General features: G+C 36.6%; 8 protein-coding genes across 12 annotated transcripts; 3 read left to right on the top strand and 5 right to left on the bottom strand.

Annotated features, from left to right (window-relative positions):
- The first annotated feature begins 3,377 nt into the window (after window positions 1–3,377).
- LOC113763201 (squamosa promoter-binding-like protein 7) lies at window positions 3,378–9,493 on the top strand. Its single transcript, XM_027306944.1, has 3 exons — window positions 3,378–4,324; window positions 4,579–4,700; window positions 8,783–9,493. Exons 1-3 carry the CDS (start codon window positions 3,555–3,557, stop codon window positions 9,244–9,246), a joined length of 1,356 nt encoding a protein of 451 aa, XP_027162745.1. The 5' UTR covers window positions 3,378–3,554; the 3' UTR covers window positions 9,247–9,493.
- Window positions 9,494–15,346: 5,853 nt separating this feature from the next.
- On the bottom strand, window positions 15,347–18,245 carry LOC113763815 (squamosa promoter-binding-like protein 8). Its single transcript, XM_027307762.1, has 4 exons — window positions 17,787–18,245; window positions 16,671–17,382; window positions 15,952–16,115; window positions 15,347–15,814 (listed from the first exon to the last, which is right to left on the bottom strand). Exons 2-4 carry the CDS (start codon window positions 17,324–17,326, stop codon window positions 15,648–15,650), a joined length of 987 nt encoding a protein of 328 aa, XP_027163563.1. The 5' UTR covers window positions 17,327–17,382; window positions 17,787–18,245; the 3' UTR covers window positions 15,347–15,647.
- Window positions 18,246–33,262: 15,017 nt separating this feature from the next.
- On the bottom strand, window positions 33,263–38,740 carry LOC113759686. Of its 4 annotated transcripts, none has more exons than XM_027302262.1 (6): window positions 38,561–38,739; window positions 37,429–37,514; window positions 37,086–37,344; window positions 36,166–36,310; window positions 35,964–36,033; window positions 33,263–33,536 (listed from the first exon to the last, which is right to left on the bottom strand). In XM_027302262.1, the coding sequence occupies exons 2-5, from the start codon at window positions 37,510–37,512 to the stop codon at window positions 36,015–36,017; spliced, it is 507 nt and encodes a 168-aa protein (XP_027158063.1). In that variant the 5' UTR covers window positions 37,513–37,514; window positions 38,561–38,739; the 3' UTR covers window positions 33,263–33,536; window positions 35,964–36,014. The 4 variants fall into 4 exon arrangements, with proteins under 4 accessions (XP_027158063.1, XP_027158062.1, XP_027158061.1 ...); XM_027302261.1 differs by lacking the exon at window positions 33,263–33,536 and adding an exon at window positions 35,494–35,845 and having other exon boundaries at window positions 37,429–37,527; window positions 38,561–38,740; XM_027302260.1 differs by lacking the exon at window positions 33,263–33,536 and adding an exon at window positions 35,494–35,845.
- A 172-nt stretch (window positions 38,741–38,912) lies between these two features.
- On the bottom strand, window positions 38,913–41,091 carry LOC113762970 (malate dehydrogenase, cytoplasmic-like). Its single transcript, XM_027306635.1, has 7 exons — window positions 40,839–41,091; window positions 40,511–40,669; window positions 40,242–40,417; window positions 39,711–39,991; window positions 39,456–39,591; window positions 39,271–39,382; window positions 38,913–39,117 (listed from the first exon to the last, which is right to left on the bottom strand). The coding sequence occupies exons 1-7, from the start codon at window positions 40,975–40,977 to the stop codon at window positions 39,023–39,025; spliced, it is 1,098 nt and encodes a 365-aa protein (XP_027162436.1). The 5' UTR covers window positions 40,978–41,091; the 3' UTR covers window positions 38,913–39,022.
- Window positions 41,092–42,861: 1,770 nt separating this feature from the next.
- On the top strand, window positions 42,862–49,568 carry LOC113760392 (3-hydroxyisobutyryl-CoA hydrolase-like protein 1, mitochondrial). 2 transcript variants are annotated; one of them, XM_027302949.1, is made up of 14 exons: window positions 42,862–43,124; window positions 43,216–43,296; window positions 43,437–43,505; window positions 43,612–43,675; window positions 44,566–44,645; window positions 45,512–45,595; window positions 46,167–46,251; window positions 47,142–47,227; window positions 47,317–47,438; window positions 47,974–48,034; window positions 48,506–48,604; window positions 48,695–48,796; window positions 48,882–48,923; window positions 49,102–49,568. In XM_027302949.1, the coding sequence occupies exons 1-14, from the start codon at window positions 42,990–42,992 to the stop codon at window positions 49,219–49,221; spliced, it is 1,230 nt and encodes a 409-aa protein (XP_027158750.1). In that variant the 5' UTR covers window positions 42,862–42,989; the 3' UTR covers window positions 49,222–49,568. The 2 variants fall into 2 exon arrangements, with proteins under 2 accessions (XP_027158750.1, XP_027158751.1); XM_027302950.1 differs by having other exon boundaries at window positions 49,074–49,568.
- A 1,248-nt stretch (window positions 49,569–50,816) lies between these two features.
- On the top strand, window positions 50,817–54,330 carry LOC113761705. The gene is made up of 6 exons (XM_027304806.1): window positions 50,817–51,377; window positions 52,404–52,746; window positions 53,220–53,304; window positions 53,379–53,465; window positions 53,560–53,802; window positions 53,912–54,330. Exons 1-6 carry the CDS (start codon window positions 51,217–51,219, stop codon window positions 53,986–53,988), a joined length of 996 nt encoding a protein of 331 aa, XP_027160607.1. The 5' UTR covers window positions 50,817–51,216; the 3' UTR covers window positions 53,989–54,330.
- Window positions 54,331–54,354: 24 nt separating this feature from the next.
- Window positions 54,355–57,255, bottom strand: LOC113761704 (non-structural maintenance of chromosomes element 3 homolog). Its single transcript, XM_027304805.1, has 7 exons — window positions 57,109–57,255; window positions 56,755–57,013; window positions 55,946–56,098; window positions 55,490–55,571; window positions 55,259–55,373; window positions 54,890–54,947; window positions 54,355–54,763 (listed from the first exon to the last, which is right to left on the bottom strand). Exons 1-6 carry the CDS (start codon window positions 57,154–57,156, stop codon window positions 54,909–54,911), a joined length of 696 nt encoding a protein of 231 aa, XP_027160606.1. The 5' UTR covers window positions 57,157–57,255; the 3' UTR covers window positions 54,355–54,763; window positions 54,890–54,908.
- Window positions 57,256–57,921: 666 nt separating this feature from the next.
- On the bottom strand, window positions 57,922–68,912 carry LOC113763631 (elongation factor G-2, mitochondrial). Its single transcript, XM_027307507.1, has 20 exons — window positions 68,433–68,912; window positions 67,121–67,342; window positions 66,427–66,548; window positions 66,170–66,320; window positions 65,037–65,108; window positions 63,107–63,202; window positions 62,928–63,016; window positions 62,763–62,829; window positions 62,327–62,365; window positions 61,960–62,020; window positions 61,766–61,875; window positions 61,615–61,689; window positions 61,412–61,480; window positions 61,163–61,284; window positions 60,404–60,529; window positions 59,269–59,389; window positions 58,961–59,061; window positions 58,795–58,855; window positions 58,485–58,538; window positions 57,922–58,391 (listed from the first exon to the last, which is right to left on the bottom strand). The coding sequence occupies exons 1-20, from the start codon at window positions 68,853–68,855 to the stop codon at window positions 58,287–58,289; spliced, it is 2,286 nt and encodes a 761-aa protein (XP_027163308.1). The 5' UTR covers window positions 68,856–68,912; the 3' UTR covers window positions 57,922–58,286.
- Between the last annotated feature and the right edge of the window lie 279 nt (window positions 68,913–69,191).

The following is a 69,191-nucleotide window of genomic DNA, read 5'->3' as shown; positions in this document are numbered from 1 at the left end:
TAAAAGTTTATCTTTAAACACCAACAATCCAAAGGTAAGAATGGTAAACGGTCAAACGTTTGAACAAATTACTAGAATGATAAATGGTATACCTAACATTGAACTACGCATTCAAGTCTTCTGGTGGTCTTCTGCTACCAAAATTGGAGGCTTCCATTAATATCAATATACCATGAATGGTAAATTATGTACTGCCTGTACATGTTAATGTGACTGCACATTTTTGTTTCAGTGCTTCTTTTACCAGTTTGTAGCATACCCCATTCTGTTGTGTGTCAAAGTACGTATTTTCTTCCTCTAATTTTTCTCTTTACTTTTTTTGCGCTCTAGGTTTTTTTTTTTTTTATCAATCATTTCTTTTCTTCTCTTCTGCTACATATGTGCCATTGAAGCCTGGCCTTGACCATTGAGACACGACGGATTCACGCAAAAATAAATAAAACAAACGTGCGCGCACGCACGCGTACACACATACATATATATATATATACGAAATGAAACCCCGCAGGCAAATGGGCAACTATGTATACCATAATCTCTTCTTTGTTTTGTTGTCAATTATTTGAGTGTAGCATCATCGGATGAAACAGACATGCACAGTAGAGTTCTATCTGTTAAGAGGGTTCAAAGGCATAGCTAAACTAATTAGGATATATAATGTGTCAAATGATCATTATTATCGTAGAGTACTTCAGCTTTCTACTGGAGATCATGTTCCTCTCCCTGTTTTCAGCAGTGGCTCAAAAATGATCCTATCAAATTTTCAAGTTCGAGTTGATGTGTTAAATGATTCGGATTGGAAATCCAACCAATGAATGAAGTGAAATATATAGATACGGTTTTTAAATAATAGATTAAAAAAAAAAAAAGGAAGAAGTACGTTTTCCTTCTTCCGGTTTTAGTGTCAATTTCATTTTTCCTGCGGACGTTGCATCATTTTTTTTTTCTTCTAAGCTTGTCGTGCAATTAAGGTCATATTAGTATCTTTTAACAAATAAAAAGTGAAGCTGCCTAGGTCAAGGTTTATTCTTTCATTGGTTTTCCTTTCCTTTTTTGGAAATTTAAACCATATATGCATCCGTGGATTTTTAGAAATTGCGAAAGAAGATTTATCAACTTAGGCAGTTGTTTTTTTTTTTTTTTTCTTGGGTAATAACGAAAGAACAAAATCAATCAATTGGGCCACAGGGACTTTGTTTGTGAATCAGGAAAGTAAACCAAATGCTTTCGTTAAGACAATAAACGGCTTGACGAAGAAATTGCATATGTCTTTCTGACATTTTCTTACGAAAGTAAGAATTTTTGGCAAATAAACCTAACTCCCCACAGTAACTCCAAAAGCCGGTAACTTTTGGAGTCCTGTGAGGGACTTATAAACCTAAACCCCAACCCCCATTACCGATGTGAAGAAATTGCATATGTCGAGCGATTCAATTTGCAGCACACCGTGGAAAAGCAAAACACGTACGTTAGAGATGTGATTGGCATATATAATAATGTTTAATTTTGTAAGCCTCCATCATGTTGATTATCATTTGATCAAATATTCATCAAATTTCGCTTATAGTATAGTAAAGAGAGACGACTGGTACAAGTCTGCCAATTGTGCACATATTTAGAGTTATGGTCTGCTAAATATCTAGGCCCTTACAAGGCTGTTTGAATTCCTATTTTTAGAGTTTTTGTGAAAAAAAAAGATGTACTGTATCGATTTGATATATATAAAATTAAAAAAAATGATTGAAAAATATTTTTACAGAAAACATAAAAATTTTTTATTAAAAAAAAATTACAATCCAAATAAAGCCTAAATGGCTCCAACTCCTGTAGACAGACGAGAATATACCCTATTGGTAGAAGCGCTACCGTGTGATGACCCTACAAGACCAGACTCCAGAGGGAGGGAAACTTGCAAGCTTGAACATAAATGCAAGGAAGGTCCATGAAGCCACGAAGAACAGACAATCCCAAGTTTCCAACCAAATGCTATAGTTACGGACAAGGGGCACAGGCGGTTGTGGTGGTTTGTGCATTTTTCAACGGCGCGTAATATTTTTTACACGTCGCGTAACTTTCTTTATACACGAAGTAATTTTAGAATAAATTTTTGTGAGTCCCACACATGACGTGAAAATCGAGTTACATGTTGTAATCTGAGCCGCACAAATTTCTAAGGTCACATCGTGACCGTGAACCTTCAGGAACTAGTTCCTGCCCCATTTCCTACTAGTTACCCCAATAGATATTATCGATAAATTTATTATAGTTGGCAGAAAAGTAGTCAGAATTATTGGCTTCCATCTTGATTTCAGGCTAACTAGTTAGGAGAGTTGTACAAGTACTATTCCAATTCTCCTTCGTTCTTGCGTCGTTATCATCTCAACCTTTTTGACCAACGACAAGTTCCCTCCTCATTTTATTTAATTATTATAATTCCAATTCGCTGAACTGAAAGGCTGAGTATCTGTACCATTATGTATCAACTTTATGCAAAGACCAGCAGCAATGACAAAGAGAGAGGAGAAAAATGATGATATTCCAATGGAGGGGTGGCTTCTTTTTCTTTTTATTTGAAAGAAATTAAAGTGCTTTTAGAACTTTGTAGAGAGTTAATTGTATGGTCTTAAATGCATTAGTTCATCATTTTGATGAAATCCGGGTCGAGATAACTCATTTTTTTTATGTTTTTTATTTTTTGTTTACATCATCATAAATATTTTACTTAGTAATCATCTATCATCCATCCAACTAAGCACGCTCCATCGCAAGTTTTATAAAAAGATAAGAAGCTATAATGCGTGAAATATCCAAATTTTAGGACCCCTATCCTCCATTACTTATTAGTTAGTACTATAGTAGTATTAAAATCGACTTATTTGCATTTGTTCAAAACCAAAGCTGAAATGTCAAAACTCAAAATCCATAAGTGCCGCAGCCGGGCCCCACCAACCTCCACGTCACGTGCTTTCCTCGGCAAGTCACGTGCATATGATATGAGCTCTCCCGTCCCGACTCTCAGTTCCAATTCCCTCCTCAACTCACTCGCCAAATGCATCCATCCCCATCGCTGATCGCACCACATTAAGAGACGCTTCTCCCTACCACTCTGCTGCTGGCAGCTTTTCTCTTTGAGCAGCAGCGAGCACCCACCGCAATCGAACTCAACAGTTCCCTTTAATCCAGTCCAACCCATCCAATAAATTCTTGCCAAGTCTCTCTCTCTCTCTCTATCTCTTCTTCTTCTTTTCTGAAACCCCACTTTCTCTCTCCCCCTCTCCCCCTCTCCAAGAAATTCCTTTTTCCATATCTTTTTTTTCTTCTTTTATAAAAGACAACGTTCAGATCTTTACCCATTTGCAGCACTGTTATCCCTTTGGGTTGCAAAACCGCTTCTTTCTTTCTTTCTTTCTTTTAGCTAGTACTTCTATACCTATCTAACCCATCCAGCCACAACAACGTACTCTTACTTCTTGTCCATCAGAACAACCCTTCCTTCCTCCTCTGTCTCTCTTTCTCTCTCTCTTTCTGCTGAGTTTCTGACCAGCCCACTCGTTATGGAAAACGGTTGGGACTTATTCAACATCACTACCAACAACAACCTTATTGGAAAAACACACCATCATAATAATAGCAGTAATAGTAGTAACAACAATAATAACGCCAATTGTACCAGTGATAGTAATAACGCACGTGCGATGTGGGATTCTGGAACTATTGCCACTCCGAAAATTGATTGGAATACAAATAATCTTGACAAATCCTCCTCCTTCTTCAACCTAGACAACACCCCTGCCCCCACCGCGGCCACCGTCATTGCATCCCAACAAGAAGAAAAGGGTGCCGTTCACGCGCTAATGTTCGATAATGTGTCTTCGTCTCCATTTCCTTCATGTCTATACGGTAGGGGAGGCGGAGGAGGAGGGTCCCACCCCCAGTGCTGCTATCCGGACCCACACCTAATGTGCCTGAAGTTGGGGAAGAGGCATTATTTCGGGGATGCTGCGGCGCCGCTTGGTGACCGTCAGGGGGCAGCAGCTGGTGGCTTTTCGATGACAACAAAGAGAGGCAAACCCTACTATGACGCTGCGGCTGGATTGCTTGTTGGGCCGTCGACTATGACGGCGGCTGCGGCTGCGGCTGCGGCTGGGGTGACGGTGGCTGTGACACCGGCTGTGGTGCCGAGGTGTCAAGTTGATGGGTGCCACGTGGCGCTGCTGAATGCGAAGGACTACCATAGGAGGCATAAGGTTTGCGAGCAGCACTCCAAGGCTCCGAAAGTTGTGGTCCTAGGGCTTGAACAGCGGTTTTGTCAACAATGTAGCAGGTTCTATTCAGCTACTGTCTCTTTCCGAGTCGGGGTTTGTTTTTTTCTTGGGTTGCACCCGATCTTGCAGTATTTGATGGTGAACGGGTCTCTGAAATATATTGTTATTGTCTCATTTATTCAGCTGTTTCGTAGAACATGGGGCCGGGTCATATTTGCATATGCATATGCATGGGAAAGTGCGATATCTTAGAATCTGGTAAATTTGTGGGTTGCTAGCTAGCAATTTGATGGGGGGTGATTGGTTTGTGTAGGTTTCATGCTGTGGAAGAGTTTGACGAGTCCAAGAGAAGTTGCAGGAGGAGATTGGCCGGGCATAATGAGAGGAGAAGAAAGAGCTCTCAAGATCAATCTGCACCTCGAAACCAGACTCAAGGTACTCATAATACTCACCTATCCATCTTCCATTTTATTAGCATTAACAAGTGTTGAGGCAAATGTTATTCGTGTGTTGTGATGTCTTCAACCTTGCCCGCCGGCTTGTACAGACAAAGGAAATTACTACTGCCAAGTGAAGGGTCTCTTCACTGGTATTGCTCAATTAACTTTAGGGAAAGATAATTAGGATAATCATCTTCTTGGGTGACAAAATGGTCTGAAGTCTACAGCCAATTTTGGTAGCTAGTTCCTTCCTAGTGCTCTTGCTTCATTTCACTGTGTTGAGAATATTAGGATGTGTGCATACTATTTAGGGTCTGATTTTGCAAGGACTTTGGTTGTACTTTCGGGTTAGCACTTCTTTTCTGAGTAACCAATTTCCTTGCCTTTTTGGTCTTGCAGTAAAGGTAATGCCAATTTTGGAAATTTACCTAGATGGATGTGTTTTTCTTCTTTTTTTTTGATAAACGAGAGATTTTAAATTCAAGATTTGTTACTTATAATCTCTTTCATATTATCATCAACCCAACCCTCTCCCCAAACCGGTGTGTTTGAATAGTGTATTGTTTGTAAAAAATTTGTAATTATATCACAAACACATTTTTTAACAGTATTTTTATTTTTTCAATCGCCTTTTTATTACACATTCATCATATCAAGAAAAAGTACTATAGTATTTTTTTAAATGTATTTCTTTCTTTTTTTGGTAAGAACCAGATTCAATCTCTATAGTCCACAAATTAAAAGATACGAAAATGTTTCGTTGAGCTTCACTAAGCACGCAAACACCCCCCCCCCCCCCCCTCTTCCCTCCTCTCTTCCCCTTTTTTTATCTGTTTCGAAATATGAAGATTTTTCGCACCTCAAAACATGCTATTACTTGGACCATTAAACAATTATGGTACTTGGACCATATTCTAAACTGCATAGAAATATCTTCGTGGCTGTAGATGTAGATTTTTCTATACAAATGCAAGTATTCATTCTTGATTAGTGCTTATTGTCTTTCTTTTCTTTTCCTGGTAGGCTTGGTTTTTGCTGAAAATTTACTTTTACGTAATAGTTTTGTTTTAATCTATGATAAGTGAGCTTGATTACCCGACGATGCCTTGGACAAGACTAGCTTGATCACGTAAAGATGGAATTATGTGAATTAGTAAATTGAAAAGATTAAAAAAATTTTATGTAATACCTCTAGCGACATACTAGATTATTTGTGTCTAACAATAGAATTGATCATGCATTCATCTAAGGATGAAAAGTGCTTGTCTTTTGTTTTTTAATTTATTTCTATTGATATAAGACCTCCAACTTAGTCTGCACGTACAAAGTCATGTTGCTATTTCCTTGGATTCAATTGTTAGTGCTTCTTGTTGGCACGAGAGCGAAGCAAAGCATTTACAACTCTGGTGAATCTTGAACCTCTTAGCAATGGCTTTCTATTATAGAATTGTATGTAAATAAAATTATACACATTTGCTTATTCTGGTATACTTATGTATATAAAGGATAGTACGGGAGGGGGAGCCTAAAGAGGGTTGTGTGTGGGGACTAGTAAATATACAAACCTGACTAGAGTAAAAGGGGGTCATAATTGGATTTTTTTTTTGCTGCAGGTGGGATTTGAACCCCCACCTACAGCTATAGCCTAGTCCCTCCCTGGTGACCACTGAGCTTTTGCTTAGTCTGTGTATTAAGAAACAGATTAGTAGGTAAGTGGGGCGGGGTTGAATATGATTTGAGCCCTTTTGTAATGAAAACAGGTAAGCTTCAATTTGGTCTTAAGTTCAAGTTCACAAATTTGTCGATCTTAAGTTAGGTGAACGAAATATTTGAATGGAATTTACAAGTAGCAAGACACAAATTCTGAAACTCAAAAAAGTTCCCTTTGAACTCGAGCTCAATATAGGTAGGTTAATAGGACACGAAACCAAACTAAGGGGAGAGGGAAAACACAAGCTCATAGCAAACTTCCTTTCGAGCCAGAACTATTTAAAATTGAGGTTATTCGCGAGGAGTTAATTTGGAATCTAATTGCAGCTTTAGTGCTAGGTGTTTTTGGCCTTGGTTGCATGAAGATTATGAGAAGGATGAAAGTTCACTCTTTTATCAAATATAGGGAGGCCCTCCAATCAACTGGAAGTGCATCATGTTTTTGACTTCCATTTTGCTCTTGAGACGGGTTTAATTGTGCTTTCTTGATTGAGTTGTAAGGTGTCCAATCTAAAACTACGTGGAAACACAAGGGACAGTATTCATTAATAGGTCGAGCTAGGTAATGGGTAGTTAACAACTAGGAAATGGATGGGTTACACTGGAAACTTGAGTTGGGGATATCTTGAGCTACACCGACGTCCTCCATGGGGAACTTAGAGACGATTGATGACAGATTTCACCAGTAAAAGAGGTGATTATCATCAGGCTGAGAGGAACGAATATATGTTGGGGCTATGCGATGGAAACCATAAATTAAACAAGCATATGTATTTCATTCTCCATAATACTCAAACCAACCATCCCAAAAGACAAGATCCTCAAAGTATGACTACTCGTTTCTTTATTGACGTGATAACTGGCAAGGTAAATCCTTTGACCAGAGTAAAATTTTGTAAGCTTGAAATGTTAGACAACCACAAAAACATAGACAGCGGAAAATCACTGCACAAATATAGACTCCCAAACCCATTTTCTTTTGGTTGATATTGGTAGGAATTTGTTTCCTATCATCCTCTATTTTGGGAGGCCTGGAAAATATGTGGAAAGACATGTCCAAGGTCCCTTGCATGGATATTAGATGATTGAAACTTGTGAAGAAATCATTCGTCTTGAAAACTAGAGACGGGGATATAGTAATCAACAAAAATCTAGAGGGGCTGCAAGTCTCAAGAACCCTTACTTGATAAGAAAATAGCTTCAAAACCTCTAGTAATGCCTTAGATTTTATTATAAGTCTGAAAGAAATTATAAATCATCTGCAGAACCAACAAATTCTGAAAATTGTCAAAAACCACCCAAATTTTTGAAGCACCCAAAAAAAAATTCACGAGGAACTTTCAATTACGATGCAAAATCACAAGGTCAGCTCAAGAGTTGATTTAGAAATTTTACCTGTGGCATGACTTTCAGCAACAGATGCATGTATTAGATATGAAACTTTGGTATGATCAATTGCGGACACCAGGAACCACTTAGGGTAGTATTTTTAAGTGAAACTAATCACTTTACCCCCCACCTTCCAAATAGTTTATAACTTTGCCCTCCCCAAAAATATATCACCTTTTTTTTTTTAACATTTTTTTTTACAAAATGTACCGTTATTAGTTATGGTAGTATCCTTTAATTTCTCTTCATTAAAGCATCCTACAATAAATGATATGCTTCCTTGTGTCTTATACAATTTGTATAACTTTTAGATAGCAATAAAGAAGTATCAATTTCACTTGCAAACCAACTTTATTTTCCTTTATTAATTATAATTAGGTTTTAGTTTAATTCTAAAATATTATCAACTAAGAAAACTCTATTTAGTAAAGGATGTTTTTTATTAGGTACCTAGTGGACATTTTTTTTTAGTGAACACTTGTTAACGCACTTAAATTACTCTTGATTTACTTATCACGTGGATATACATAATCATAATTATTGTACTCCTGCATTTAAACAACCTCTTCAATTAATTATTTTTTTCAAAAAAAAAAACTAATATCTGAGAATCTTGGTAACGAGTGCCTATCGGACATTTTGCTAGCCAAACTGTTAATTAAAAATGAATCCCACAACAAATGACTTTTGTTTATTTGATCAAGTACTGATGTTCACTAGTTTCGTTAAATCTACTTCAAGCACGAAGTTTTCTCCAACTCCATTATACCCGACGTTTTGGACCTCCGAGCTAAAACCATGGTCCGTCCCTGGATGTCATCGTCATATGCTGATTGCTGCATGCTACCTATTATGATTTAGTCTGCTTCATCTTAAAAGTCATTAATTGTTCAGCAATTGCAACCTGATCTTAGTGTGCAAATCCTATCTAAAGTTGCAGCATGTTTAGCAGGATTAACAATCTGATCTCTTTCTCAGTGAATGGTAAATTGATGACTTGTAGTGGAAGATATCCGTATTATCCACTAAGTAGTGGATGTGCTCTCTCTCTTCTGTCATCAAAGAACGATTCCTGGATTTCATCGGCTGATCTCCCTGCAAGGTGCAGCGCTGCACTTTGCGAGTTAATTGCTGAAAATCGAGCGGCTATTTTGGCTCGGCAGCTCATTGTTGATAAGGAATGGCATTGGCATAATCATCCGACTGAAGACTTGAATAGTGCACGTCACAATGGATCAAATGCTTTCGCTAATTATCAGCAGCTTATGGCCACTGGCTCGCATAGTTGGGATCGCATCAACGAAGCGGGGGAGCACGTGACACTGGACCTGATGCAGGCTCCAAATTCTGCGTTTAGTTTCTTGTCCATGCGGGGGAAATCAAAGGAAGATGAAGAATGCCCTGGACTGTGGGGCTCTTTTGGGGGAGCCCATGTTGTTTGAACAATTCATAATTCTTTGCTGGAAAATTCTGCTCAGATTATAACTTAGCATTATATATGTATATCCATAAACTCGTACACCATTTGTAAGAGGGTTAACCATGCTTAATTTGTTTTTTACTCCGTAACATACATGTAAACTTTTGTGTAATTTGTAATCGATAGGTAGATCAGGGGTCAGCTGTTGCATTTCTTGTGTAGTCTATGGCTGTTAGAGCTAGAAATTTGTGAACACTTTTTTGGTAGCAGAGATTGGATTTTGTGATTAGTCTGTAATTCATTTTCTTTTCCTGTTTATTATTATTATTATTCATGTATGAACTTTCGCTGCTGCTACAAAGAAGAACAATGCATAACTCTTAGTAGTAGTCAATTACATGAGCTGAAGGAAGGAAGGTTGAATGAAACTATCATTTGTAATTTTATCCATGGTAAGCTTTGGAAACTTACTCCCGAGATTATTGAGCAGTGATCAAGATATTGACAAAACATCTGGCTTTCATTTGCCTTCAACTAATGGTTCCCTTTTTTCTTTTTTCTTTTACCCAAAAAAAAAAAAGAATTGGCCAGAGTCTCTTGTAAATGATATTATTAAGTAAATTATGGATTTTTTTTCGAGCAATCTAGTCTATATAATTGAGGCATTGGTTCTTTTGTCAGTCTGATATTTCTAGCTGAAAGTTGAAAACGAAGCCATTAGGGTTTGGTCTGGTGTTGCCATCGAGTCTTTGTTGATTGTTTCTAGTATTATTACTCATTGTCAGATTAGGTCCAAAGAAAAGTGCCAGAGGCCTGGTGAGAGAGGATGGAGATCTAGCTATGGCGTCACTTTGGATTTTTGAAGATTCGATATGCTTCTAACTGAGAATAAGATACATTCATCGGTTAAAATTTGGACAAATAGACCAATATTAAATTTGGGGGATGCTTTTTTTTTTTTTTTCTAATATATAAAAGTTTGGGTGGGTTCGGCTTTAATTATCAAGATATGTCTTTGAGACCATAGGTTAATTACAGAAATTCTTACAGATTGGTTATCAACACAACCCTCACATCGGTAGCACTGTAGCAGGATTCGAACACACGACCTTTTGTGAGGAAACAGCCCGTCCTCACGAACTGAGTGTATTTGATAAAACTGAAATTTAAAATTTAAAATCTGAATCATTAAATTATTGAATTATTAAATACTAAATTTGATACATTTGATTGTATATCACATTAAGTGATAAATGAATAGTTTACTACTTATTTTTGAAAATAAATTTTATCTAAAAATTCAGTATCACTTAATTAATTCAGATATTTAATTTTTAGTTATCAAACGAATCCGAACATCTATTAAATTTAAATATTTAATGAAATTATCAAATAGGGAGCCAACTTGTATTGGCAGTTGTGTTTAATTTGGAACAATGATGAGCCACAGTAGTATCTGTATGTATAGTCTAGGGTCTTTTAGGGTCCCTCTCATTAATCTTATCATTTGTCGTCACGACGGACCTAGGGCTTGGGACACCGCCCTCCTCACGTCCATGGATGGGCCCAGATGAAAGGCACAAACTCAACCCCATTAGAAGAATTGGTTTGATTAACGCAATGATCTCCACGTGCATACCTTCGAAATGAATCATTCACCCAAGAGTTTTTGCAGTGAGTTGAGTGGTTGCATCCAACATCAAAGCCGCGGACCCCATCCACGGTTGAGGATTGCTTTTGAGGTGTTACCTCCCTCGATCTTGATTGTCTTTTTCTTTCTTCCTTTCTCTCTCTATCTCTCTCTCTCTCTTTTTTTTTTTTTTTGGAAAAATTTCAACCTTTAAAACTTGTTTGATAGCAATTTGATATATATAAAATTTAAAAAAATCAAAAAATATATTAAATTGTAAAATTTTTTTAAATAAAAATTGCTATCCTTATTTTGAAATGGAATGCAGTAGCTACATTTATGACGTTACAAGTTAATTATTTAGGGTAATAGGATAGGCCCCGATGAATTTCGTCTGGTTCTGTCAAATTGGCGTAATTCGAACAAAAATAGGAAGAGATCAATTCAACTTTGCCTTGCCTCTTATTTAAGATGCAGGAATTTGAATATATCATTCTCTTTCAATTTTGTTTATATGTTGTGATTCTTATAAATGAATATAGCATTTTCTGCCAATTTTGTTTGTATGTGTTTTGATAAAGTACTTTTTGGAATAATTATTATAATATTTTTTAATATAATATATATGAAATAAAAAGATAGTCGGAAAAATTAAAAAATTGACTGAATAACGTGTTTATGATACAATCACAAATATTTTTCATATTAAAGTCTTTTTCGTTGTCAAGTTCAGGATTCAAATTTTATAAGGATGTGGAGAGGGATGTGAGTATACGTCTATGTGTGTATATTCATATATATATATATATATGTATCCAAATAATCACATATAAAATTTGGCATTTAATTGCCAAGCTCGGACTTCTTAACACTCTATTATTTGTTTATATAATTGAAATTTGGCTGTTGGACTCTGACATGGTAGCGTCATTATTGCATGGAACTGCAATTCGGTACCAAAAGGCAGAGTACTTCTATTTTTGTTTAGCCAATAAAAAGGGTGTAGATCCCACAGATTATTGTGTTATGGGGGGAACCGAGGGAGATGTTGCTCTCATCCAATGAAGCAAGCTTGCTTTTCGTGCTGCCTCTTTTCCTTTGTAACAATCCTCTTTGTTATTTTTCTTTTGTTTGATTGCCTATTAAAACGATGCGTCCAATCGGACAAGAAATGAGAGTTCCAGGAAAATGTACAACTTCTCATGCAGGGGACACAATCATATTAATTAAATACAAGCAGAAGGGGAAAAAAAAATGAAATACTCTGAGCACAACCATGAAATGCTGCCAAAGAAAAACCAGAATAAGATATTTTAGCTCCAGCCCCCCCCAAAAAAAAAGGTAAATGGTCCAATTGAGAGAAAACATAATACTACTTTGAGTTTCAGTACAAGGGTTGAGTTGGGGTACGTGTTTTATTTGATTCCTAAAAATTTTTTTGTTGAATTACCAAAGAAAAAAAAAAAAGGGAACAATTTAGAAATTAAAGTACATAATAACCTTGGGAATCACATGGTCAATTTTAAACAATCGAAGCCTAGCGTTAACCAATATAAGATTGGATGTGCTCTATCTCAATATCTCGTGATGCTTAAACATGATCTGATAAAGGCTCAATTTTGCTGTGTCTGCTTGGACAAGTCAAATTTGTTACGCCCAATCTAATCAAAATTGGTTTTTTCAAGTCTAATAAATTTTGTACCTAATCAAATTGTGAGCTAGTAACTAGGTTTTTTAATTACATTTTCAAATGTCAATGGCAGCTTCGAAAACCGATTAATGAATTGAGAAGGGATTGTTAAGTTTACATTGCTATTTTTAAGAGAATTTATAATAAAATATACTGTAGTGACTTGACGTATATAAAGATAAAAAAAAGTGATCGAGAAATGTGTTCACGAAAAATGTAAAAATTTTTCTGCAAAAAAATCACAACCAAACAAGGCTTACACTTTCTGAGCTTTTCCAACATTTCATGATGCCAAAAGTTGATACAGACTGCACTGCTGAGCTGCCTGCTTCATCTCACTTAGTGATCAAGAAACGAATCTACTACAAGCAAGTGGGAAAAGGAAGATCGTTCCCAGAAAGCTCAGTTCTGTACGGATTGCCCTCTTTTCTCAAAATTATTTTTGTTTATGGAGTCTACAGTGACTCTACAGACAACTCCAAAATTACACTCAAATACACTAAAAAAATAAGTAAATAAATTGTCATCCCCTTTCTTTTTCCGCAGATCACCAACCAACACCGTCAACAGCCACCATCCTTTTTCCCTATCTCTCTCCTCCCTCTTTCCTTCTGCTCTCTTTTCTCTCCTCCCCTCCCTCTTAGGCGCAGTGGAATGCAGGGGAGGGAGAGGAGGAAAGAAGAGGAGAAGACTGGTGGTGAAGGTGGAGGAGGGAGGGGCAATGGGTAGGTGGTGCAAAGTTTTCAAATTTTCAAAAGTTCACCAATAAAAATTTAAAATTCTAACAGTATCCCCAAAATATAGCTTCAAAAATGCCAAATTTAAACAAGATTAGTGATTAAAGAATATTAATCCACATATTATATATGTAATGTAATTTTAGAGTATACTAATACTTGCAAGTTAAAAGTTACACATTCAAATATTTAATAATCCAAACATGAATGATGAACCAATGTCTAAATTCTAATTACTAATGATGTGTAATATTTAGTACTATACTTATTATCTAATTATAGTTATGTATAAAATGATAAGTATTATAGTTATGTATTATTGTATATTTGTATTATAATAATCATATAACAAATACTAAAATAGTATGTTATACATCATTATATATATCTTTTTATTATAAGTACCTAATAATACTACTATATACTATGTATTATTAATGGCCTTTAGCTATATAATATATTAATACTATATAGTATTTATCTATATATTATATAATTTTATAAACTAATTTGGTATTCAAATGCGGTAATATTGTACCCTATTTCATTTTACCAAATTTGAATTCGAAATCGATTATTACCAAATTAAAATTTTCATTACCTATTTCATACCACATTAGAATTCGACGAATTTGATAAATACCGCTTTTTGTACCAAATTACCGAATAGTCGATTTCAAATTATCAAATTGAATTTAAAACCGGATATGAGTTTGATACGTATTGAATTTGCTCGCCGCTAGTCAACTATCTTTGAAACTTCATTCAAAACCGGTATTTTCAAAGAAAGAAAAAAAATAATTAAAAGGAAAATACGGAGTTGAATTCACAATAGAAAATAGAGGACGATTCCCCTTGTGAAAGGGTCCAAGCGAAGGAAAATTTCGTGGAACCTGCGGGGAGTTTTTATGCCTCATATCTTTGCTGAGGAAAGTTAATAACTCTCCTTTGCCCCACTATGTAGCCCCCACGTGGAAAAACTTCTTCACATGTGACACAACATCCAATTAATTGTGCATGTGAACATAAGCTGGCTAGACATGCCAAAATTTTCCAACATCAGCCATTCGATTACTTACTCCAACAGCAACTATAATTAATAAATATACTTCAATGTTTTCTCAGACAATTTTACGTTACGTTTCAGATTCCTGGATTTGTGGCCGGATGAATTGGTTTTTCGGAACATTAAGTGAATAGCAAAATACTATCTTAGTCAAAGAAAGAAAGCTTAAAAAGAGAGAAGCAATGGAAGCAGGATCAATCAGAAGGCTTCTACGCACTTAAATTAAAGAGTGATAAAATAAGGCAATGGCTGGCATCATCCCCAGTCAATCAGTTGCAAAGGGGTCCGCTACAACAGCTCTGTCACCGTCCTTAAAATCACATGCCAATGCACAGTCAAAAAAAAAAAAAGAAAAAAAAGAAACCATCGTGTTAAAATGGACACAGGAAGGAAGGAGTCGGAAGAACAGGAAGCAATTGATGAATTGGTAGGGCATTCGTAACTGGATCTGGTACTATTCCTCATAAATCGGACCCACTTTGTATAAAAGCTTCGTCAAAAATAGCTCCCATGCAGGAGACAGCCTGACTTATTGACCTCTTCTCCAACTAGCATGTTCACTCGCCATGGCAAAATTCCTCCAACCATTACTCTTATTACTGTTACTCCCACGGTCAATTAATTTCTCCTGTTTTTACCCCCCCTTTCACTGAGTTTTCATGCAATAAATATCATAGCACCGGACAAAAGAAGATAATTGCGCGCACCCTAAAAACGGTAATAATCATCGGCCCGCCCCTATGAATGAATGATCTTCTCTTCTTTTTTTTTTCCTTCTCTGCCAAAACCATATTCCTATTACCAAGGCAGAGCAGTGGGTGGAACAAATTCCACCATTATTCTAAGGAAAGGATGAAGATTCCACAAAAAAAAAAAAAAAAAAAAAAACTTTGAAGCGCCTTTACATATAAGTGCCCCGAGAAATTCACTCGCTGCAAAGCTAAGCTACACAACATGCGAATATTGAGGAAATTGACTTGCGTACGAGGAATATTGAGATTGGACAGAGAAAAAGATGATGCTGCTACATATGATAATACTAATAGTTATACATTTCTCATGCAACCCTTTTTAACAGACAGTGAATCGGCAAAGTGGAAGACTTTAGAGGGCCAAGTTACGCCTATCAATTGATATATCGTCTTCTTCCCTATGTTATTTGCTAGCTTATATAGGCTACCATATATATATATATATATATATAGTACGTGAGCTTAAGACGAGGTGGTTACCACACCATATCATAATCCAACATTGGATGGCTAAAATCAAATAAGTCATGCATGAATTGTGATGAAGATCACCCGTCCGAGAAAAACAGCGAACTTGTTGACGCGGATGAATTTGTTGCTGCTGCACCAGCTCCTTGATATGATGCTCTTTGCCTAAAACAGTCCAATGAAATTCTTGGTGGCGAAACTGCTACGGTCACCGATGATGAATGAGCTCCCGAGTCAGGTGGCGACCCTACGAAAATTCCCAGAAAAACTCTTCCTTGAGTCACAATAAAGTAGCATATCATCATGATTTCAAGTTTTTTTTTTTGGGGAATTCAAATCCAACACTGACGTGAAAGGAAAAGCCAAATTAGTGCTAGAGCTTACTCGTATTGTCATTTGGGGACTTCTTGCTGTTGGTGTTGCAGTGTTCTTGGTTTGGCTGTTGCTGCTGCTGCTGCTGCTGGGATTTTCGCCTTCTACGGTTGTGATCAGCAAGTCTCTTCCGGCAACTTCTTTTCCCATTATCAAATTCAGAGAGGAGATGGAATCTGGGATTGGGAAAAATCTGTTACAATTCTGCAACTATTTTTTTTGGGGTACATGCACCTAACAAAAAGCTGAACAATGCGTTTTTACATTCTAGAATGTACAATTCATTAGAGTCCGCTTCCGCCCCCTACGGAAAAGAAAAGTATACTTTTCGGACTATAGTACGTTTTTCTAGCTTGATTAGAAAAGCTTATGCCCCGTAACATTTATCAGTTATCACAAGGAGGAAAAGTAGCCCTTACTATATAAAGCAAAAAATGCAAACCGTACGTAAAAACGTGAACCGCGGTGCAAACCTATGAGGAAACATAATTTTACGGACACAAATGCCCTCGGGATCGCCCCACGTACGGCCCAAGTCCAATCATTACCTCGTCCACATCCCCCGTTTCCCGAGGGCATTCTCGTCAATCACCTTATCCTCAACCAAGATTATGGTTTTCTCCTCGCAACAAAATGTCAGGGAAACGAGCAAAAACTTTTGGGTTTAGAGGGGAAAATGCGAGAAGAGTGCATGCGCGGGGGGGGGGGGGGTGTTTAGGTCATTTTACAACCTGCTACACTGTTGGCAGAATCGCTGAGTCAACCCGGAGGCAATGACCGTGGCGGCTTTCGAGTGGAACTCACACACCTTGTGTCGCCGGTGGTAGTGCTTGGCGTTTGTCAGGTCGGCATTGCAGCCTTCAGCTTGGCATCTTGGGGAGTTGACCGAACCCGGTTCAACCACCCTGGAACGGCGATAAAGCCGGCTCACGAAGTCATCCTCGGATGAGGAAAAATAAGTCCTCCCACCCAAATTCAGCCCAATTCGACCGGCGGCAGTAAAATCGGCCCCTCCAACCACCGGCTCGCTCTTGGGTATAACCATGAAACCGGTTGAACCGGCCGGTTCAAGCGACAGCATTGAAGCTTGATGATGCGGGTTATATGAGGACGCGCCATAGGCTGCGCGTGGGTCGAACAGGGAGCTGAAGTGGGCGTTGCTAGACTGTCCCTGCGGGTCATGTGGGTGGTGGAAAGGATTGCCAGTGTGCTGGTGATGAGCGGCGGCGGAGTAGTGGACATTCTGGTGGACAAGAGCCGCGGTGGCTTCGCCGAAATTCTGGGTGCCGTAGGGGTCGAACAGCTGGCGATTTTGGTCAGCATCTTGGGTGGAATCATCTCCGGTGAACATGACCGCTGATGGGTTTCCCCATTCATAGTCCAACATTGCCTTCAAAAACTCTTATTAGCCCTCTTGGCTGGAAAAATTATGAGTTTCTTGATCTGCAGAATGAATTGAAGAGAAAACACTTGTAAGAACTGGCGAGTTCATTTATAGCAAGAAAGGGGAGTAGCAGCTTGAATTTGCAGTGTGTAGCATGGGAATCAAGAAAAGAACGAAAGCTGTCAGCTTTAAGGTGGGGGTTTGAGGATACTGTGGTGAGAAAGGCTGCAGAGATTTCTGGCGCTTGGCAGTGTGGGTTTTTTAGTAGTAGTAGCAGTAATTGGTTGCTTTTTGAGTTCAACTTTGAGAGGTTTTCAATGCCCTTTTATGTCGGGGCTAGAGGGTCGTTATTAGTTCATTACCCGTGAGGGGCACAAGAATTCCGAAACCAAAAAAATATAAAAAAGGGGGGGCGGGGGAGATAAAAGAGGGGCAGCAAGAAAGGAAGAAAGGGAGAACAAACCTTGTGAGGAGTGACAGTTTGGAAGTGAGGACTGAGAGAGATTTGCAGTGTGGAATTCAAAACCCTAGTACAGCAGCGGCAGTAGTATTACTTACTAGTGTAGGTGGTCTAGGGAGCTAGCTTAATATATAGCTTTAGGTCTTTTTACAGAGACATGTAGTAGGTGATCACTTGATTGTTGAGGAGCACCCCGGGGTGGGAGGGGGCAATAGCTTTGATTTGCCTTTTGTGCTCTCTATTATGGCATGGTAGGATTGGTATCTCTTCTCTACTGCCCACTGTTACTAACTCCTCCTCTGGGCTATAGGCCTCAATTATTTATCTTTGTTTGTTTGTGTCTGAGTTTGTAAGTTTGGAGGATGAGGAGTGAGAGAGAGAGAGGAGAGAAAAGGTTTTGTCTATGAATTGTGTAGGGTGAGCAGGTTGTGAGAGCAGAGCTGAAACTACTGACTTATGAGGCGGCTTTGCTCAGAGATGCCGCTAGTTGTGCAAACGTTTTTCTGCTTTGCTTCTTTTACCATTTTAGCCTACTTTTATCTGCGAAATTGCTGTCAAACCTACCTCCTCCTGGAATTTTCTTTCTTACCTGTATGTATGGTTCCCGTTAACCATGCGTCTCATCCACGGCTTTCTTTTGTAAGTAAAGACTTGAAAGAAGACTCGTCAGTTTTCCACTTTCTTTAAATCGATGTTATCTGAGTTTGACTCAAGTATGAGGCATCCACCGTTTAATCCAAGCTCATGTCTTAATTTGCTATAGGCTTTCTAGAGCTGATCATGAAACATAGAGCTAATTTTTATCATCCTTGGAAATGCGGTTTAAAAAAATACTATAGAGCTAATCTTGAAAGGGTGGTGATCATTGACACATCTCCTGTCAAGGAAAATGGTGCAGGCATTCTTGATCTAAAATTCAGCTGCGTGCTTCTTGCCAAGAAACAGTTCCTAACTTTGGGAAACTCACATATAGTAAATCTAATTTTTGGATCAGAACTAGTCTAGGTCTTGCTCTTTTTTCCTTTTCTTTTATATGTACACTTGAGCATTAACGGTGTAGAGTCTGGCATTGACTTGCAATTTTTCTCCTGTAGGGTTGTATGAAAATTTCTTCGAGGAGCAATTCTTTGATTCCTTTGGTGCCTTCTCTTCTTTCAATTTGTCTAGTTCAAAATATATAGTTAAGAATATGTGACAAATTAATGAGGAGAAGAAAAGTTTCTCCGGCAAGCTAGTACCTCCAAGACTCAAAATGAAGAAGACTAAACTCTTTGTTTAACGCTATATCGTCATTGTCAACATCCGAACTTTATGACAAAAGATTTATATGATGGTTTTGTTAGAGCGATAAAGAAGAAGAAGAGCTAGGATTTCTTGGCTATCATGAGAAATAAAATAGTCAAAAATTACAATACATCGATTTTGATTTATGAAATGTCATCCACGGAATCTAAGCTAGATTTATCAAACTTCATAATTGGTTACCACAAGTCGGTTTCAATTAAGTTCAACAATCAATGCCTAAGCTATGATAACAGTCATTTATCTTACCTTTTTTCGGTTTGCAACTTTTCTATTGGTGGGACAAAGAAAAGCTTTTCACTTGAAATTGGGATGCCTAGTCATGAATAGGGATGCAAACGAGTTAGACTATAGCTTATTAAACTCTCAAAACTTGAGTTTAAATTCGACTTTGATTTGATTTTAGTTGTTCAAACTTGAGTTTATAATCAAACTCAATCGAACTTATCGAGCTTTTTGAGTAAATAAATGAATATTTTTTACATAATTATAAACAAGTGATACAATAGGTATTTAACAATAATAAATATAAAAAACAAAGTTTAACAAATACTATATTTGAAACTCGATTAAACTCATGAGTTTTCAAATCTCACATGTAAGGCTCGAATTTAAACTCATCAGATCGATTGTCATCCTTATACTCTAAATAAATCTATTTGGTCAAAGATTTCAAGTGAATAATGATCCTGTAAGCATAATTTTTTGTCTTCTCTAACAAATGTACTCATGCTCAACTTCCATTCTGGTTTAATGTTTTGCGAAGAGGCAACCAGAATTTCACTCCTTAACACCATATTGTACTACTGCTACGTACGAAATAAATTTGCATAACTTACCACAGGGGACAAAAGTTCTGGCAACTGACTTTCCGCTAAAAGACGCAATAAACTGGATAAAACTGTGGAAAATTTCACTAATTTTAGCTTTCACTAGATGGGCATGTGAGCTAATATGTCACCTGATTTATGTCAGAAACCACCCAAAAAATGCACGGAGAGATCAATTTTGGTACACTATCAAAATCTGAATCCAAAGTAGTAAATTTGATAAACAAAAATGTAACTTCAATATTAAACTTATTCATCTAGTGTTTTGTCATTTAAAACGCCCAAATGAAAAGTTAAAAAAAGGAGAAAAAATGCGAGACAGATTATTCACAGGCAAATCTTGGAGAGGAATCCCCTCTCCCACACCCCCTCCCCCAAAACCCAGAAGGAAAAGGGAAAAAGTTTAGAACTTCAGGTTTTGGCCCCCAACAGGGTGTTCATAAATATTGTAGGTAAACCCTCCCTACATCCATGTATGCATAGATGTATTCGTCTCCCAATGTTCAATTCCTGAATCCGATTGTTTTCAATATTTTGTAGGTTTCAACTGCCCATATTTTCACCCAAAGAACATAGACTATCATTTAACTTCAGAATACAAAGTTACAGATGAGTTGAGTCGAATTGAAATCGAGATTTGGTTTAATCGAATCAAATTCGATTCAATTTTACCAAGTTTGAAATGGAGGTCGAATTCGATGAACTTTGAATGTAAAATTCGAATTCGAGTATACTCAAACTTTAAAAAGTAAAAAAAAAAATAATTATTTTATTTTTTAAAAAATGAATAAAATAGTCATTTTTCTTAATAATAATAAAAATATTAAGAAAATATATGTAATTTTACTATTAAAATAATACACACACATATATGTATATATGTATATATATATACATGTGTGTATGTATATGTGTGTGTGTATATTTGAATAGACTCATGAGCTAACGAGTCAAGTTTCTCTATGCTCGACTCAAGTTCAATAACTTAATTTGGTTGATTGGAGTATTATTCGAACTCAATATTTACCAAACTTGAGTCAAACTTTAACCCAATTGACTCGCAAATGACTTGCAGCCCTATTCAAATAAAACATGAGAGATATATATGAGTTCTAAAATCAATTAAAAAAATCTTTTCTAGAATTGGCACATTCGCAACATTTTCCTTTTTTTAGGAGAAAATAAATCAGAGAAGATAATAGCAAGATTTGAAAAATAGAAATTTAAAGAAATTTTTTTAAGTATGCCACAAACATGCATATGTGTGTGTATGCACATGTACATGTGACGTCCCGAAATTTTTTTTTTCTTATTTTATATCTATTCTATTTCTTTTCATGCATTTTTTTTATATTATTTTATTACCTTAATTTCCTAGATATTTTTATAAGTGAGTCAAGCTTTTAAATCATTTTCTTGGTATAAGTTAGTACATGGTAAGTTTGAAGTGTATTATGGACGTGGGACCCGCTAGTGCAGTAAGTGAGGTAAAATTTTGACTATTAGGTGAAATTTTACATAAAAGGATGTTATTTTATAAGGTGCTAGGGGATAATCAGATGTTAACTAGATAAATTAGTTTTGAAAGACAAGAAGATGAGAACAAAATCCTAAAGAGTCAAGTGTCGCGAAACCGTTAGAAGTTGGATTTTAACCAAACCTTTCTTAACTTTACTAAAACCAAACATTGACCAAAATTTTCTCATTTCTTCCCATTTTTCTTAGTTTTGGCCGAAATTCTTGAGAGGAAAAACAAGAGAGAGAAACGTCATCTTCAATCCCAACTTTCTTACTTGAATCTTGAGCTCCAACCATAGTTTGTGCAAACTACTCCATAAAAGTGCTAACTAAGGTAGATTGTAAGGTGTTAGTGGAGTAATTTTGGAGGAACAAGCAATAAGTTGCCATCTTTCTTGAGGTTACAAGGTAAGTTTGCCAAGAAATCCCTCTTTTTTTCTAATACTACCATACTAGTGGTTTAGGGTTGTTAAAGTGGTAGTTTTATGGGAAATTTCATGAGTTGAAGTGGTGTTATGAAAATTTTTAGTTTTTATTGGTAAATTTCTGCCCACATATGATGCTTAAGTGTCGGCCATGGTTTGATAGCTTTGCTATGTGAAATATTGAGGTTTTATAGGATAGTTTAACTTGTCTAAAGAAATTTTCAACTTATGTGCATAAATTTCAGTTTAGGGTTTCCAATTTGGGCTTGATTGTGGTTGGTTTTGGAGTCATCAATTGGCTAAAATTAAAGGGTATTGTGACCCTGATTAAGTGTGTTTAATAGCTTATGATTTGTATGTGCAATTGAGACTGTTTTGGGTAAACTTTGGTGTTGATTATAGGATGGAAAAGTAAAGAAATTAAGAGGAGGTGCTGGTGAAAATTTGTCTGCAAGAACCTTTGGGCAGCCTTAGAAAATCTATTATATCTTGTCGTAGAAAATTCAGAATTTAGTTCCGTTTATTACGTTTGAAACTAGAGTCAGAATATTATCAACCGTGAAAAGTTCAGCCTTTTTCTCAATTTTCATGAATATGTGTGATTTTTCAAAATTGACTGAAATTGCATACCTGTTCTGTCTTTTATTAGATGAAGTAGTAACTTAAGACTCGAATTTGACTGACTTATGGATCGAATCAACTTTTGGACAAAACATGAAACTTATAGGGATTTGAGTTACTTTCTACCTGTAAAATTTCAGATCAATTGGATCATTTTAGCTTATTATTTGGTCAGAGCATTCCTGACTGCACAAAACTCGAACTTTCCTGACCTGTTTTTTATGTATTTCTGACCGTTCATTTTTTACCCTGAAAATGTGAGAATTGGGTGTTGATATCTTCATAGGAAATGTAGACCTATATCTTAGTTTCGAAACGCCATAAGATTCATCTCAATCTGATAAGTGTAGATTCAGTTGTGATTAAAATGCCAAAAGGTGAGAGGAACTTGATGATTTTAGAATTTCTTTTACTTGACATGATATTTGTGATTTAGGACTTGGACTTGAGCAAAGAAACTATCTATGATGGATGAGGATCATGAACTGTGGTTGGTGAGTGATTTCAAAACTATTTCCAAAGTTACTTTTCGAACTATTTCTTACACTGCTTACTCGATTGCATATCATGTGTGCTTGCGTGTGTGCTATGTAATGATTTAGCTCAAATGAGTGCTTGGAAGTCTTGTGTTTAACACCAACGTCTCCACCTTAATGACATTTGACTTGTCTTGAATGTTGGAGCACCAATGGCTCCCTTGTATTACGTGACTGTTACTTGATCTATTTGAGCGTTGGATGTTTAAGTACAATGATTTCACTGGCTCACAAGAGCAATAAACTTACATTTGATCATTGATTCATGACATCATCTAAATGCATTATTGTGAAAACTTATTTGATTATTGATTTTTACTGGACACTCGCTGAGTTTCTAACTCACCTCAAATATTTATTTTCTCTCCACAGGACTCGAGGCAAAGGAAACACTTGTATTAACTTATTAGTGTGACTGGATGGAATATCTCATAAATACTTTGAATTTCGATTCACTTGTGGTATGTAAATTCGTGGAGTATTTGATGTAATATTTGAGATTTACATTGTAATTTATTTGAGAACTGTAGTGAGGTAGGATTGTCACAGTACATATATACACACACGCATACACACATGTACAAGAATTTTGTAAAATCAACTAGGGGTGTTAACAAGTTGAGTCAAACTCGAATAGTGCTATGTTCGAGTTTGAACTCAATGATACACAACCATACTTGGACTCGAGTTCGACTCGAGTGAGCATAAAACTATGTGGCTCAACTCCACTCATTAGCATGCATTTCCAAGCTTGAACTCGACTCGTTAAGGGCGAAGATTAGTCTTGAGTTTTAACGAACTTCAAGGCTTGAAATAAAACTCGAAAAACAAAAAAAAAAGCTCAAAAATTATGGTAAATTACCTAAAATTCTAGTTTCTTTTTTAGTTTTTACAGTATTACTTTTTTGCCATTTAAGAATTTTTTTAAGTTGACAAAACTTATGATAAATTACTTAAAACATAAACCCTTATTAGTCATTACGTAATTAAAATAAATATATAATATAAATAATATATCAGTAATTGAGCTATTTGACAAGCATTCGAACAACACAAAATGGAGACTCAAACTTGACTTGGTATATGCATCGAGTTATTCAAGTTCGAACTCGACCTCAATTAAATCAAGTTCAAATCGAGCATTTGACAAAATCGCTCGCGAGTGCCTCAATTTGGGTAAGCCCTAAAGCCAGCTGCGGGTTCTTTGTTATAATTTTTCCTTAGGATGATGAATTGAATGATCTCTCACACTCAACTCCAAGTTCCAACCTCCAACTCCAAACGTTTGTGGAATTGGGGGGACCTCTGGCCAAGGCTACAGATCAAAGGAGAGGACTAGAACGGAGATTGAAGCATGGCCAAAAAAGTTCGAGTGGGAGGCATCTCCTGTAAATAAAGTGAAGCAGGAGGGTAGCTGTTGAATACGAACAAGGAGACAGATGAGGATACGATCGTATCTTCTAACGTACGACGTTTTCTTTTCATCTCAGCAATGCAATACGTGCCTATGCCCCTACTCCCACATGCATGCTCGCGAAATTGTCAGCACGCTCTCTCTTTTATCATTCATTCTTCAGTGCCCGCTCGCTTTAATTCTGTGCATAAGAACTTGGATAAGTTCATACTCTGATTATCAATCAAAATTTGACAAGTGTGGCGGCAGAGCAGCCGGAATTAATACATGTTCTGAGCCGAGGAGTAGAGTTAAAATCATAAATGTACTGCGCAATGTGTTGTGCCTGTAGGCAGACGCGTCAATTGGGCTGGACTACTCCAATTTCGCTTTGATTTATCCAAATTCAGCATGTTGTGTCTTATGCGACGTGAGCTGAACTTACTATAGATCAAAATAATTTGCTTGATTTAAATGTCAACTGAACTCGAGTTGTATTAATCGTGGCCTAGATAATATATATGCTAGGGCTCATTGTTGGGGGGGGGGGGGGGGGGGGGAGGGGGAGATTAAAAATATTTGTTTATCTAAATCTAATCAAATATAGTATTGAAATCCATGCCTTGATTGGAATTCGATTTTTTTTAGAGAAAATTTTTTATATTTTTTGTGAGTATTTCTCCTACATAAAATTTAATTATTTTTTTTATCTTCATACATCATATTCTAAAAAATTCTTAAAGTAACTTTTTTCTCCCAAAAATACATCCTAAACGGGCTCTTAAATGACTAATTTTTTTGATAAGTTGTTATTTTTCAATCTCTAGTTGACAAGTTTACGGATGTTATGATAAATTATATGATTTTTATCGTGAAATTGAAATTGTTCTTTAGATATTATAGAATGTATGTAGATTAGCTAGTTGTTGCAAACTTAAAAAATTCATGAGGTGAATTTGGTCCTACTCGAATTACATTTAATACCCAACTTTTGTTTTGGTGAACCGAGCATGAATTATAAAAATGTGAATCTAACTACGTTAAACTTGGATTTAAAAGAATGATATTTTACATGAGTTAAATTTGAAGGTATCAAAACCTAACTCACATCTCCTAATTGATAGGTCTATCTATAAGATGGGGGATGTCCTTTCCTTTCCAAAGCATTTCAACAAAAAGTTATCAATTCATAAGTACCGATAGAAAATAAATAATAGTCACTCTTGTTGGTGTCATATCTTTGCATACACAGCTAGAGAAAACTATTTACTGGATGAAGGAACACAAGAGATTAATGTAGCGATTTGGATTGCCGGTTTCCGTCAAAAAATTACATCTTTTCCGTGATCACATTTTCCTATCACCTTTTTCCCTCACATACATCAAATCGCTACAGTAATTTTTCCATGAAAAATCACGGAAAATGCAATCCAAACACAACCTAATTTTTCTCATAATATATATAAATTTGCAGGAAACTAGTCTTGCAATATGAATAGTACAATGATGATTGGAAGAAAACTGAAAAGATTGTGGAAATAATTGATCAATGCAATCATATGTTTTGAGTGGATGCTGTGAGAATTAGGGGATATTTTGCACCCCACAAACTTCCGCAAATTATACTAACATGATAGGCAGCAGGAGACGGTGAAACACGAGAGGAAGCATTATAGTAGTGGGGGGGTGGTAAAATATTTATGGCGAGTGCAGGTATCATCAGAAAATCTGGGGGAGAATAGAAATTGGATTATAATGGAGAGGAACCACAAGAGCGGAGCGTGGGCTGTCTCTTCGGGTGTGCCTCCGGTGGGAAAAGGCTGACACAGACGTTGACTCGTATTGTACGGAATGTCGACTTAGTCGGACTGTGTGTGTTGTGTGTGTGTGAGAGAGAGAGAGAGAGAGAGAGCTTTGCGCCCTGTTCAACAACAAAGAGAAAGAGATGAAAGAATTACTATCACATTATCATAATTATCAAGCTAGCTAGGCGCGTGTGTTCCCTCGCCCCCTCCCCGCCTTTTCTCTCTCTCTATATATATATATCTCTCTCTCTCTCCCGGGAACCCAAAAAAAAAAAGAAGCCCCCAAAACACAAAAATGCACTCTTTTTAGGCTAGCCTATAAGGCTTTTTTCAGGGAGGGTAGAGAAGGATGGACTTTTCAACTCCACGAGGCTCGGCTGTTTTGTTTATAAGCTTTGGGGAGTTCTGGTTTGTTTTCTATTGGACTAGTCACACTTTGATCCCCTGGACTTTAGGGCAGTCACACTTTGCTGCCACTCTACTTCTCATAAAAACTAGTTAACCTTGAAATTCTTAATTCCATCGGTTAGTGGTAAGAACTTATGATGCTACTGTACTTTTATTGTTGAAAATTACTATTATTGTCTTTTTATTGTAAAAAAAAATAAAATTTAAATTTAGATCCTATTTGATAGTCCAATTTAGCACTTAAACTTAATGGATTCAGCTTTTAACATATTCAAACCGTTTAATAACAAAAAATTTAACATCTAAATTAATTAAGTGGCACTGAATTTTCTATATAAAACTTGCTCTCAAAATTAAGTTATAAGCTATTCACTTATCACTATAATATGCACTCAAATGTATTAGATTTAATATTAAATAATTCAATAATTTAATAGATTCAAATTTCAAATTTCAGTTTTATCAAACGCACCCTTAATCTCCGTTTTCTTCTTCTAAGCTTAAAAATAAGACATATTAGCCCTTTTGAGGCAATTTTGGTTAAGCATTTAATGTTTCACTAATTTGATAAACAAAAAATGACAATAAAATTATTATTTTAGTTTATGTAAGCTTAACAATGAAATATATATTTTGAAAAATGACAAGCTTAATATTACCTTATGTGTTCAAAATTTTCCTAAATGTCTTTATTCTTATCACTATATTATTTATCCTTATTGTTTCATTTAAAGTCTAATAAGTAAGTAAGTAAGTATGTAAGTACGTATGTATGTATGTCTATGTATGAACATTAATCCAACAGGAAAAATTTTAAACATAAAAAATTAAATATAAAACTTTTTTTTCTTTTACCAAATTGATATTTTTGTATAATGAATACTAGAAAAAAGGTGTATATCTCTTAATAATAAAAGGAAAATAATAGTATGTTATAGATAATCTAATAGATAAAAGGGCAATAAAATCATTGCACTCACTTTTTCTTGCCTAATTTAAGATTTCTAAAATTCAAGGGGGGCAAATATGTGACTAAATCTTTTCTATTTTCCCCACCTTTCTCCTAACTCCTATCGTCCACATGTTGTAGGCCAAGCAAGCATCCAAACCGATCAAGTTTGGTGGTGAGAAAACATGGGAATGGCAATCGGTTTAAGGCCATAAAACAGGCCTACTTGGCAAATCATGGATCTTTGCCTGGTAACTCGAAAGACTGGGACTGCATGGGAATGGCAGGCACCTGCCCCGTGGGGGGATTAATAGGCGGGGGATGGGGCGCCGGGAGGGGGATGGGAAGGAGGAGAATATTTTTCCTCTGCCCCGCCACCCATTATATATATATATATATATATATTTATATGTATATATAATATTTAATTTAATTAGTTACAAACTTACAATAATGATATTATTAGTTATAGTTATTATATAATGTATATTAGTATATAATTGATATTATCAATTATATTAATAATTATGCATGTCTACTAATAGAAATTATTAATTAGTTATACTAAATTTTTAATTATACTTAACACAATAACACTTATTTCTCGAAAGTGAAAACTTGACGTGCGACAAAAAAAAAAAAGAAAACTTGACTATTTTAGTTGTATTTGTTTCATCAAGTTAAATTGTATTCAAATAGTTTTTATGAGTTCAATTACGAAATTACAATGAATAATGATTTGATGAAATGTTGATATTCTAGTACTGAATTATTTATTAAAATTTGATTACAATAAAATTATATGACAACTTTTTATTAACCCTGCGCCGCGAGAACGAGAGGGAGGGGCGGGGTAAGCAGTGGGCAGCGGGGCGTCCCCACCCCAAACCCGCCCCGTTGCCAATCCTGGGAATGCAGCCAGTTACCACCCGACGTCCATGAGTCCATCATTTGGCTTATATAGGACACGTATTTTGGCGTCTTGACTAATTTTCACCTTGTTCAGACGTAGTTGTGTATTCTGTTAGGTGGGTAGCTAAATGAGAAAAACATTTCGAGGATAAGTTTTCTGCGGGCATGCTCTATGTACATTATCATTTTGGAAAAAAGACCGATGATCAATCGAAAAAGTACTTGCTATGCACTTCACTTAGTGGGTTTGAATTGAATTAGTTCTTCTTCTTTCAAGTTTCAAGTTTGTTACATTTGTCTCTTCTTGGTTTTCCACTTTCCAAAATGGCAAAAGAAGCTTTCATTAGTAGCTTTCAATTGGAAAAGTTCCATGTCATAAATCACATGTGCCTTCCATTCGCAAGCAATTGGCACATCGGTTGCCGTCTCTGTAGGCAGCTATAGCACGCTAGGCCTCGTTCTCCTCTCCGTCACTAACTTCTTGCCATCTCAAAGAAGTGACAATTAAATGGTTACCAGCATAATGTCTCTTTTTACTGTTAATAATTTGTGGCAGATTAAGCTCATAACGACCACTCTAGTCTTGTTCACTTGGGATAATATCAGAAACCTCCCTGAGGTTTCTTTTAATATCACCTGACACCTCTAAAATTTTAAAAAATCACTTAACTCCCTTATTTTTGTTATTTGTGTAACAAAATTTTTAAATATCGTAAACTACCCATTTACTTGCTACATAAAAATTATTCCTAAATCACTTTGTTTGCTTCGAAAAAAAACCTTCACCTAAAAAACAATTTCTAGTAATACTACCACATTATAATGCTATAGCCCATAAAAATATAATTTTGAAAAATAAAAAAAGATATTTGCAAAGAAATACACTTGCACCAACGTAACTCCATGTGCTCAAAATTAATTTCTTATGAACTTTATATTCTTTTCCAACCTCTTCTCAACTCGTGCCCAAACTTTTAAATTGTACCGTTCACTGTAAAAATCAATTCAAATTAAGTAAATAAATCATAACCCACTCTATCACTATCGCAAAAAGTAAAAGATAAATAAAATTTAATTTATTGTAATTTACAAATAAAATATTGCGTAATCATCCAAAAAATGAGTAACAGAGAATGTTGGAGAAAAGGGAAAGAGAAAAAAATGACTTTCGTTTCTTTCTTTTTTTAAAAAAAATTTTTGAGCTCCGTTTATTTGATATGTGAATTATGTATCAAGTGAGAGTTAATATAATCTTTTTTATAATTATTAGTGAGGGTAAGTGATATTTTTAAAACTTCAAGGGTGCCAAGTGATATTAGGAGAAATCTCAAGGGAGGTTTCTGATGTTATCCCTTTTTAGTTAGACTAAACTTCTCTAAAACTTTTTCCAGGTAAATACTTAAAAACTGTTTTTTCTTATTCCCATTTTTAAAAGCCGACACTATTCATTCAGGAAAATACTTGATCATGATCTGTTAAAGGAACATCACTGCAGAACCCAGCCCCGCGTGTCAAAAGCACAATATACTACTGGTTCTGGTACCAGCAATAATTTTGGTTCACCAATCCTATGGTAGCTTGATTGACTCTGTAGCTCTGGCCAAGGTATAATTAATTGTGAGGTTAGGATGGATAGCTCATTTCTGTCTAAACAACACACGGGACCAGTCATATATGGTAGTAGTTTTTTTTGGGGGCAATATCATTGAACTCAAAATCAGAGATGACCCAGAATTTTGACGTCTTCCGGTTAGTGTAAATTGTCAATAATCAGCAAAATGGTTAAAACAACGCAGCACAGAAAGAGAAGCAATCCGAATGCTACAAATTGAAGGGCTGTCTGTTGGTACTCGGAATAGAGAGTGAATGGCAAAATCGGAGACATATGCATCAACATTTTGGTGGTAGTTAAACAAATTGACATTCTCATCATCCACCAATGCATTTCTACCCTTTAATGACTTGTCAATTCTCTCCTGTATTCAGTTCTCTCTTCCAGCTGAGTTCCCTTTTTCTAGCCCATGTGATCATTAAGCATAGAAACTTTCCGCATGGAAAAAAAAAGAAGAAGATTTCATGCAATAATATAATCCCACATCGTCAGCCAAAGTCTCTAAGTTAACTAATAGTAAAAATCTTAATCTCTCCAATTATTTTCAATGAATTTTGAGTTGAAACCTCAGGTTCTTTAACACCGCTAGCTCTAACCATTACTATAACATTGTAGTTGGGGTTTTAGTCTTGTGCCTTTATTTTTATTTGGTTGGCATAAAGTGCACAAGTTCGTCAGTCGAGTAGTTTGTGAATTGGAAGGTCTAAATTAATTAGGATGCCGACAATTCAGTTTAGATGATCTAAGAGGATTATGAGTTATGACACCTACCCACCACCAAAGCACCACCAAGCCCAATCATGGGATGCAGCTGTTAATCTTGTCTTCAGTCGATGATTTAACATCATCAAACAACTATTTCAATAGCCTAGGACAGTCCGAGCAAAAATCCTAGCAAGGGGGTCTTCACTGCTGCTGATCTTGTCTCTAGTGGAAGATTTAACATCATCAAACATCTAGTATTTTGATAGCCAAGTACAATCCGAGCCAAAAATCTTTGCTAGGGGGTCTTCACTTCCTTTGAATTCTGTCTGTCATGCGTAAAGGGAACAATTCAGTGTAAACCATCGTTCCTATCTTTTAGAGCAAGGAACGTACGGGAAAGCAAAGGAAAGTTGAGATAAGGGAAACCATTTCTAAGATTAAAAGCTGGTGCATTTTCTCAAAGTCATCCATCTGTTTGGTTGAAAACGAAACAGTCGCAGGTGCCAACAAAAGACTCAACCGAACCTCAAAAGAGTTTTAACCTTCGCTATTTGAAAGCAACCTTCCTCTGCCTCTTTTCACAGACGTTTTATCTTCAACAGTTTGGACATGATATTATCCCACCTGCCTAGTTAGGTATATTCTTGAACAACATTTGTTCTAATTGACAGAGTCAAGCCCCCAAAAGTTGGCCCATATCAAAACATAGCTGATTGAGCTGAGTATTACGTGCAGTCAATCACACTATTGATGAAGGGTTAACAACTCATATTTTGCACCCCCCCTCCTTCACACTATTACTAGAGTCACATTTACTTTGATTTATGTATTGAAGCCCCACCACATCAACATGTCATTAGGCAAACAAAAGGAAGTCCATGTGAAAGACACCTAACTTGCATATACTGAAGGTCAAATTGTATGTAGTCTGTCACGCATCTAAATGATTAACAACTCCTTTTATTGATAAAAAGAAGTTGCGACATGCTTAAACTTCCCTTTGTTTTTTTTTTAAACCAAAAAAAAAAAAACTGTCCAGTAACTTTTTTAAGGGATTAATTTTTGTGATGGTTATCTCCGTCTTAGAGTTTATAAACAGCACTTTAAGATTTCATGCAACTATAATGGAACATGCATGATGATTAACCTAACAGTAGTATTATTGCCTCCATTTCTTGAAGGGATCCCGGCTCCACAGGTCTTGTCACCTTAAATGACAACAAAGGCAAGAAGATCGTGCAAGAACATACAAGTCAAATTGGAGGTGGTAACCGTGGCTACCCCCGTTTCGCCAGACAGAAAATATAAAATTGTAGGAAACAGCATAATATTCGCAATGCATGCAAGTCAGGCAGCATTATCATCATTGAATACTTGATGTTGAATACTTACATAATAGGCAAGGGCAAGGGCAAGAGTAGTTCTGCTGCGCCAAAACTATTTTCTGTGGCTTGTCAACATCTCAAGTCTAATGATGCAGAAAATGATAGTGATAATACATTCCCAATACAGTGATTTAGATTATAAATCATGTGCAGGTCCCTCTTTGGCTCGTACCGTGACTCAGAAAAAAAATATCAAGTCAAAATGATGTTCGCCGCACTGACAAAAAAACTTTTAGGCATTGGTCCACTTTTTAAGATTCTAATTTATTGTGTTACACCAACATGACAACGCCAATCCAGCTTGATCACTAGAACAACACCTACTCAAATTTTAGATCGATGAGGAATGGCCAGAAACAATAAAGTGTCTGAAACCCACATAACACGAGATGAGAAAAAGCATGGATGATTATAGCATCAGACACAGAATTATGATGGTCTCGTATCTTCTGTGGTCCAAAGAGAAACATGTTTAGTCATTCCATGGATTATGACGTGAACAAATGCAAGCAATACAAATCATCACCAGAGAACCAAAAATCATGAATGGCGAAGCCAGTTTCAAACACGAGATGCAGAGAACCAAGCGAACATCTCGCATACTCAACCAATGAAAAGGGTACGATGCCCAAATTTAGAATTTTTAGATGCACAATTATTGTTCTTTTTTTTTTTTTTTTTGTCAGCAACGATAATAGTTTGTATAATCTATTCTAATCTAATCTAAGAAGAAAGAGAGGGAAGAGTCACAAATAGTGATTGATGGGAGGCAAGAATCAAACCCTTCACCTCCCACTTCCACCAAGACTTGACTTAAAGATGTCTTGGTGGCACAATTATTGTTCTTTTTTCACTTGACAATTTTCTTTATTTTCTCTCTTTGTAACTCGTTGTTTGTAACGTTCATTTCAAATGCGACCATATGTTGATCCTCTGATTAATTGAGTTAAATGGCGCGCGTATGGGCACACGCACATGCAAGAGTGTGCTTAAATGTTTTTCTTTAGTGTTGCAGCACAAAAAAAATAAAAGTTCTGAAAAGTGCCCACCAATCTCCAGGTATCAGTAGAAGAACTGATTGTGCCTTTAATGTAAATATATTCAGCAAAATGATAATGCAAGTAGACGGCCAGATGTCAAAATCTTTTAGTTTTTCAAGGAATAAGTTACAGGCATCGGGTGCACATCATTGAGATAATTGTTCTGGTTGGCAGACCGATTTGGATTGTTTGTTGAATGTTGACGAGAGATTGGAGAACACCCTGGAACTAATCTTGTTAGCATAAACTCCAATTCCCTTTTTCTGACATTTAAAGGGGCCTCTCCGTCACTTTGCTTGCTCCACGCAAATTCTGCATAACAATTCAGCAGACAGGCAATCAAGGACCAAGAACAGGTGGAGGGTCGAAAGTAGTTAGATACTTCAAGTTGCACAGACAAATTTTGCCTAATGTGGTCGAACACACTAGCAAGAATAAGCAGCAGTGAACAATTAACACTGGTTTTTCTTTCAAGATCTTTACAAGTAAACAAAACGAACTTCGCTGAAGGTGGAAGATACCATTGACATGCAAACTTACTGTAAGACCATTTTGAAATAGGCTAAACGGATCTCACGTAACAGTAGCCAGTTAAAACCTTCAAGAAAAACTTTGCATATACGCATAATCCATTAACCTGGGATAATTCGTGATCTGTCACATCAAAGGCTTCTACAATTCAGGCAAATGCAGCGTCCAAAGCCACAAGAATATATATATATATGGGCCAAATTAGGTTAGCCTGAACTGGCCATCAATTTTTCTTTCAAATTGCCATTGCTCCTTTGACATGTCAAGGGTTCTAGCCTTTTAACGAGGTAGTGGGATCAACCCTAATATGTATATGCCAGTGTAATACAGGACTTTTGTGCCACACAAAATGCATATTTAAACCGGCGAGAGCTTCTAGCGAAACTATTCCATGAACATCTAAATAACAAATTCATTACAGTCAACCATATTGTATCGCTCAGTTATTTTGCCAACCAATCCACCCTACCTAAGTTTTAGTACGTTTAAGCAACTATTATTCCATGAATTCGATTTGCATCTAAAGGCAATTCCGGATGACATCTCCGTTCCACAGCACATATCTATGTTCATAGCGTCATTAAGCAAGTGATTGTCTACTTTCTCGCAGCAGGATGCTTTCCCGGCCAACTAGATTATTTCAGTATCCAGCAACCAATTCAAATGAATGTACACCAAAAGATTTCCAATGAATTGGCCATTCAGTGTTTACCTCTTCCCAGGAACCAATTCAAATGAACGTACACTGAAAAAAATTTTCTAACGAATTGGCCATTCAGTCTTTACCTCTTCCCAGTGAATCAAGACCAAAATGGAGGGAGAGAAAAAAGATGGGGAAAAAGGAGGAGGTTAGAGAAGACATCAAGCAGAATTAACGGCATTGCTTGAATGTCTTCATACCAAGGTGTGAAAAAGAAAACTCCCCAGGACAAAGAGAAGAAAAATCACTAATCATCTTCTTCAGTTATAAAAGTTCCATTTGGCCCCACAGCCACCACATAACTACCACATTAACATATACTACGTCTATTGTACAGAAAAACCAAGAATTCTTACCAGGCTTATGTAATCCAATATTCCTGGACCTATAAAATTTACGGAGAGTATCAATCCATACTTACCTTCGTAACACTGGAGCACCAACCAGAAAGAAATAAAACTTTGACAACAAGATCCAATTTTGTTAAGCTACTAGCACTACATGCATACAATTAGCAGAACAGCAAGCACATTTTTCCAGTAAATAACACTCAGAAAAGAACCACCACATTTCTGCATTAAGCTGTACAACATGTAATAACAAATCCAAATGCCCAGACTATAGGAACTAACTACACAGAACATTTTATTTTCCTCACAAGATGAACTCAGAGGAGCAAAGTCAATGGCATGACAAATACTATGAAATCCAACTCCCAGCTAAATAAGTTTGGGGTTGGCATTGGCCCTCGGTGGAACAAAATGAAAACCCCACTGACAGCAACCTATTCAATTAGTATGCCAACAATCATGTATAGTATATATCCATTGACACAATTTAACTTTGCAATTGGGCATAATTCTACAAGATCCTCAAAACAGTCATCTCGGCCACTAATGAAAAAGCTTGGTAGCTCATAGAAACAAGGTACAAAGAACCTTCACTTCTCAAAAGCACAAATTAGTCCCATGAAAAGTACAAGAACACAGACAAATAATCTAATAAGTATACTTGAATGATGAGAAGAGGAGACCAACCTTGGGAGTAACTGCTATATGCTCATGAAGTCAGGTATTATATACACAATAAGAAAAACGAATGCGAAAGATACAAGTTCACAAGTTGTGAACAGACTAACCATGATTTCCAAGTTCACAAAACCTGTATGATGTGGTGCTTGATTACACATTACCCAACATGAATGAATACACAAATATACATCCATGGAAGCATACAGTTTCTTGCTGAGTCACAAGTCACAATGCCAAAAATGGAATTTCACCAAAAATATAGAACATGCACAGTGGACAATTCTCTTAAAGAAAAGGCTCCTCCCAGCTTTCTCATGGCTTTCAACAGCTAGATTTGAGGGATAATGCATGTGGATTTCCCAGCAGAGATATACAGATATCAAAAGAGTGGATACACAGAAAAGGCAATAAGTGAGCGAGTGAGTGTGTGTGTGTGTGTGTGGGGAGAGAGAGAGAGAGAGAGATTTCACTAATAACCTTTCTGTCTCCGAACTTGGTTTTTGCAATACAAAAGAGGACTTGGATGATTTACTCCTTTTCCTGATCCCTGGATGGGATAATTTGCCCGTTAATGCATAGGATAGAGAAAGAAGAATACTACAGAGGAAATGTCAACCAGGTGTCTCACCTAGATATACAAGGAAAAAAAGTACCGAACGTCTAACCATGCAAAACTTACTTTGTCTGATCTGTTAGAGTAACAAGAGACCTAAGAACACCCGGACTGATCTTGTCAGTAAGAACTCCTTTTTCAGAAATCCAGAAGGACTTCTCCTTGATGTAACTTTGAAGTTTTTTAGCTTCAAAATCTAACCCAGCTTGATCTACATTTCATTAATACAAGATATCAGCATTCCACATGAAATTTCCATTTCTCTTTTCTTCCTGGGGATACCAGTAATCACAACATCTGGGAGAAATTTAAGGCATATGAAGGATGGTTGTAATAAAAAGCAACAGTAATGTGGAAGCCTTATTTTTCTACAGCTTCAAGCAAAAAGACAAAGTATCTAGTCAATAGAGTATAACAAACTTATAGCGAGTTCCCACTTTTCAACAATCCCATTTCAAGCCATTGCACATGATAATTACATATGATATGACCATATTAAGCAGCTTATGATTATGTTTTGCCCTTAGCTTATGCAAGAATAACTCCACTGCAATATTGTTCAGCATCTAAAAAAGATTCACCTGGAATTCTTATGACACAAAAAACCATGCAAATACCTTTTTGTTAAAAAAAATACAAATAAACATAAACATGCAAATATGCTATTGCTCTATTACGTACCTGAAGCAATAAACACATGCAAGCGGATCCCACCTTTATATTCACATAGCCTCGGATATATTATTACAAATTAAACAAAGAGATGGCAGTAGCTTACCCTTTCACTTTACAGTAAATTATTCTTAAATGGTGCAATAAACTAAGAAATATTCTCATGAGAAATCAAATGATTGACATTCTGTTTTGCTGATATAAGGACATCACGTGCACAAAATTTATGTGAGGAGACAGAATATCTGAATTATAATAAAATAAACAGAGTGCAATTTTATGAAGACACTAAACAAAATGAAAAAGTAACACACCTTTATCCAAAATGGCATGAGCAGCATGAAATGGTATACCAGCAAAAACGTCAGTTCCTGGAAACATCAACCATGTATTCTCTTTGCCATCATGGTTACCACATGTTCCACAAATTTCTTTCACCAATGGCCTTGATTCAATCTCCCTCATTATTGACTCAAAAGGAGAAGGGATACTTGTTTTGGTTGTCCTAGCCCTTTTCCTTAGTGCTGTCAATGCTTCCCTGTTGCCATTCCTCAATCTATCGTTTTCAACTAACTGCAATTACATTTTTACAAACCAGAGACGGTTGAAAATAGGAAATTATCCATTCTTCTCAAGGCTTAGATAGTTCTCACTTACTTGGTGTCGCGCTAACAAAAAATTGTCAGCTTCAATCTCAACCTCAATCAGACCATCCTGAAATTGCTTCATGGTTTCATCCATTTCTGTAAACAAAATCTGACAAATCAAGAAAAACCATCTCACAATCCTGGGCAATTAGCTGTCACAGAAACAACTGTCAGAGTCAAACTCTTCGCAAATACGAGAACGGGTTCTAGGATTTGGTTGACATTTTTTGACATGAAAACTAGTACTTAACAGTGTTAATACTCTTTGTCAACCAGGAAACTGAAATGAATAGCAATTTTAAGTGTCTTTGTCTGTGTCCGCTTTACCTGCTTTCACTTACAAATTTCCACTCTTATCTTTGTAAATTTCCATTCTTGTTTCTTGTCCCAACAAGCCGAATAAAAATTATTCATGAAACAAAGAATTATTTTTACTTAATCTTAAAAACAATTTCATCTCAATCGCCTCAAATGTAATCATGCTTATAGGTCTCAACAGGTCATGCTTTACAAAGCTGTCTCAGCCATCCACATTGTGATCTCCTTCCCACCCCCACCCCCACCTTCACCACCACACCCCCTCCCCCCACCCCCCCAAAAAAAAAGGAACACCAACCGATACATGTCTTTCCAAACCAAAAGAAATGAATCCGGGAGCTTAGTCGTGAGGAAAGAAGGTCAAGGCGTTAGCTGACATGATCACCTCCATACCCCATGTAAAACCAGCTACGCGCTCAGTTTGCATTCTTACAACATTAAGCAAAAATGAATTTGCTCAGGACAAACAAACGAGTAACCGGCGTCAGATTGACAAAAGGAAAATATAACACTTAAGCATGCATAACAGTCGGCGTTTCTTTTTCCTTTCCCGGGTTTGACTCGAACAGTTAGTAAGCAAACCTCCCAGTCGCAACCTCCATACGAAATTGAAATTGAACAGAGAAGAACCGAAAAAATTCTCCAAAAACAACGACAAATCCAGCTATTTTCATCTCATGTACACAACGTTAAACATACATATAAGAAACGGACAGAATAGTTTCCCAAGAGATCCTAGTTAATAAGCACCACAAAAATTCTAAATACTCATAAATTTCAGATAAAATAAACAAAAATTAGAGAGCTATGAAGAAGGATATTACAGTTCTATATGAAAATCTTCAGACGTGATTACGCTTGTGGCGAGCAGAAATCGTCAACGGAGTCGGTGAAGTTTCCTCCCTACGTCCTCCTCTTTCCCTTTTTTTTTTTTTTGGCCTTTTATTTTGCGCCGGTGATGGGTAAAACAGAGGCGATGTCGGGGAAGTCACAGGAGGCGAGTGACGAGGATAAGAGACAAGGACGACAGGTTTTTTGGGTTGGACCGCTCAGGCCTTTGTCCTGTCCTCGCTAGAATTTGAACCTAAGAGCCCAAATCAAGTGGGCTGATTTATTTCTTTTGAATGTGAGAAAACCCAATGAACTACCTACCCACTTTAGCAAATGGAAAGAATGGAAATATATAATTGGACATGGCAAACATTTATCCAAATAGATTGGAAAGGTATCTCATTTCCAACACTTGATGATGGTTTATGAATTTAGTACAGCTTAAATTTTAGTATTCAATTGAGACACGAATATGCCAATTCTTTTTCCTCGATCAATTCTTTTGCACTTGCTTCCATCTTTGCCTTCGAAAATGCATCAATCTCCAAACCTGCACCGCATGCAGACCATTATTAGTAGTATTATTATTGTGTAGCTATCTAACTTTTAACTTCGTAGAGAACGATTGGATGTATAAAACCAAAGGTATAACTCGCACTGCACAAGCATAAAAACAAATGTAGCATCATTGTATCACACTAACCTTGCACGATTGACCATTCTCCTTTCTTAGAGGTTACGGGAAAAGAGTATATTAGGCCAGGTGGGATGCCATAAGATCCATCCGAGCAAACTCCCATGGATACCCAAGTCCCCTGAAGGAAAGCCATGAGAGGGAATTAAGATTCTTGCACAATGAAAGAGGGAAACCCTTCAAGTGAATTCAACCTTTGGAGTTCCAAGAACCCAGTCATGGATCTGATCACAAGCAGCGCTTGCGGCAGATAGCGCACTGGACAGCTTTCTGGCTTTAATGATTTCTGCTCCACGCTGCTGCACTGTCGTGATGAACTCCGTATTCAGCCTGACACATTCAACCGGTATAGAAAACTTAATACAAGAGAAAAACGATAGCAAATTATTTATGAAACAATGCAGCAAGATTGATTATTTCTCCTTGGAGGAAATGCAGAGAAAGCTTGCCATTGATCATCAGACACAACTTCTCTCACAGGCTTCCACCCCTTGCCAGTGTTTACAGTCGCGTGATTGGCGTCTGGATACTGAGTTGAGGAATGATTCCCCCAAATGATCACGTTCTTTACATCCCCAACATGGACTTTTAGCCTCTCTGAAATCTGACCTAGAGCCCTGTTGTGATCAAGTCTTGTGAGGCAGCTGATGTTTTTCTCCGGGATCGAAGGTGATGCAAAATGTCTCAAAATCAGTGCATTGGTGTTGGCTGGATTTGCAACCACCAGCACCTGTATGGTACGAGCATGGACTGATAAACATCAATTCTGCAGCAAACATACATTTTAATCTACAGGTAGTAAATACAAGAAACAATCAATATACAGCTAGTCCTTTGATATAAGGGCAGCAGAACCTCAAGTTTGCTGTTGTGTTCAGGTGTTTATCTATCAAATAATTATAAGCATCCACGTTCCAGGCTAAAAATCTTCAGGAAACAAAAGAAGAATCAATCAGATTTGCTCCAGTTGCAAAACCTGCCTTGCAGCCTGGGGCAGCGAACCGCTTTAAAGCCGAAGCCTGTCCTTTATAAATCGATACGTTTCTGGACATTACATCCTTCCTCTCCATTCCTTCCTTTCGTGGGAATCCACCAACCATGATTGCTATTTTAACACCTTTGCAAGCTTCAGCAGCTTTTGTAGTAGAAACAATCCCTGTTGACCGAAAAATTTATGCTACTAAAGCATCGCTAGGGACAAGTTAATACAACTACATTTAACTTAGCTCACTAATTATTAGGTTGTGACCTTTAACAAGAGGAAAGGCTGCATCAGTCAATTCCATGGTTACAACCTTCAAGGACAGAACTGCTGGTTCAATATCAAGCAAGTGTATGATCACCGGCTGATCAGGACCTAGCATGGCCCCTCTAGCAATCAATGGAACCAGAGCATAACCTATTTGGCCTGCAGAAACAAAAGTTTAAACAAAGTCATTTAGGCTTTTTCTTTCCCAACAATGAAGTAGATATCTCGGTTCTCATTCTGATAACTGAATTAAATAACCAGCAATCTAACAAGATAAAAATAGATAATCATCACATGTCAGAGTGGAAGAGAAATTGAAGTAACATGCCTGCAGCACCAGATACCAAAACTTTTATAGGTTCCTTTTTTATTTTCGCGAGGCCCCATATGTATCTAATGATCTTCCATGACAAGTATGCACAACCCAAAAGAAATAGAGATTTCTCTATTGCTGCCAAATACTCCATATCACACGGACCACGAAAGGAACGATGATGATTATTCTGCTCAGTTTACAGCACAATACAGGACACTGGTCATTTATGTAGATAAGAACCCCAAAACAGAACTAGACGGACAAGTTACTTGATTCCAGGGAAATTCTGGAATTGACAAATCCTTAGGCCAGCAAGTGAAGTGAGGTATAACGAAGACAAAACCAATAAGTTATGCTGCAATGCTGAAGAATATCTTCTTTCCAACGAAAAGAACAATCAAATAACTTGTTACCGATAAGTTAACTAAGATAAGAAACAGGGTTGATCTAAAACACGAGAATCAAGATGTGGTAACAAGTTTTCTTTAACGTAAAGCCGTAAAGGGTGATAACATGATGAAAAAACCGCAGCCATCATTGTTGTTAGGGGAAAAGGCTAAAGAAAGAAAAGAATACGTGGTTTATCATTCATCATGGGCACAGGGCTAGACTACGTATTGAGCAAGGCGATTGAGGGATGGTTTCCAGCTACCTATTTTCATGCAATCATCAAGTTTTATGGCAAAAATATTTTCAGTTTGATACAGTACATTGAGAACCGGGGAAGTGGTAGGGATACACATAATTAGATTCAATAATTGTTTGAAACATAGTATGGGATCAAGGATACAGCAAAATTTTCAGTGAAAATGGTTTGTACTACATATTTATAAATATGCATAACGTGTATAAAAGAACCACCACATTTGGCATTTTTAGTTATCAAACTTGGCCAACATGCTTAATTTTGCAGGTGTTTTTCTAGCCCATGGATTCAAAACTGCATGTCCTCTCTCTCTCTCTCTCTCTCCCTCTCTTTCCTTTTGTTTTTTTTTTTTTACCATAAAGAATTTGGGTTTTTATGAAGAGTTGAAATTCAGCAGTTTAGATGGGGTACTAGGAAATGTCTTAACTTAAAGAACTCACAGCCATTTATTGAAATTAAAAGAATTTATTAAATTTACAAAAAAAATCACCTCCATTATTAAGTTACTTTCTTTTTTTTTTCAAAAATTTTAAAGCTGTAAACTATGAATCCTCTCATATAATCCCTCCACAATGTAAAATATGTAACTCAATTCTCAACTAGTGTAGAATATAATTTCCTCAGTTTTCCTATAAATTTTAACAAGCTCTTCAAATATTCTAATTTTTACCTTTAAACTTCTAAACCTATCAGTGTTTTGAAAAGGAAAAAAAAAAATACATTGAGTACCATGAAAGTGGCTAAAAAGACATTTAATAAAATGGTTAGATGATGTTGAAATATAAGAAATAAATGTTTTAGACTGATTTTTCCAAAACAAAGGAAAACAATCATTACTTGACAAATTGTCAAAAATCCAAAAGGTAAAATTAAGTTATGAAATATCAAACTGCGCATCTGCCCAAAACATAAATTAGCTACTTGAGATATTGATCAGGTGCTTAATTCCTTAATTTGACCATCAAATTCTCCCATCTTCCCTTCCCTCGTTATAAGGTTTGTGACTCAAAACGTTTGGATCTGTTTAGGTTGCCTAGTTTTTCTTCTACAAAATTTTTTAACGATTTTAGTTACGGTTAAGGTTATATTATGCGGAAATTAACCACGCTAAAAATTGCAGTAAAAGCTACTACACTTGATGCTTAGCCCCGGAACTTGCGCAGCAGTAACAGAAATTCTCTAAATCACAGAAAAGCCCCGAATTACTTTTTTTTTTTTTTGTCACACAGGATGTTCGGATCAATTTTTACGGGGCCCGACTAATCCTCTGTGACTCGGATCCAGCGTCTCAACTCGACTCGAACACGATAAGTGCGCGGAGAAATTCAGCAGGGCGGAGACTCGAACTTGGGACCTCAAATGCCCCGAATTACTTGAAGGATGAATCTTTTCGGTTACTGACTGACACCGAGCCTGAGCTCAGACTTCCTCTACAGCAACCCGAGAAAGGGCGGAAAGAATAGCATCAAGAATCCAATCCCTAGGATACATTTATCAGATTGGAGCTGTACATAGAGATGCAACGAGTGAAATCTGCCTCATCTGTTTTAAGCCGTTATACAGCAAATAATAATGGTGGCTTTATCTCCAGGCTAAAGCGAAGCCTTTCTTCTCTGTCCAACAGTCCCCTCACCGATGATCAGGAAAACTTTGTAAGTTTTCACTCTTCTAATCTTTTTGGCTGTATTTGTTTTACATAATCAACACTTTGACGAAGACTTCTCGACGACTTTGTGTTTTCAGGTGTTGGTGGAGGGAAATGGCGCTTCCAGAACTGCAATTCTCAATAGACCCTCTGTGCTTAATGCCCTTAACACTTCAATTGTGCGTGTCCCATTTATCAAGATTCCTCCTTTTTCTTGTTTTTATTGATAAATTTAGTCATGTGGGCTGTAGTTTTCTCCAAGTTCTTCTGGACCATTTTTTGTTGTTAGTTATTGCTTGATGTTGTTATGGAATTTAAGGGGGCTAGGTTACAAAAGCTGTACTCAAGTTGGGAGGATGATCCTGATATCGGGATTGTGCAATTGAAGGTATCTCTTTTCCTTGCTAACTATTGTGAGTGTTTGCTTCTTATCAATTCTGCGTTTTCTGCACTTTATGTGAAGTAAGCCAATCATAGTTTTGGAACTGTTGAAGGGCAGAGGCAGGGCATTTTGTGCTGGTGGTGATATTGTAGCTCTTTATAATGTGATACGCCAAGGTACGAAACCATATATTTTTACTTGCTTCAAATGTTTATGACATTAATTGAACTAATCCAGAAAGAAGAAAAAGAAATTTATTCAGGGATTGGGAGTGTTGTGCTGACTCCAAATTTAAGAAATTCAACCATGTTTTTTTTTCTCAACATTGCCATTTGTATCGAACGACCAAATGAAGTTAATAGTGTTTCAAGCTCTAGTGACTTGATTCTGTAGTTAATAACCTAACATGATCAATTGCTCGGGCATCAACACTTCTGAATTTAAATTCTTAGAAACTTTCTAGTGTTCTTTTTCTTATGTATCAATCTCACTTGAAGATATTAGTGGACTGACTCCAGCCTTACTCCAACTAATTTGAACTGTTGTACATGGCAAGTTTTAACCTTCTTCTGGTTTCTTGCTGGATATATATATATATATATATATATATATATATATATATATTGTTGATGAAAGATCATAGACCTGAAAAGCAAAATGTTGTTAATATTAATATTGTTAATTCTCATATTACTGCCTTTTGGAAAAAACGAAATAATTGTGAAAAGAAGCCTTTATTCTATTTACAAAAGGTCATGGATTGTTGAATAAGTTGAGAGTAATTAAATTCAAGATTCAGGATGACTTAGGAATGAGATTATGAGGCTTTTAATGGGAATTTGACGGAACTTTGCTTCTAAAATTTAACTTTTTCAACACTTCTGCACTATTGATGCTTTAGTTGTTTCTCTGTCATTCACAAAAGTGATGCAGCATGTGAATTTTTGTCCTGCTGTTGAGTGCCAGCTCTTTTGCTTATTTTCTTGACAATAACCTCTTTACTTCAGTTTTGTTCTTTGCCGTCTTTGGATTAATGATTAATCAAGTTCTTGTTCAATTTATTCAGGGAATATTGAACAGGGTAAAGAATTCTTTTGGACAATATACAATTTCATTTATATGCTCGGTACATACTTGAAACCACATGTAAGTATCATTTTTCTTCTAATTTCTAGGTCAAGCACAAATATAGTAGCCGTCATGTTGAACATGCTCTTTAGGGCTACATAGGGCTTTCAAATATGATACTGTTGTATGATTCAATTTCCTTCTTGTGTCCAAAGTCCCAAAAAGGGCTTGTACTGAAAATAGTCAAAATTAGAGAAGTATCTTTATCTTCAATAGCTCCTTTCTTGATTAATAGAGAGAATGGAAGATAGAGGAAATTGAGCAACTGAACTTCATAAAGTCCAAGAGGTCTAAAGAAGCCTCCAAGCTAAGTAGAAATAAGATTCTTGTAACATAATTATACTCAAATGGTTAAATTTTGTTACTCGTAGTTATTTGACTATACAAGTGGTCATTTTTACTAGATTGCTATGTTTAAAAGTGGCCCAAAACTTCCAACAAATTAGTTAAATCTTCCACCACGTACAGAATAAAAAGCTCTCCAGCATGTTTGTGCATGTGATGTTCGCCAGACACACACAGATACACACACCAACATGCGCAGAATCAATTTCCCAGCTACCTATGGGATAGGGATAGAAGAAGAGAAAAAACAGAAGATTTCACATAGTACTTTTGATCCTGTTCGATCCCAAAGAGAAGGAAAAGATCTGAAATTGATTCTCGTTGTAATTTTTCTGGCCTCCGTAACTCATGTGTTGCTTATTGTTTGATCGTCAGAGTAAATATGTCTGTGTTAACTGTCACCATTATCATCCTTATTTCTCTCTTGTCTCATCATGTTTGTTATAATCGAGTGGCACATATAATCAGTGAGGTGGCATTTTGAGGAGCTGATTTACTATTGTTTTATTAAACTGTAGCATGCATTGATGTTGATGCAGGTTGCACTATTACATGGAATTACTATGGGTGGTGGAGCTGGAGTCTCAATTCCTGGAACATTCCGAGTCGCAACTGATAAAACTGTAGGAAACAAGCAGACTTTTTAACTTCTTCACTTTCCTTCTTGCAGAAGTCTGTTAAGTAGTGCATACAATTCCTTGGTCAACCATCCAACGTTAGTGTTCTCACTAACTAGTGTTTGGATTAAAACAGAAAAAATAATAATCTGGAATTGTGTAAGGTGCACACCTCATTCACATATGTGTCAATGTGGTGAAAACATAAAATTTTTAAATAGGTACAAAGATTGCATTAAGGAACATTTGAATTTACTATGGAGACAATGACAAGGAATGTTCGTTATTTGTCATGTGTTTTTAGTGGTTAGTCAAGAATCTGACACTATGCATGTTGGGTAAGAAAATAGTTGGAGAAGATCAGCATGTTAACTGAGTACTCGGTTGGATGTAAATAGGGTATTGAAGGAACACAGAAAGTTTGCATTGACCTTCAAAAAAGTATATTGATGTTGCGTCTGGTTTTATATCAAATAAGTTATTTTCTATTTGCTTATTGTGAATATTTCTTTTGTAGGCTATGTGAATATTCATCTTAAATATCAATGAAGCTGAATCTTTGTTCTAATATCTCTAGGTTTTTGCTACACCTGAAACATTAATTGGTTTCCACCCGGATGCTGGAGCATCTTTTTACCTCTCACATCTGCCTGGTTATTTAGGTATGTATTGACAGTCATCAAATTGTGTTTTGAGCAGTTATTTATGTCTAGCGGACATCACCAATTGGTTTCATATTTCCATATAAGAATTTTGTTGCTGTTTTGTTCATTTTTCAAATTTGTACTTGGTTATCTTCTGACTTCATATGTTACCAGCTTTATCTCAAGTAGCATCCATCAAAAATTTTGCCAAGTGTCCTGTCCATTTTTATTTAATATAAGGGCCAAGTTTGATGCCAACTTAAGTGAAGAATCACTCTTTAGTTATACTAGCATGAGTTTCTTTCTTTTCTTCTCCTTTTCTCTTTCAAGGTTTTAAGCCTGATATTTTAAGTCTATAGGAATTACACCGAACAAAGCTTTCACATGAAAAAGAATTAAATCTTCCCAGTAAGGCAGTTGGTGCCTTGATCTCTTGGTAACCACAACTATTCTTATTCACCCATCTTGGTAACCACAACTATTCTTATTCACCCATCTGCTATAACCATAATAATGTACTTTTGCATTTGTCTAGCTACAAAATCAATTCAATTTGAATGTCATTCCACTCTTGAATATATGTCTGTAATACTTATTGACCTGTTGTTGTTCTAGGAAGATTAGTTTTTGCCAGTTATACATCTGAATCATGGTGGTATCGAAAAACTAGAAGTTAATAAGAATTGCAGAAGAGTAGCTCACTTTTATATCTTGATGACCTCTGGACTCTGGGGCAAAAGAGTGTCAAAAAATGATTAGGAAGCATACAGTTGAGATTGTTCACTGCTGAAATCTTTGCTCCCTATCTGATCAGAACTTTGCCTACTGCAAAATTACTATTTTTGTACTAGGTTGATTAACTGGGCAGTCAACTGATTAGAAGGATCTAATGGTATCGCTGTTAGCAGGAGAGTACTTGGCCCTCACTGGAGACAAACTCAATGGAGTGGAAATGCTATCCTGTGGGCTTGCTACACACTATTCACTAGCTGCTGTTAATACCTTTGAACTTAAGTTTGTATTTCTGTGTTTTTTTCTGTCTTCAAAACAAATTTTCACTTTTTCTTCTTTGCAATGGTATAGAAGCTTCCTTTAATTGAGGAACAACTTGGAAGCTTGACTACTGATGATCCGTCTGTCATCGAAGGTTCTCTGCAAAACTTTGGAGACCTTGTCCACCCAGATTCAACAAGTGTGGTTCACTGGTAATCATTTGCCTATAGAAGGATTTTGGGAGAATGTCTATGTAATCTCAATTTATTCTATTAACAGTCAATCTCGTTCTCAAGCCAATCAACATGATACCATATTCCTCGTTATCAGAATGACATCAAAAGACATACTAACTTGGGCAGTAGCTGATGAATACACTCATCTATCTCATGTAACTGTAATTTAAACAGGGAACGCTTTCTATTTTTATAAACCTATAACTTTTGAAATTTCCTTCCTTGGGTCAAAGTGAGAGAGATGAAAGTTTGATAGCCTGTATACGTGCTATTATGAATGAGGTAAAAGCGAGACTTGGTAATGGAACCTGCAAGAGTTATGCTTTGTGAAGTTTCAGTTACCTAACATTTCTTTGGTGCCTGCAACCCTCAGCTGACATTTTACTTCCCTTTGTCACGTTACTATTGAACTATGTGATTTCTTGCATGTTTCTTGCTTTTAGAACTATTGTCTTCTCTTCGTTATTTGTGTAGTGAACATAGCTGATCCTTCCTTTGCTATTTTTATTAGGATTGAAACACTTGATAAATGCTTCAGCCATGACACAGTTGAGGAAATTATTGATGCTTTGGTAAGTAAAAAGCTTTTTTATATCCTTTTTCTTTCTTATTGGAAGTCTTGTGTCCCATTAATTTGTCTAGTAGATGATTTCTTGAATAGGTAGGACATGTCAAAGCTGAAAATTCCTCAACAATTATATAGTTTTTTGATGTGTTTCATCTAAGCTAACTTAGATCCAGCTGAAAGAAATGTAGAAACAAATCATTATTCTTTCTGCTTGGAAGTTTATGTATGTGCTAGATTTAGTAAAAGAAGTCATGGTGTTTGTGCATGCAATGACATCTCTAGAACATGAACAAGTAGGGTCTACCTGTTTGATCTATCAAGAATCAGGCAAAAGTGATGCATTTTAAAGTTGTGTGATAATGGTTGGGCAGTAAAATATCGACCAGTGCATAATGTAGTTAGTTTTAGGTTTTTCATTATGTAAAATAATTTCATTGTCAAAAACTGACAGTTCATAATGCTAAAATTTTCGTAGGAAAGTGAGGCTAGTAGAACAAAAGATATGTGGTCTACTTCAACATTGAAGAAACTCAAAGATACCTCACCATTGAGCTTGAAAGTTTCCTTGAGATCCGTAAGTCCTGTTGATATTTTAGTTCACTATACAGCTTGCGCAGACCAAATGTCAATATCCATTAACTATTTACAAATGCGTCTTGTCCAGATACGAGAAGGTAGATTTCAAACTCTTGATCAGTGCCTAATTCGTGAGTACAGAATGTCCCTACAAGGGATCTCTGGAAAGATTACCAGTGACTTTTGTGAGGTATAAAGTATATCTTGATTGCAGTTTTATTGGCACCAAATTTGATTGCTTCCTCATTGTGGGTCGTTTTGTCTCTCTATATCAGGGAGTTCGAGCACGATTAGTGGATAAAGATTCTATGCCAAAGGTAAATCCACTGATGTTCGCTGTTGCTTAAAGAAATCTGTCTTGATATGAGCAGTGATGATTCTTATAGGCTATAGCGAAGCTCTATCTTAAGTTTTGCCATTCAATTCTAGTTCAATCATAAATGGCTGTTGGTACAATATTCCTTCAGTTTACACTTGATATTTCGCGATGCACAGTGGAACCCGCCAAGCTTGGAGCTAGTGACTGCAGACATGGTAGACGAGTACTTTTCACCCGTTACTGCTCTTGAGCCTGATCTGGAGCTTCCAACAAAGCTGAGAGAAGCTTTTCTATAATTCTTGGCAGAATGTACTTATGAACTTGCCTTTTCCTTAGCCCTGGGCGCATTTTTTGAGGAGAAGCAAGCAATTTTTGGCGAGGCTGTTGGCTGTAGATCCTGGATGGTGAGGCGAGTTTCATTTTGCCTAAACCTAGGTGTTTATATCTTATGATTAACCTTGATTCCGAAAATTTAGAATTGTAAATGATGGAGGAGGCAAGCATGAAACATTTTGCCCTTCGTAGATAGTTGAAGCCATCCATATGCCTCAAATACATTTCTTGAACATAAAAGAATGTACTTTGGCTCTTGTAATCTGAACTATTATTAGGTTTCTTGTCTACAAGATCATATTTTTCTTCATCATAGGCTTAGCTTAGTGTGTTTCGACAGGAGATTAAATGGAATAGTACCTTCTTTTTTGTGATGTGATATACTTATATGAGATAGAAAAGATAGATAGGGATATACCCAAAAAAAAAAAAAAGGATTAAAAGACACGTTTATGATGCAAGATTTATTTTGGAGCAAATAATTACCAAAATCTTTTATTTGTTGCGTGGTATGTCCATGCTTCTTGTTCTTGCATGTAAAGTTCCAGGCCTTGGTGCTAAAATTTTCTGTCACTTTTTCTTTTCGATTTTTATCCCCAAATAATCAAGGACAATTACCATGCAACCACACAAATCCATGTCACCTTTTGTTTGTGAGAACTTTTTAATAGTTATTGCAGTGGCTTATTAATTATTATAACACACATTAATTGTATATTGAAGCTTTTACGAAAAAGTAGTATTTAGTAAACACTTAATTCTATTTCTTCAGGGAGCATAATTACGCTTTATGTAGGATAATGCATGATGATATTCAATGTTCAAATTCTTATTTTGCAATTTATGACAAAATAATCAAATTTATTTCTAGTTTTTTTGCTCGAAGAAAGTTATTTAAAAAATAATTTTTGGAGTGTTCATATTATTGTTGTTATCACTCTGCAAAAGTGCTTCGAAATTTATGAAAATATACTCACGAAAAACTTTAATGCTGCTATTATTATGTAAAAGTATTTTCTTTTCTAATAAAAAAGACCACACAGTAATAGTACTTTCATCATGTAAAAATATTTTTCATCATGGTGTTAATTTTTCAAGGGTTTTTTTTTTTTTTTTTTGAAGCTACATTAACTAACAGGCATTAATTGCCTATAGCGAATTGGTTAATTGGTTATGGCGACTGACTAAAACTAGCATGTGGTGGGGAAAAAAAATACATTAGGCACAAATCCATTACCTCTAAAACGTAAACCTTGTACTATTTCCATTTTTTTCCAAAGAAAGAAAAAAGTAAACTTTTAATCTTCCTAAATTATTTTTACAAATAATTAAAATTTTCTTACAATTACACACCAATTAGTAGGTGTGCCATTAATGGGCGTGCAATTGGGATTAGATTATTGGCACATCTCTATTAATTGCTATGCTCACAAGTAGACCTAGCAAATATTTGCTTTAAAAAAAAAAAGAAAAAAGAAAAATCGAGTTTTCTGTTAGATTTGTGACTCTCGCTTTCTCTCTGTCACAGCGGCTGTCACGCTGGCACTGCTTTTTGACTTAGTAGTGAGTAGTAAGGAAGGATGGTGTAAAGCTGAAGAGTACTTCGCCTACCGCTTCTGTCTCCTTCCTCTTCCAAATCCCAACTAGTAACGGAAAAGCCATGCCCCAAGACCTTTATACCAACATCTTCTCAATTATATGAGCTACTCAAATATCTGGAATCCTCGTACTCCATCTGAAATAATCTTCAACTTTGTTTCTTGTTTGTTAAACCTTGTACTCTGATTCCTGAACAATCTTAGCAATATTTTTTCGGAGCCAAAGTTACAGAGCGGTGGGAGGCTTTGATTTAGGTTATTGGTTTTGTGATTCGATACTCAATAAGGATTCAGTTTTGTTGCTTGATTTTTTTTTTTTTTTAAAAAAAAAAAAAAAAAAGGAAAAGACCCTGAGAAACAATGGCGGGGATAGCTATAGTTATGGATCTTCTCAGGAAAAACCCAAGTTTAACTGGCCGGACAGTCCATTCTTATGGGCTCTTCTCAGCTAAAGTTGCTGCCTCTGCTGCCGCCACTTCTGCAGCTGCCATGGCTCCTTTTGCCACTTGGGCATTTTTTGGGTAAACCCTTTATTTAGTGACATTTTTCTGTTCGTAGATTTTCTTTTTTTTCTTTTTTTTTGGGGTTTTTTTTTGTTTTTGGGTCGGGATAAAATTTAAAGCTAGATTCAAGATGGATTTGAACTTTATCATTGAAATTCATTAACGAGTTTGATTTTTTTATCGAACTTCTAGGTGAATAAGACGTTTACTTCTACGTTGAAAAATGCAGAAAGGGCCCAAATTGGGCTGCCTCTATGATCAACTAGATTTGTTTAAAATTGTTGTGTTTGTTATCTATGAAGAAGTTCAGTGTTTCGTGGAGCTCTGGCTGTATGTGAAGTTTGATATTATGGTGAAACACTGGAAAAGGTTGAAACTTTCTATAGCTTCTAATTCAGGGAATACATGGGGAGTAAATATGTGAGGCCAATGTTTTACCAATCTTTTTTGTGAAATTTTACATGGGATGCAGATGCTAAATTTTGGTATTATGTGGATATGAAGTCCTATGGCTTGGAAGTGCATTAAAGAATATGGGGCTGCGTGAGTTCAGTCTGCTCACTAGGCTGTTGATGAGACATGATGGGGGGTCTAAAACTACAACAATCAGCTGATGGCTTTTCCCTTGTTGTATAATGTGTATAACTATCATCTTTTCATATTCTTGCCATGCTTCCTTGTGGCTGAGACTTCATAATTGGCTCCGGTTAGTGCTTATTGGACTATGATACAGATCATTCTTGATCCAAATGTGTACAAATATAATGTGAAACTTTGTGTTCTACATGATAACATAAGCATTATAAGCATTATATGACCTCCTTAGGTTCCTCTTCTTCTCCATATCCAAATTCCACCTGAAACAAAGGGCCCTCATTTTCTACGTTTTCGGTTGGGGCAAAAGGGAACGGAAAGGGTGGGAGGGTGGATGGTCATTGAGGATCTCGAGGGGTCGTTTGACTGCTCACTTTTTCTCTTCTTCTTGCTTGTGCGTTGACTTACAGTTATAACCAGAATTCTGAACATGTGGTGGTTATGATGCAGTAAAGGTGTTCCTCAAGTTGCTTACTGTGATGCTGGTGCAGCAATAAATGGAGATTACATATCTCGCATACGGAGTGTGTCTGAGAATGTTTTTGAAGAGGAGGACTCTGTAGATTACAGCACCAAAGAGTATATAATTGAGCTAAAACCTTTGTTCTCAGCATTTCATTGGAAGACTCTTGCTTTGACGTCACTGAGGTCTTTTCTATTATTTTATTTGCCTCTATTGGAGCCACATGCAAATATGGACGACGATGATGATGACTTTCTGCAGGATACTCACGAAGAACGTGTAAATTTGGTTGTTCCTTTTAAGAAATCTGTGAAGCAGATTGTACGCGAAGTGAGTTAATTATAATTCCTTAAGTATCCTTATATCAGTTTTAAACAATTTTAGGTCAACTATAAGCATCAGAATGCTGGACGTAACTAAATTTTTTAAAATTAGGCTCTCATCATTTTCTTCTAGATTTTTTCTAAAAGTTTAATATAGCATTGAACTTTTTCTTCTGTTAACCTTGATCATAAAATCCTAATTCACTAAATTTGATGTCTGGAAACAGCTGGAAAGTGGTAATTCTAGTTGATAACTGAAATGGTTTTTTTTTTTGGCTGGAAGTTCCCATTTCGCTTTTTATTGTGAGCCGCATTAGATTTTCTTATTTAAATCCTATTTCCTTCTGTACAATTGCTATTTGAGAAGTCTGATCATTTATGCAATTTCTATTGACTATTCACAAGCATGATTAATATGCAAGCTATTTTCAAATCTAACAGTTCTTTTGTCTTCATGCATTAATTTTTCGTAACTACAAGACCACTGTTGTAACTACAAGGCGCGTACTGGAAAGACTTGCTGTACATTATGTTTCACAGCGTTTGGCGTGGAAACTTCTAAAAGGTACTTCAGTGCATTACACTTGCCAGAAGTAGTGTATTTTGAATTGGTCTGATTGCCCTGATTTGCTTTTGCAGATACGCCCAAGTCAGCTGCACGGAAGGCTCAAAGGGGAATGCCTACTTCAACATACATCTATTCTGTTGGCAGAACTACTTTTAGAGGTTAAACCTCCAATTCTCAAAGTTCTAGTTGCAGGCTTCATTACTGGCATAGCTTAAAGTTAAGTCCATAATACTCGATCTTCTGTGGAAGCAGGACATTTCCTTGCAGTTCTAGCATCATGGCTGGTCCAAGTTGGCATAGATGTGTACCGCTTCTTTTTGCGTGTATGTGGTTCCAAAGAAGAAACTGATGAAATTGATAGAGCAGCAGAACTTCAGCTTCTTGGAAGAAAGATTTATATTGCTACTCTTAGGTGTGGTGCCTCACTCATTTTTGCTTCCATCGGGGCAGGACTAGGAGCAATTATTATCAGGCCTACAACGGGTCAATGGATTGGTAAGCACTTTGATGGAACTTCTGAAATCAGCATTTTGATTGTTTTTTGTGGTTATTTATCTTTCCCATGCTTGTAATTTCTCATGCCAAAATGAAAATATTTTTGTAGGCTGTGCACTTGGGGATCTGGCAGGGCCTGTTATATTATCATTTTGTGTCGAGAAATTATTTCATGTAGAGTTATGACGCTTCTTCGTACCTAGTTGGATTCTTATGGAGGAATCTTGGAATTTGCATGGATATCCGGGGCCGATAAAGTTGCACTCTCGTTAAGCGTCGCACTGGTCGTAAGGGGATCTTGAGATGATAATGTGACTGTATTACTAGTTTCTTCGTACGAGAATTTGTTGAACTTGTAATTGAATTCCCAAACTGTAGCTCAGATTTTCGTTCCATCATCTGTTCTTCATTAAATTAAAAAGGTAGTTTAATTCTGTCGTTGCAATTTGTAGTATCTATTTGATATTGGCCAAAGGAACATTTGTTTATTTTCAAGTTCAGCTATGGAATGTCACAAGTTTTTACTTATGGTGCATTTAACATTCAAAAAAAGGTAAATAATGCCATAAACGATCTCATAGATGACTAAGATCCACAAGCCCAACTGCTGCATGTTGAAGTTACTCATTGTCAGAAACAACAGTTAGCGTCTATCTACAATTTTTTTTTTTTTTTTTTTTTACCAAGCAAGTTAAGACTTTTGTGGTAATAAACTAACCCGAATCCCGTGAGAACCCCAAAAGCCGGTATCCTTTGAGGTCTCACAGGGAACTAATATACTACCCCAATCCCCCTAACAACCCCGATGTGGGACTGAACCCCCAAACAGGGCAGCTGCAAACTATCTACAATTGAGGAGCTAAAATTCAGCAAACTACCTGACTGCACGTCACAAAATTCTAAGAATGGACAACCCAAAAAACAATTCAGATGTATCTTGAACACTTCAACTTCTTAAACTCTTAGAGTAAATACTGAGATATCAGATGCCATAATCGTCTTCTCTGTAGAAGCACTTAAACACTCCATCATCAAAATAAGCATCCAACCATCTTTTCCCATGATCAAAACATATATTCTGACTTACCACAATCTCCTATCAGCTACTAATCAGCATCCCTTGGGGAGGCATCTTTTTGCACAATCTGACATCACAAAATACAGTTTGGTTCAGTAATGCAAGACTGGGATAGAACTAACCTTAGGGAAGAATCTCAAGAGCCCAACCTACAGTGATACCTTTTTTTTTCCAAATAAAATCTCAAAGCAGTGTCGAAGTGAACTCTAAAGAGTGATATCTCAATTCCCAAGTGAAGTAAATTACCAAAAAGGAAATTTTGGAGAGAAAAGAAGTGGAGGGAGCAGTTTAGTTAGAACTTTATGGGGGTAAAATGTTGAGTGAAAGCAAAACAACAAAGTTGCATCAGAAACTTGAATGAAAGAAACATCAGATTACCTCCATTACATATTCCTTTATTCTACGATTGACTGCTTCATCTAAAGCTCTCTCTGCAAACTCATAGAACAAAGTATAACCTTCAGGGCCACTAACTTTGTCTTTCTGTAAATATCTACAAAAAATAGAAGCAAGACGGAAACATGGATTACCCAGATAGCCGTGCCACTTGTCAGAACGGCCACAAAATGCATTAGGTATGAGAAGCACATTATACATTCTAATCCTAACCTCTGCTGGACAAGTGCTTCCAATGCCAGTTTATCTTCATTCTCACCCAATCCCAATCGTCTCAAATGATGCCAAAGATTATCTTCAACATCAATCAAGTTATATTAACTACAAAGCACTATATGGACAAGACAGACAAAACCAAAAAAAAAAAAAAGAGCCTGTGCATGCACACAAGCTCATACATGAAAGTAGTCAAGGTGGGGAACAATAGGTTTATGTTCCGAAATATTCCATAATTCTGTACTTTTTGGCATTTATACCATGAAGCAGCCTGGAAACTAGGCCAGCTGAATTCATGACATGCGATAACTGCTGAAAGATGCAATGTTCACCAACTTATCAAGATTAAAGGAAACAATTGTACAGCCCCCAAGTTCTGTCCATATTAAGGCAGTGTGCTTAACAAAGAACTGCTAGCAGCATGTAGTAAACATAGATGATAAAAAGGCATACCTTCTGTGATCTTGCCTCCAGCAAGGTGGATAATACCGAGGACAACAAAAGTAAAACCAGTTACATGGGATGTCTCGTCATTCTCCACGTACTTCTTGTAAACATCTGCTGGTAGCTGGCTTATAATTACATACGATTTCGCATCAGCCCCAGCTGTAAACCATGGAACTTATAATCAGAAAAATAAGGCAAGATAACACTTCATGCTTGTTAGCACTAAAATCACAAGATAACAACTGAAACCCATGAACACCGCCCATGAAGGAGTTACTAATAGAAACATAAAAAATCAATACGTATAGATCGATACAGTATAGTGCACCTAAAAAAATATATATTCACACAGATATTTCCGTGCATAGAACTGCCAGCAACAAGAAAGAATAGCAGCCCAACGGCTTAATCATTCTTTCATTTATATATTTTTTTATTGTGGATCCTAATTAAGATCAGTGGTTGAACCGAAGAAGATCCAAATCCTAATTAATCAGTGCAATAATCTCAGATCCTAGTCAAAAAATCTCGTAAGTTTCAAGCAATGGTAGCCATATGCTAATTGTTAATCACCCTTCCGGCCGTAACAAACATTAGTAGCATTTGATTTGACTTTGACTCAGACTCAAAAAACAGCATTCGAGAACCGACATTCAATTAAAAACAATAAGAATATTCAATTTCCCAACTAAATCACCAAAAATATCAACAAAACAAATTTTAGAAAACTAAAACCGCTAAAAGTCAAGAATTTAACCAAACAAATTTCAAAATATGCAAAATAATGATAAAATAATGCAAGCAGGGTTTCTCACATTGCTGTGAAGAACCGACACGGGTCTTTTGGGTGGCAGAAGAAGGGCGCGACCGTTGAAGCTCGCGCAGCTCGTACCCGAAAATGCTAGAAAGCTTAGATTTAGCCTCATTAATCACAAAAGCAGGTAAATTCTTCTGCCTGTAACTTTTTTTGGTAACAATTTGGGTCAGCTCTTCCCTCTTTATTGGACACCCATTATTTTGTGTCGTTTTGAATAGAATGCATCGAATTACTTCGCCAACCAGCTTATCTTTTTCCTGTATTTTTTTTTTGGATGAAAAAATCGGAGAAACAACAATACAGCATCAAACAAAGGTTTATTATTTCTGTCAGGCACAAAAATTAGAAGTACCTCGTTAGAGATGTCGAATTGGGAGAGTTCGTCTCTGGCGGACGACATCGTTGAGTTGAAGAAAGAGAAACCCTAGGAGGAGGACTCGGAAGATGCGTGGGATTTCCCGCCATAGTGAACTGGATATTTTGAGTGTTCGCGGTTCGGATTTGATCCACGGACTCTGTCGTTACACGTCAGCTAAGAGATTATCACTCTTTAATTGTAGTGTTGCTTTAGAAGAAGACGAGAAGCATCGTCATTCCTTTTTTTTTTTTTTTTCAAATCCAAAAACTAATGATAATTTAACACATGCGAACGAGAAATTTTTATATTGGCCCGCACTCCGTAGCAATTACCTAATACTTGATCATGAATCAGGAGTAATGAGAACGTTCCACGCCAATATATATGAAAACCTTGCTAAACTCTTCCCATCCCACTTTAATAGTAGTATTATTGATTTTTTCCTCACAGACAATCTAAGATAAATTAGTTCACTTTATCGAAAAAAATAAATTTATCCTAATATTTTTTAAAAATCTCCTTATATTAATATTAAGAATATTACTAATCACTATACATTTGCATCAATTACAACAACAAATATTGCACCATTTAGGACATATAACAACGCAATTAGTGATGAAAAAATTGATTGTATTAAATAAAGTAGACCATATTTACTGATAATCAAGTATATTAAATAAGAATATTTTAGATAAATTAAAAGTTAATTATATTTTTCAATTGTCATATGAATTATTATTTGAAACGGATAAAAAAGGATAAATAAAACTATCAAAGTTAGACAAAGAAAATGATACACTGTAGTAACCCAACCAAACAAGCTTTGTTCACTAGAAGCAATCAATAGACCTAAATTATCCAATAGTAGTTTACAAAGAATTGCTGCACTTCCAAATTCACTTTCATGGCCACATATTGAGACATCTATTGGTATGCAAGCCTATAACTAATATATGATGTATGGTACAAACCTTCTGGAGGTCGGTCGAAGTAAATTGTGAGGAAAAACAATTATTTGAGGTGGAACATTCGGTTGATGCAAGTGTCTATAAGAACATTAATTTATGGCTGTTCCAAAAATGTATGGCCTTCTAGCCCCTATAAACATATTGAACTCAACTGGAACTTAAAAAGAGTAGTGGTGTGATCATCGGAGAAAATGCTTCCAACTATGAAGTACCCTTCGCGGCCTTGTGTGTGTTAATCAATTGTGTCTGCACATCCTGAGCAACTGGTAAGTGCTCTATGTATTCCATTGTAAATTCACCTTTACCCTGTAAATAAAGAGTAACCGAAGCATTAACATACTGATCTATGTCAATTTATCGGATCCATAAACCAATTCCTTCATCATGCACTTATTTCACCTGGGTCATTGAGCGAAGAGCCGTTGAGTACCCAAACATATTGTTGAGCGGGACCTGAAATCACGTACCGTGTTCTCAGAATACTGGAATAGTTCTAAGAGGATTTATTCTAGTAATCCAAACATAAAATTGATGAGATGTTGGGATATCGAATTTTCATGAAAGTTCATGGTGTCAAATAGCTTCTCCGAATGAGGTAAAGCATAAGAATCCCCATGGATGATTTCCCCAAGGAGGAAAAAGGAGAAAATAGGTAGCAGAGGAGAGGGATGCGCTATGTAGCTGAGAGAGTAGCAGAATAGGTACATACATGCGCAGTGATGACAGAATCATCATTTTCCTGGTCATTCCCCACAATCATGCCTTTCCTCCTGCCAGGGATTAAAAACAGTAAGTCAAACAGATCTACCCCTTGCGGGATCATTGACATCTATTGGCAAAATAACATGATAAACACAGAAAGTAAAAGTACTAACTTGTTGATATCGCCAGTGACAGTGCCCTGAAATTCTGTCGGTACTTTCAATTCCACCAGCATTATGGGTTCTAAAATGACAGGTCTTGCGGCTGAATAACACTGTTCAAATAAAGGATATCAATTAAATTCTATTAAAACTAGCTCCAGTCAAAGATCAGCGTCAACCACCTAGTCAGTGCCCATCCCTCTTGCCGGACCCATTACAAGGAAGGAAACAAAAAAGCAGTGCTGCAAAATGCAAGTAGCAGAGCATTTGTAACGTCAAGCAAAGAAAGTCTTTGACATATAAAATATGTTATTAAGCACCTGTCTAAATGCATATATTGAAGCTAACTTGAATGCAAGTTCACTTGAATCCACAGCATGAGATGCACCATCCGTCAAAACAACTCGAATATTCTCAACTGGATGACCTATTAATGAACCACTGGGGCAGTAGAAAAATTAAACTATTAGAAAATAAGTTAAAAACCACTGCTAGAAGAAAATAAAAAGGACCAATTATCCAGGATATGAACAAAGAATTGCTGCAATTTAGGCACAATTGGAACTGAAAAAGGAGATCTAGTCACTACGATCTAAGACGTGATTACAAGCACAAAAAACACTCCTAGATATGCAGATAAACTCCCCACTGAAAACTGAAGAACAATATTTCAAAGTGCCAGAATTATCAACAGTTCTGTTAGGCAAGCACCACAAGAGATATCTTGGCTTCGTTGGAGTGCAACTTTGAGCTGATTCTTAGTGAACCGGGAAAAAGCTTATCAAATATGCAATTCAGTAAAATTTGCCCTTGAAAAAATTGAACTCCATTCAACACCAAGATGAAAACAGCAGATTAACACTATCCTTTCTTGAGACAAAATACTGATTTATAGTAGAGTTTTGGTAGGATTCAGAAACATGTTAAACTTTTAACAGATAACAAGATTGAAACCTTTCCCAAAAAAAATTTTACTTTCCCAAAGAAAGATTAAAACCTCCACATAGACTTGGGATTATGTACTGTATTTACAAGGTAAAACAAGTAATGGCACATGCGATATTGAAGTTGGTGCAGACAACATGTCATATCTTTGTAGTTTAAACTTATCAAGAATAGGGGATATCCAACAATATTTCCCTTTATTCTGGAGATCAGGGACTATTTGCAGACTCAGATAAAGTGAAACCCTATACTTGCGGGCTTGGGCAAGTATCTCATTCAGGGTGTGGTACTAGGCCACATAAGTAAATTCAAAACAACAATGATACCATACTTACTAATGCAGAGGTTGCCGGGGGGGGGGGGGGGGGGGGTTTGGGTTTTGTTTTTGGTGTTTTGTTTTTTTTGGGGGTGGGGGGGGGGGGGAGGTCTTATTAGTCATCACCACCTTTGCAACTTTCATGCCAAATAACATTGTAAAATAATTTAATAAATAAATAAGATGAGACTCACGAGTTGGCAGCTTCTTTAAAACCCTTCTCAATTGCTGGGATAAAGCCAGATGGTATAGCTTGCCCAACCATCATGTTTTCAAACTCAAACTTAGCAGGTGAGCCTGCTGGAAGTGGTTCCACAAACCTAAAGAACAGAAATCAAGTAATCCCTTATTTTCCAACAGTAAAAGACATGGCATAAAAAAGGGTGCAAGGCATTTTAGACAAGAATGCCAAAGAACTAAGAAAAGGCTAGAGCCTCACAGTGAATTTGAACAAAACCGTATGCCACACACGGACAAGATTATCATCTCAGCCAATCAAACATGTATGGAGCAGCAAAAGTTAGAATCTAAGCCCATCAAGCACCAATGCATTTGTTAGCTAGTTAGATCGATTGAGTGTCATTAAATTAGAGAAACACAGGACCCCCCCTTCCCGGGGGAAAAAAAGGAAAAATACACACACACACACACACACAATATCCATCATAGACAAGGGACAATATGCAATTTAGGAAGAAACAGACAGAAGAGGTAGCTCTCTCTCTCTCTCTGTTGCCCCCCTCCCTCCTTTTCTTCTCCCATCAAAGATGCATACAGCAGACAAAAGGACAGAAGTGGGAATGTCAGTGGTGGTCATGGATGTGACCATTCCACATTCATCATATGTGCATAAGGTGGAAATGTTCAGAAACTGCCAAATTCACTTCATACATTACCAATAAAGTACCTAAAACAGAAAGAAGCATGACAAGGTCAGGATATACTGAACTTACCCAATCACCCTTCCGTATTGACCTTGTCCTCCACTTTGTTTCTTATGTAAGTAATCAAATTCAGCTCGCTGAGTAACAGTCTCTCTGAAGTTGACACGAGGTTTTCCAACAGTTGCATCAACCTGAAGAAAGGGCAAAGGAATAAGGCTTATAATTGGGTAAATAGGAAAAGATATTCTGTAAAGAATTTTTTAACTGAACTGCAGTGGGATAATTTATTTGTAGTTCCATTGAAGAAAAGGAGGGTACCTTGTATTCTCTTCTTATGCGCTCAACATAAATGTCCAGATGCAGTTCTCCCATGCCAGAAATAATTGTCTGCTCATTAAACCCACCATGGTTAGACAATATACTTCTCATCCCCCTGCCCCCTTCTGCCCCTCCTCAATTTCACAAGTACAATCCCAAGGCAAGGGATCCCATTAAAGTTTTGGATCAATGAAGGATCAAACCTGGCCACTCTCTGGATCTAATCCAACACGAAAGGTTGGGTCTTCTCTTTGAAATCGATTCAGTGCTTTTGAAAACTGCCAATGATTGTATTTAATAGTTATAAATCCCCAAAATACTAGGGAAGAGTAATTTTTTAATGCAACAACTCACCTGGCCTCCAGAATCTTTGGAAACCGGTGAAACAGCCAAGGACATCACTGGTTCAGGGACATTCATTGAAGTCATGGTGTATCGAACCGATCCATCAGTAAATGTATCTCCTGATGAGATATGAAAGAACTAGTTAGCTAAGTCTCCCAATAAACTTTTGCATTTGTTCTCATAACTCTAAGAAATTGATCAACCTGAAGCACAATCTATCCCAAAAACAGCAACTATTTGTCCAGCATGAGCCTCTTGAATATCCTGTAGCATAAAAGCCCAAGAAAAAGCATCATACCTTGCCAGTTAAAAAAAAAAAAAAAAAAAAACAGAAACGAAAGAAAGCAAGGAGCTACAAAACAGTATATTCACAAAAATCTTCCACAATATAATCCACGAAATTCTTTCATTCCCTTGATCTTATAGTAACCAGAATTTTGTTTCCACAGGATAGGGAAGGAAAAATTGAAAAGAGAGAGAGAGGGAGAGAGAGAACAAGAGGCAAAAAGAATCCCCACAAAAGTAAGAGGAGCAAAGAAGAGACCAAGTCGTATAAAAAGAATGGCATACCTCCATCTCATTAGCATGCATTCGAACCAAACGAGGAATCTGTCAACAAGTAATATTAAATGAAAGTGAGTGATTATCCAAAAACTTCAATTAACAAGCATTTCACATTAAATATAGACTTATCACCCATATTTCAATCAGACAGCATTTGTATTCAATTAAAGTGAAGCATATGTACATGCAAGCACTTCTCATACTTCAAGGTATCAAAAAAAAAGGTTAACGTTCTTCTAATTTCTCATGCAAAAAGGACCAATATTAGCTCAATGTCAAATTAATTTAACAAAAAGAAGCAAACTTCAAGAGAGCCTCCTATAATAAACAAAATAAGAAAGCAATCTCCAGCCTATCTAATAGTTTTCCCTATCCCACTAACAATCCCAGGATGGATAACTGGAACCAAAATATTAACCCCCCAAAAAAAATCTGGGTTCACCTTAATCTTCTTGCCTGTGTTTACGTTGACCATAAAATCTCCCTTCCGCAAGATACCTTCATATATTCTGAACAGAAGTAGGAATTATCAAATTGTCCAAATAAAAGCAACAAAGAAACGGCCAATCAATGAAGGAAGCACAAAAGGCTACAAACCATGCTATACCTTAAGTACGTCAACTGGCCAAAACGTCCTTCTTCCAATTTGAAAGCCAAGGCAACCAAAGGTCCAGTTGGATTTCCAGACAATGTAACCTAGTAACATAATAAATCAAACAACGCTTTAATTTCTGGCTCAGCTGTTAAGCAAAGGTATGACATCAAAGAACTCGACTTGATTAATACCTTCTCCTCATCCTTAGTTTGATCAAGTGCATGGTTACTAACTTCAGTAGGACAAGGCAAATAACTGAGGACACCGTCAAGAAGAGGCTGAACCCCCTGTCATTCAGAAAATGGCAGGAAACAAGGATCACAACAAGCAATGGCAAAATAACAATTATAATATATGTGACATTGATCATGGAAAGTGCAGAGAAGAACAATGTTAAAGTTCTGTCAGTAAAGGTTAAGGAATCAGATTTTGCAAGGATCAATAGAAATTGTCAGAAAAGAAATGCATGTAATACTTAGCCCTCGAATGAATAACAATTAACCACATCAAAAAAGCAGCTGGTGTAAGATCATACTAACATCTAAGGTCGCTGTAGCTCAAAACATCATAAAAAGCTTTTATTGCTAAGAAAACCACGATTTTAATACAACAGAATGCATAACTGAACAATCATTCAGCAATTCAAGTACTGGCTCACAATCTGGGCAATATTAGAAAGATAGTGATACAGTTGCAAATCGACAAGGGCAAAAGTCTACCAGTGCCAGAATAAATTTTCAGCTAGGAGTGGTTCTAGTTTGATAGATTTGTCAGTCATTTTAAGAATATTTTGGGCATTTGGCCTGGCTATCTTTCTTATTGGTCGGTTTTTTATGAGTACTAATTCTTTTTAGTTCTAAGAGCATTACGGGAATTTAGCTAAGCCTAAATTTAGCATATTATCTAATTACGAGTTTTAGAGTGAAGGGTGGGGGTAGAGGAGGAAATTTTTCAGAGTTGCCATCGGTGTCTTAGTGAAAGAAGATAGTCACACTGCCACAGCAGGCTATCTTGTTTCTTTGATATTGCAATTTATAATTGAGTTTTAGTCTTTGATAATGCCAGAGTCTTAGCTAGTCTGCAGCATCAGGTGCCCAAGAGATGACCAAAAATGAGTAGCAGTTGCTTTTGCATGATCAATCTCATTGCACTCTACTCCGGACAAGACAAGCAGAACGGGGAGCTATCCTGTCCAACCATACATGACCAAAGCCTCATGTTAAAAGCCCCTCTGTAGACAACAAGACAAGCAGAATGGGGAGCTATCCTGTCCAACCATACATGACATAATACCACCCTTGACCAAATTAAATGGAATGTAACACCCTTACCTGCCCTATCTGGCAAACCCCTCGTTCCCTCAGAATACATATATAAACATAGAAGCTCTTCTTCCCCTTCCAAATGGTCCCTTAGGCCCAGAGCAGGACCCATATGTTTCACAAGATGACATATACGAGGCAGCTTGCTTACTAATTTCATAGGCCATAAGATAGCTACGCAGCCACCAAGAAACACAGTAAACATTGAGACTTATGATCAATGGATAATCCAATGATAGTTAAGATGCAGGTGCAAGCTACCTAACTATATAAACAAGACTGGACCACTAGCAGCTTCCAAACATCACAAGAACACACCAGATACTAGAATCCAAGATCAGATTACTATGTGAAGAAGTTAAGATCAAAACAGTAAAACTTGACAACTGATTAATTCCATTTAGGGGCATAAACTTACCAAGACAAGTAAAATGGTGAACAAAATTTTCTATTGCATGTTTAAGCAGAGCTTCCGGAGGATAGCAGGCACTATAATCACTCCAGATGTCGATGAAACGCAATGAAAAACTTAGGAAGCTACAGAAAATGTTAAATTTGCAACAAGATGAATAAGCCCAGTTTTAAATGTCTGTTCACACCAAGTGAGCAGTAAGGACATATTTGGGTAGGTGAGCATGCTACAGGAAACTGTTGCATGTCAACATGGAAGCACTGACCTATGCCAATGGCAACAAATGATACAACATACAACAGCAACTTAGATTGCTAGATTCCTCTAAAAGTAAATTGGAGGAAAATAAATGATCCTTCAAACAAAGATATAGAGTGGTGTCCGCACCTTGTTCTTAAATGCGCTGCCCATAAAAACAGGTACAAATTTTCTCGCAATGGTAGCTCTCCTGATTGCCTCCTACAGGATGAGCAAAACAAGAGAGGTTTAGTACTGATACCATAAGACAAAAGAAGGTATTAACACAAATACACAAGAAAATATTTCACATAGGGGAAAAGTAGTTGGCACAGAAGAAAAAAGTCTCAGCAGAAAAAAGACAATAATGTCAGCAACAAAAGCAAAAAATGGAATAATGAAGCACTTTGAGGCATCTCCTTCAAACTGAAGTAACTACTCCCTCCAGCACAGGGAAAGATGGAAAAGGAAGACTAACTCGTCAAGATTTTCCCTTCATTTCTCTTAATCGTGATTTGGCAACTGATTGACTTGTGTGTCTAGGGATACATCATAATGCCTGTTCGTGTAGCATAAAAACAAAAACAATGACAGCTTAGGCTATGATGTTGGCTGTTGGATTAACTTCATCTTCATCAACCAAACATGAGACTACCAGAAAACTTTTTCAAAGGCATCTCAAAAGGCAAACCCAGAACACCAGGATCTGCTAGTGCAAAGCTAGTAAGGTCAGGTCACAATTTTCTCCTGTAAGCAGAGTACGCGTAACCGCATTTTAAAAACCTGATCATAATAGGGAAAGTATGAAATTGCACTGTATGCACCAGAACTTGGTTATGTTCAACCACCCTCTACTATCTGATAAATTAGAACTACGAGTTGAATATCCCTCTACTTTCTGCTTCTTCCTCAACAGATTTTACCTGAGCAATCCTCATTTCATTTAGTCTACTAGATAACTATCATATTGTGCATTAGCATTTTGCAAATGATCATGTTCGCATTACAGCTTTATCAATCCATGCATACATACACACAGAGCTCTAACAGAGAACAAGTCACCACCAGCATTTCGACAAACTGGGCGAACATTTCTGCACGACCCAGACAGATGAACCCATATGGGGTTACTATTTTGCAAATTGACCAGAAAGCAAGTTTACCAATGAAATATCAGAAACACCATCCCAAGAGAATGCAATATTTTTGCAAATTAAAAACAAGGTGCAGTCATATTATGTAATTGTGTCAGCATTTAATCCAGAAATAGATAATGTTCAAACCTCAAGATCAGTGGATGTTATAGGGTCATCATTGAGAAATGCTTCAGCAAGCATCTCATCAACCTCAGAGACTACCTCAATAAGCTCCCGACGCTTTTCCATAGCTAGCGCTTCAATGTTACTGGGGACATCTTCAGTGACCACTTTCTCACTGAAAGCAGGAAAAAAATTTTCAATTATGAGTATTAGTAAATGACATAGAGAGATGAAATTTTTTTTTTTAAAAAAAAGGCAGTCTGCAACACATTAATACAGACCCATTGGAACCGTGAAAGTAATAAGCTTTTAAATTCACAAGATCGACAAGACCCTGAAAGTCATCTTCCAAGCCAATTGGAACTTGTACAGCAGCGCTATGGTGTCGAAGCTTGGCTCTAGCCTACCAACAAATAGAAGACAAAGGAAAAGAAATGAGCACCCTAATATCAGTTATTCCAGCTTTCAACATGACTTTTAAGGAACCTACATTGTTATTTTTCATCCATCTGATTTGTCTTGTTTGAATACCTATCAATATTTATCACAGACAGGACAAGATGAGTTTTGTTACTTTTTTGTGTTATCTGGTTGGGAACACAAAGGCATAAACCAGCTTATGCACGATAATACAAATTATAGAATCATGTTATGATTAAAGAAGAACCCCACATCTCAAAATCAACGAATGCCAAGATGAAATGTCTTCATCCTCGTGAGCAAGCATAATTATTACTTTAACCATGTTTCATATGTAAATTAGACAAAGGAAAGTAAAATGAATCAAATCTATGAAAAAGGAGTCAAATTCACATCAGATAGACTTTATTTGCTAAATCTTTAAAATAAAAAATGCCAAATAATGTGCAGCAACAATGCACCCAACAATGGAAAAGTAATACTGCGTTCTTAGTGCAGGAGCAACATTTCATTATTGATTCTTCATTAAACAGATAGTTCATTAGAAAAACATACCTGATCGAGAACTTTCCATGGATCTGCACCCATTCGATCTAATTTGTTAATAAAAGCAAGTCTTGGAACCTCATATCTTCTCATTTGTCTATCAACAGTAATCGACTGACTTTGTACGCCACCGACACTACAAAGAACAAGAATTGCACCATCCAGAACACGCAAAGCCCTCTCTACTTCAATGGTAAAATCTACATGTCCTGGAGTATCAATTATGTTGACCTACAAATTTGTGTAGAACAAAATATAAAAATTAAAACTATTAATGTGCTAATAGCCTGCACTGAGATGAAATTGATAATAACAGCAAAATAAAGAAATAGAATTGTAAGAAACAGAATATTCATGTTCTCTAGTTTTTGCTAAATAAAAAATCATATTGCAAGTCTGGCGTAAATACAACGTCATTTTGTCCTACTGAAGTATTTACAAGTTCCACTACAGCATTAAGTAACCCTTGGCCATGTATGGAAACCAAAAAAACCAGGTGTACCAGGTAATACTGTAACAGTATAGCCAATATTACTCAACTTATCAAGGTAAGACAAGAATTTTAAAACCACTTGAGGAATGTTCACATGTGAGTTAAGAGATGGAAAAAGGAAGATCAAATCTATATTAGACCAGATTTCATCATAACCAACATGCAACTGAAAAAAGAAGGTAGAAAAACAGTTGCATATCTAACCTCTAGATGACCAAGCAAACTTCTTCTAACATTCTTGTAAGCCTACCCAACTATATGTAGAGTTTGCCCATTGCAATAGCCAATCAAATTTTACCAAACAATTAGTCACAGCAAAACAGCCACTATCAACATATAAAGCTTTTTCTAGCCCATGCAGCTAAAAAGCAACCAGAGCTAACTCATATTTCTATACTTACTATTTCTTTTCTGCGTTTTCTAAAATCCATTTCTTTCATTTACTTGGATTTTTGCATTTTAGGTAAAATATACATCTTCCTCTGTTTTTAGAGAATGTCTAGCACTTGCTCAAAAAAAATTTTCTTTTTCCTTTTTCCGCTTTCTTCCTTTTTTTCGCTCGATCAGCCACAATATAACTACTAAGGGGCCCCAATTCAGATTACCGTCACTTGTTATGTCAAATGTACTGCCATTTCAGATTCAAATCATGTCCTAAGCTTCAAAAATTATAAAAAGAATAATTTTTATCAAAGTCTTCCATCTTGCCAATTCCTAATTCATCAGACAACATCGAAATGAGAACATGCAATAATTAAGAAAAAAGCAACCGAATAAAATTAGCAAACTTGATGAACAAATCCTATTGAAATTTGGAATAACTTTCACCTGATAATCTTTCCAAGTACAGTAAGTGGCAGCAGACTGTATAGTAATCCCTTTCTCTCTCTCTAAATCCATAGAATCCATTTTCGCACCGACTCCATCTTTCCCTCTTACCTCATGAATCTCATGGATCCTACCCGTATAGTACAAAACCCGCTCAGTTAAGGTGGTCTTGCCCGAATCAATGTGCGCCGAAATCCCGATATTTCGGACCTTCTCCATCGACTCCTTCCACATAGCCTCTTTCTCTTCCCTCAGTCTCGCGGCGGAGCTGCCGGCAGAGAAGTAGCGGAGGTGGAAGTTCCCGGCCAATAAAGTTGCAATTAGGGTTTTCGGTGGGCATTTCGGAGTGAATAGTGTCGTTTGGATGCCGGAGCAGAGGGTGTAGAGCAGGCACGTCGCAGCGGATTTTGCACTCCGAGCCATAAGTATAGACTGCAGGGTTTAGGGTTTTGCAGAAAAACCCCGGCAAGAAGAAACTAATACCGAAATGGGCGGGTTTTGCAGAAACGGATGCCTGGTTAGATATTTGATCATCGAAATTACTCGATGGTCCCTAAACTATTTGAAACACTTCAAGATTACCCCTCTGGGTCTCATATTTAACTTTAAAATCTTTTGGATCCGTTTGGTTCATGAGATAATACAGATTGGATTAATTATTCTCTGTCATTCCATGTTTGGTTGCATTTTACAAATGAGATGACATATCCCAACTAATCGAATGGTTTTAGTCATACAGGGATAACTAAGAGATAGGAT

Source organism: Coffea eugenioides, chromosome 2 (genome assembly GCF_003713205.1).
Source record: "Coffea eugenioides isolate CCC68of chromosome 2, Ceug_1.0, whole genome shotgun sequence".
Lineage (NCBI taxonomy): Eukaryota > Viridiplantae > Streptophyta > Magnoliopsida > Gentianales > Rubiaceae > Coffea > Coffea eugenioides.
This window is presented reverse-complemented; position numbering and strand designations above follow the sequence as displayed.

Coding starts and splice junctions, on each gene's coding strand:
- LOC113763201 (XM_027306944.1), top strand. CDS start 3,555: ATGGAAAACGGTTGGGACTTATTCAACATCACTACCAACAACAACCTT. Junction 4,325..4,578: donor TTTTGTCAACAATGTAGCAG/GTTCTATTCAGC, acceptor TGGTTTGTGTAG/GTTTCATGCTGTGGAAGAGT. Junction 4,701..8,782: donor ACCTCGAAACCAGACTCAAG/GTACTCATAATA, acceptor TCTCTTTCTCAG/TGAATGGTAAATTGATGACT.
- LOC113763815 (XM_027307762.1), bottom strand. CDS start 17,326: ATGTTGGACTATGAATGGGGAAACCCATCAGCGGTCATGTTCACCGGA. Junction 16,116..16,670: donor TTCTGCCAACAGTGTAGCAG/GTTGTAAAATGA, acceptor TCCCAATCCCAG/ATTCCATCTCCTCTCTGAAT. Junction 15,815..15,951: donor GTCCCCAAATGACAATACGA/GTAAGCTCTAGC, acceptor GAATTTTCGTAG/GGTCGCCACCTGACTCGGGA.
- LOC113759686 (XM_027302261.1), bottom strand. CDS start 37,512: ATGGATGAAACCATGAAGCAATTTCAGGATGGTCTGATTGAGGTTGAG. Junction 37,345..37,428: donor TTTTGTTAGCGCGACACCAA/GTAAGTGAGAAC, acceptor ATGTAATTGCAG/TTAGTTGAAAACGATAGATT. Junction 36,311..37,085: donor TCATGCCATTTTGGATAAAG/GTGTGTTACTTT, acceptor AATGAAATGTAG/ATCAAGCTGGGTTAGATTTT.
- LOC113762970 (XM_027306635.1), bottom strand. CDS start 40,977: ATGGAGTATTTGGCAGCAATAGAGAAATCTCTATTTCTTTTGGGTTGT. Junction 40,418..40,510: donor AGCCTTTCCTCTTGTTAAAG/GTCACAACCTAA, acceptor TTCGGTCAACAG/GGATTGTTTCTACTACAAAA. Junction 39,992..40,241: donor TCGCTGCCCCAGGCTGCAAG/GCAGGTTTTGCA, acceptor CGTACCATACAG/GTGCTGGTGGTTGCAAATCC.
- LOC113760392 (XM_027302949.1), top strand. CDS start 42,990: ATGCAACGAGTGAAATCTGCCTCATCTGTTTTAAGCCGTTATACAGCA. Junction 43,506..43,611: donor TCGGGATTGTGCAATTGAAG/GTATCTCTTTTC, acceptor GAACTGTTGAAG/GGCAGAGGCAGGGCATTTTG. Junction 45,596..46,166: donor GAGTCGCAACTGATAAAACT/GTAGGAAACAAG, acceptor TAATATCTCTAG/GTTTTTGCTACACCTGAAAC.
- LOC113761705 (XM_027304806.1), top strand. CDS start 51,217: ATGGCGGGGATAGCTATAGTTATGGATCTTCTCAGGAAAAACCCAAGT. Junction 52,747..53,219: donor TGAAGCAGATTGTACGCGAA/GTGAGTTAATTA, acceptor CGTAACTACAAG/ACCACTGTTGTAACTACAAG. Junction 53,466..53,559: donor TGGCAGAACTACTTTTAGAG/GTTAAACCTCCA, acceptor CTGTGGAAGCAG/GACATTTCCTTGCAGTTCTA.
- LOC113761704 (XM_027304805.1), bottom strand. CDS start 57,156: ATGTCGTCCGCCAGAGACGAACTCTCCCAATTCGACATCTCTAACGAG. Junction 57,014..57,108: donor AATTCGACATCTCTAACGAG/GTACTTCTAATT, acceptor AAAAAAATACAG/GAAAAAGATAAGCTGGTTGG. Junction 55,572..55,945: donor TGGAGGCAAGATCACAGAAG/GTATGCCTTTTT, acceptor TTGATGTTGAAG/ATAATCTTTGGCATCATTTG.
- LOC113763631 (XM_027307507.1), bottom strand. CDS start 68,855: ATGGCTCGGAGTGCAAAATCCGCTGCGACGTGCCTGCTCTACACCCTC. Junction 65,109..66,169: donor TAACATCCACTGATCTTGAG/GTTTGAACATTA, acceptor CTCATCCTGTAG/GAGGCAATCAGGAGAGCTAC. Junction 58,539..58,794: donor ATTCTGTCATCACTGCGCAT/GTATGTACCTAT, acceptor ACGTGATTTCAG/GTCCCGCTCAACAATATGTT.